A 72,089-nucleotide genomic window follows, 5' to 3' on the forward strand; every position below is an offset into this window, starting at 1 on the left:
GTAGATTCTCATGTGGCGCGCATGGTAGTTTCCTCTGCTCTGCCAGTAACTACCGTCACCTCTCTGAAGGAACCGATGGACAGACGTGTGGAGGGTTGTTTGAAAGTGATTTGCACCTTAACAGGGGCTGTGCATAGGCCAACCATTGCAGCAACATGGGCTGCTGAAGCTGTTGAGGCGTGGGCTCAGGAGCTAGAGGCGGAGCTGCCTTCTAATGCTTCTGAGCATGCTCGACAATGTCTCATATATTACCACGGCTTCTCTATTCCTTAAGGAGGCGGCCTCCGATGCCGGGGTGCTGGCGGCCAAGGCTGCTACTACGTCCGTCTTGGCCAGACGTATCCATTGGTTGAGATCGTGGATTCCAAGAAAACCCTGGCGGTGCTTCCTTTCAAGGGAGACATTCTCTTTGGAGAAGACCTCAATAAGATTGTGGCTGATCTGGCTACTGCTAAAACAGCTTGCCTACCTAGTACAGCTCCTTCCACACAGAAGGCTAAAAGTACTTTCCCTCTGCCCTTTCATCCTCCAGGGAAAGCAAAAGGTCAGGCGTACCCAAAGCAAGCTCATGCTTCCAGACCTGCCAAGCCCAGAACGAAGCATGCCTGGGCTGTCCATCCGCCTGCATCCAAAACTGACAAGCCTGCCGCATGATGGGGCGGGCCTCCTTCTGGGGGATCCCAGGGTGGGGGGCCGACTTCTAGGTTTTGCCCAGGAATGGTTGAAGACCATTTCAGATACCTGGGTAAGGGAAGTCGTCACTCGAGGTTACGCCGTACCCTTCAACAATCGTCCCCCTCATCGATTTTGCCTGACAGATGAACCCGGCAAAAGCAAACACTCTGCACTCGGTGGTACATTCCCTCCTGACCACAGGAGTGGTAGTACAGGTGCCTCTAGCTCAGAGAGGCAAGGGGTACTATTCACCGGTTTCTAGTCCCGAAACCGAACGGATCCTTGTGACCCATTCTCAATCTGAAGTCCTTGAACAAGTATGTGCGGGTCTCCAAGTTTCGTATGGAAACTCTGCGCTCTATTGTTCTGGCCTTGGAGCCTGGGGACTATATGGTCTCCCTGGACATACAGGATGCCTACCTGCATATTCCCATTGCAGTGTCTCATCAGCAGTACCTGAGGTTCACGGTGGGCAACCATCATTACCAATTTCGGGCGTTACCCTTTGGTGTGACAACAGCTCCCCGAGTTTTCACCAAAGTAATGGCGATCATGCTCCTGTGTCATCTAGATCTGACTGTCCAGGTTATGACAGCCCACGGGTGGCTTGTCAACTGGAAGAAATCATCCCTGGTTCCTGCTCGGAGCATGGTACACCTGGGAGCGTTATTGGACACTCACAACCAGCGGTTGTTCCTGTCTCAGGAGAAAGTCCTAAAACTTCAGGACAGGATTCGATGCTTCCTATCTCATCTGCAAGTGTCGATTCATTCAGCAATGCAAGTGCTAGGTCTCATGGTGTCGGCTTTCGACATGGTGGAGTATGCTCAATTCCATTCTCACCCTCTGCAGAAGTTGATTCTGTCCAAGTGGGACGGCCTGCTTCACCGGATCAGATCTCACATGATGATCTTGTCTCCGGAGGTCCGCCTGTCACTGAGCTGGTGGCTTCAGGACCAATGATTGAGCAGGGGCCGTCCCTTCTGGATATCCAACTGGGTCCTCTCCAGGGTCGGTGGACCGAGGAGGAGTCACTACTCTCGATAAACATTCTGGAATTGCTGGCAGTGTTCAATGCGTTGACAATGGCCCAACATCTGATACAGAACAGACCTGTTCAAGTACAATCGGACAACGCCACCATGGTGGCGTACATCAATCATCAAGGCGGCACTCGAAGCCGCATGGCAATGAGGGAAGTATCACAGATTCTTCAATGGGCAGAGCGCCATCTGCCGGCCATATCAGCTGTGTTCATTGCAGGCATTCTGAACTTAGAAGCAGACTATCTCAGTCGTCAGGACGTACACGCCGGAGAGTGGAGCCTCCATCCGGAGGTGTTTCAACTTCTTGTGGACACGTGGGGCCTTCTAGATGTGGATCTGATGGCGTCTCGACACAATCACAAGGTTCTGGTCTTCGGAGCAAGGACAAGGGATCCTCAAGCTGCGTTTGTGGACGCTCTGGCACTTCCATGGAACTTTCAGCTGCCGTATGTGTTCCCTCCGGTGTCACTCCTGCCCAGAGTAATAAGGAAGTTGAAGCAAAAAGGAGGAAACCTACTTCTGGTCGCTCCAGCGTGGCCCAGGCGGCACTGGTTCTCCGATCTACAGGGCCTCTCGTTCGATTGTCCCCTTCTACTTCCACAACGACCAGACCTCCTCGTTCAGAGCACTTGTGTTTACCAAGATTTGGCCCGTCTGTCTTTGACGGCATGGCTCTTGAAGCTTGAAGCTTCCGTCCTGAGGGCCAAGGGTTTTTCTGAGGCGGTCGTTCAAACTATGTTGAAGGCCCGTAAGCCGTTTTCTGCTCGGATCTACCATAGGGTCTGGAGTGCTTACTTTACTTGGTGTGCATCTCACAATCATGACGTTTTCAAGTTTAGTACAGCCAAACTATTGGCTTTTCTACAACAGGGCCTGGATTTAGGCCTTGTCGGTTTAATTTCAGAGAGATTGCTGCCCTACCTGATGTCCATACATTCACTCAGGGCGTGTTGCGGATTCAGCCTCCTTATGTGCCACCTGTGGCCCCTTGGGATCTGTCAGTGGTTTTGTAGGCCTTACAAGAGTCTCAGTTTGAGCCTCTTGCCTCTGCTGACCTTAAGTGGCTTTCCCTTAAGGTGCTTTTTTTGCTGGCTATTGCCTCAGCTAGAAGGGTCTCGGACTTGGGTGCCTTGTCCTGTAAGTCTCCCCATTTGATTTTTCACCGTGACCAGGCGGTTCTTAGAACACAGCCAGGTTATTTACCCAAGGTGGTGTCTTCCTTCTACCTTAACCAGGAGATTGTGGTTCCAGCCTTTAATTCTCCTGAGTTGTCTACCAAATAGCGGTCTTTGGATGTAATACGGGCTCTCTGTATCTATGTGAAGAGAACATCGTCTGTTAGAAAATCTGATTCTCTTTTCATGCTGTTTGGTTTTCACAAACGTGGCTGGCCTGCTTCCAAGCAGACTCTGGCCACATGGATTAGAATGGTGATTGCACATGCTTATGTACAGGCTAGTCGTCCGGTTTCCGGCTACCATCAAAGCCCATTCTACTCGGTCGGTTGGACCTTCTTGGGCGGCCCACCGTGGTGTGACCCTTGAACAATTGTGCAAGGTGGCTACGTGGTCCTCTGGGAACAAGTTCATTAGGTTCTATGCCTTCGATACATCCGCCTCCCAGGATACTTCCTTTGGACGCCGGGTTCTTGTGCACGCTACAGTGCGTCCCCTCCCATAAGGAACTGCTTTAGGACATCCCCGATGTTATTCCTTGTGGAGCCCAGTGTACCCAGCACCAGAAAATGAGATTTATGGTAAGAACTTACCATTGTTAAATCTCTTTCTGCGGGGTACACTGGGCTCCACAAGGCGCCCACCCTGATGTACTTAGCTTCTTTGGGTTGGTATGGCATAGCCGCAGACACCCTCTCCTGTGGTGAGTGTGTGGTGTAATTGGCTACGAGCGATTGTCGTCTCTGGTACCTGCTACTGCATTGGGCTGTTTAACGAAACTGAGCTCCTGTGTACGGAGGCGGGGTTATAGAGGAGGCGGCGCTGTGCATCTTGGGCACAGTCAAAGCTTTGAGCCTGTTGGTGCCTCGGATCAAGATCCTACTCTACAACCAGATGTTATTAGTTGTGGAGCCCAGTGTACCTCGCAGAAAGAGATTTAACAACAGTACGTTCTTACCATAAATCTCGTTTTTCAAACAATTGAATACCCCCCAATGTCTCTTAAAATGTTGTGGTGATTTGCACACAGACCACTTTAAAAATCATTGATGGAAATTTTTTGATTTTCTCATTTATCCATGCTGGGATGGTGATACACATACTGGGATGGTGATACACAGTAGTGGGGTATAGATGGGTCCCTGGAGCCGGTGCACTTTAAATATTTCAAACTGAGTGTGTGTCCTGGCTGCTCTCCTCTTTTGTCAAAGCCATCTTCATTCACCTGCAACATAAAAAGTGTTGTAACTTTTGAACCATAACTGCTATTTCAAATCTGTTTGCAGCAATAAACTGTTCAGCAAATTTTAATGTTGTTTGACATGTTACACGACCCCCTTTCAATTTGAAAAAAAAAAGACTTACATTCAAGATGGCCAATTTGAAGATGGCGCCCATGTTCGGTACATACCCTAAAAAATAGACCACCTCACCCATACCTTACTGGAGTATTCAGTTTTCTCATTTCCTGCACAGTTTTTGAAACAAAAGGGTGGGATGCAGAACAGGGTGATAGCAAACAATCAGGAGGCAGATCTGAACACTGCGCTCCAGATGGTCCAGAATCCCTATCAAGCAGCCCTGCTAGTCTGTACAAGCAGCAGCCGCAGAGTGATAGGAGGATGCAGCGCCAGTCTCCCTGTGAGGAATCCAAGATGGCGGATGGAAACGTCTGCAGCTTCGGGCCCCAGGCCCCGGCTACCGCGGGCTATGTTGTGGCCGCTCTGCACTCCGGGAGGAAGGTGGGGGCTCTGGGCAGCACCATAGAGAACAATCCGCAGGGTGGAGAGGTCTGGCCGCAGCGGGGTGAGTGGAAGACGTGGCCGGACCCGGACGAAATTCGAGGCCACGGCTTCACTAGTGAGATAGGCCCCGATCCGGAAGATGCTGTCCGGGCCTCTAATCAAAGCAGGTGGCGTTTCTGGGTCTCCGAGGGTGACAGAGGGAAGCGGGAGGGAGGTGATGGAAGGGTAATAATGCAATTTACTAAAGAAAACGGCACGTCCCCTAAACAAAAGGGTTTACTGAGACTTTTGAATCACCCTGTATATCTAGTTATGCCCCTGGTCTTGCTTGTATGACTGTAGGTCATTATAATGTTACATAATATGAACAGGAGGCACTGTAATGTGGCATAATATGAACTGGAGGCACTGCAATGTCATAATGTCACTTGGGGAGTACTGTATGGCATAATATGTACTGGCAGCCCTACAATGTGGCATAAGAAAAATAATAAAAAACGGCTGCGCAAAATAGCAGGGAAAAGTATACAAACCGAGAGCCGACATGTATGAATAAAAGGTTTATTTAAACAATGTAATTAAAACATGTATATGAAATAAATGCTAAAACTTAATTGATACCATGAAGTTGTATAGCTTGGTATAAAGTCTATTAAACCAATAGTGCAACTAAAATAGCAGCAATGATAACAATGTATTCAATATATATGCTTGAATATAGTTCTCCGCATGAATGGTATCCACAGTCACATTAGACAGACACAAATCAGCTTTCCACTGGTTAGGCAATGTGCAAGTGTTGCAGTCCTCAAATAATTGTGAAGCTTGCCGTGCTGCATTGTGAGCTCAATCAATTAAGCAAGAAGAAATACCTCTCCCGTGGGCTGGTGCAACCGAGCGTCCTCGGTTGATATGTCCTGCAGTGCCCACAACGTTCCTGTATGGAGAGGAAGTTATGCCGCCAGGCGGGTATAGGAGGCTGATAGCCGCGTGCTGGAAAGAACAGCCTTCGGGAATTGCAGTGCCGGTGTGGATCACGCTGATATGGAGCTGAATGCTGCTGTAACGGGTACCTGGTTCAAGGTATCAACAGAACGCGTTTCGTCATGCTCCACATGACTTTTTCAAAGGTGGAGCGTGACGAAACGCGTTTAGTGGCATGACGGGTTTCCAACCTATCTCTGATCTTCCGTTGTGGGAGCACGCCTTCAAACATGGTTTCAGACATCCACAGATGGGTGGATCCGCAATTTTAGTGTTCAAAGATTACAAAATAGAGTTTGTCTACCACCAAAGCGGTTTTTCAAGACAGGCCTGCCTGTGTCAGGAGACAAAAAGGCGGTTCTGCAGACTGTGATTCAATGTCTCGTAGATTCAGCAGTTTTGGTTCAGGTTCCAGTTCACCAACAGGGACAAGGTTTTTTATTCCAGTCTTTTTGTAGCACCAAAGCCAGATGGCTCGGTCAGACCGATATTAACCCTAAAGGGTCTCAATCAGTACGTTACTTACAACAGATTCACAATGAAATCCCTGCGGTCAGTGTTTGCAGGTTTAGAACCATAGGAATTCATGATTTTGCTGAATCTCAATGATGCGCTCATCAGCGGTACTTACGGTTGGCAGTACAACACGACCATTATCAATTTCAGGCACTAACGGTTAGCCTCTCATCAGCGCCTCGGGTATTCACAAAGGTGATGTCTGTGATAATAGCTCATCTCAGATTCCTGGGAGTTATAGTAGTTCCGTATTTAGACGACCTTCTCATCAAGGCTCCGTCTCCGTAAATACTCCTTCAACATACCTTACTCATATACAGTGTACTAGTTCAGCGCGGTTGGATTATCAACTTCAAGAAATCAAGCCTGATTCCATCTCAAAGAATTCAATTCCTAGGAATGATTCTCGATACGGAGGATCAACGGATTTACCTGCCAGAACAGAAAGCACAAAGTATTCGTCATCTGGTACAGTTAGTGCTCAAACCACGGACAATTTCGGTGCACTTGTGCATTCGACTGTTAGTGAAGAGGGTGGCGTCTTTCAAAGCACTCCAGTTCGAAAGATTTCACTCACGTCCTTTTCAACTGGATGGTCTCACACAGTGGTCAGGATCGCATCTACAAATTCATCAGATGGTGCGGTTGTCTCCGATGGCCAGAGTATCACTACTCTGGTGGCTCCAAGTCCACAATCTCACCGCAGGAAAAAGGGTCGGAGTCTGGAATTGGATAATTCTAACGACGCGAGTCTCAAAGGTTGGGGAGCAGTAGTCCAAGATTGTCAGCTTCAGGGTCTCTGGTCAGACCGAGGAAGATTACTGTCAATAAATGTCCTGGAACTCAGGGCAATTTACAACGCGCTCCAACAGGCAGTGCACATGCTCCAGTCTCAGACTGTCCAGGTTCAGTCAGACAACGCGACATACATCAACAAACAAGGAGGAACTCGAAGTTGCATGGCCATGCGGAAAGTTGCTTAAATCCTCAATTGGGCCGAGCATCACCAGGTGATATTGTCGCCGGCAGTGTTCATTCCAGGAGTGGACAACTGGGAGGCGGATTATCTCAGCTGTCAGGATTTTCATCCACGAGAATGGGCATTGAATCCAGAAGTGTTCCAGATGTTGTTCCAGCGGTGGGGTTACCCACAGGTGGATCTAATGGCATCTCGCCATAATCATCAAACAGCTCAGTATGTGTCCAGAACAAGAGATCCAAAGGCAGTGGATGCTCTCACAATCACGTGGCCGTACAGCCTCGTGTATCTGTTTCCACCATTTCCGCTGCTTCTTCGGTTGCTAAAGCGGATCAAAAGAGAGTCCGCCACAGTCATACTAGTGGCGCCTCATTGGTCTCGGAGAGTGTGGTTTTCGGATCACCGCGGTCTACTCGCAGACGATCCATGGCCGCTCCCGCTACGTCCGGACCTGCTGCATCAGGGTCCGTTCCTTTACCCCGATTTAGTGCAGCTGCGTTTTACGGGGTGGCTGTTGAAACAGCCCTCTTAAGACGAGAGGGCATTCCAGAATCGGTTATACCAGCCATGTTACGTGCTAGAAAGCCAGGTATGGCAGCTCATTATCGAAGGATTTGGCGTGCCTACATAGGGTGGTGTGAAGATCGGAAGTTTCCGACATCATCTTTCAAGTTATCCCGTCTTTTGCTATTTTTACAGACTGGGTTAGATGGAGGACTGCGTTTATCTACACTAAAGGTGCAGGTCTCTGCCTTGTCAATTTACTTTCAAAGGCGTTTGGCCCTTTTGCCAACAGTTCACACTTTCCTGCAATGTGTCATCAGAGTACAATCTCCATTTATACCACCTACAGCGCCATGGGACTTGAATCTGGTTTTAGATTTTTTTACAGTCTTCAAATTTTGAACCCTTACAACAAGTGGATGTTAAGTTTTTCACTTGGAAAACCATTTTTCTTCTAGCCTTAGCTTCAGCAAGGCGTGTTTCAGAATTGGGTGCCTTGTCATGCTAGCCACTGTATTTGGTGTTTCATGATGATAGAGCGGAACTTCGGACGAATCCCGCTTTCCTACCAAATGTAGTATCATCTTTTCACATCAATCAACCAATCAATCAATCAATCAATCAATCAATCGTAGTTCCGGTATTATCAGGAAGTTCAGGAACTCCAGCTACTTTGGATGTGGTACGCGCACTACGCGTTTATGTAGCCCGAACATTAACAGTACGTAAAACGGATACATTGTTTGTTCTCTATGATGCAGTCAAGATGGGTTGGCCAGCTTCCAAGCAGACCTTATCCAGATGGATTAAGCTGACCATTCGTCAGGTTATCTTCATGCTAGGCTACAACTGCCTACGTCAGTTTCAGTTGATTCCACATGTTCTGTGGGAACTTCATGGGCAGCAGGTCATGGAGCTTCTACGACGCAACTTTACCGTGCGGCTACATGGTCATCAGTGCGCATGTTTGTGCGCTTTTACAAGTTTGATACGTTTGCGGCATCAGCATCTAGCTTTGGCCGACTAGTGTTACAGGTGCCAAACAGCTCTCCCGCCCAAGGGAGATCTTTGGTACGTCCCAAGAGTACTCCAGTGACCCCTAGTGGATGAAAAAGAAAATAGGATTTTGGTACTTACCAGATAAATCCTTTTTTTTGAATCCACAGGGGGCACTGGACGCCCAGCCAGAGCAGTTTCACCTGTATTGTGGTAAGTTCAATATTTCTTATGGTAACACATTCTCACCGACTTGTTCAAATGTTAAGGTGATTGTTATCTATTGTTGTGTCAACTTTCTAGTTGTCCGTTATGTTATGTGTCAACTTTATAGTTGTCTGTTATGCAGGAGCGGTTCTTGGTGCGGACAAGCAGTGCCTGTGCCCGGGGCACTGCGGGCTGGGGGCGCGGCCGCAGTCACCCCGCATGCACCGCCACCTACCCGCACCCCGCTCCCCGGCTGCAGTGGACGCCGTGGGGCGTGTGTGGGCGTCCACTGCAGCCGGCTCCAGTGACAGACACTAGAGGTCAGTATTGACCTCTAGTGTCTGTGCGGCGCTGCTATGGGAGAGACGTCAGAGGAGGAGACGGAGCATCAGCAGCAGCGGCTGTCGGGAAGCAGGAGCGGGGCAGTGGTAAGTATTTTTTTTTTGTGTGTGTGTTTGACAGCGACAGGGGGCACAGCAGCAGAGGGCACAACTACAGGGGGCACAGCAGCAGAGAGCACAACTACAGGGGGCACAGCAGCAAAGGGCACAACTACAAGGGGCACAACTACAGGGGACACAGCAGCAGAGGGCACAACTCCAGGGGGCACAGCAGCAGAGGGCACAACTACATGGGGCACAACTACAGAGGGCACAACTCCAGGGGGCACAGCAGCAGAGGGCACAACTACAGGGGACACAACTACTGGGAGCAAAGCAACAGGGGGCACAACTACTGGGGCAAATCTACTGGGGGCAAAGCAACAGGGTTCAGAGCAACAGAGGGCACAACTACTGGGGGCAAAGCAATAGGTGGCACAACTACTGGGGCAAATCTACTGGGGGCAAAGCAACAGGGGGCACACAGCTACAGAGGGGAAATCTACTGGGGGGCCCAACTACTTGGAGAAAATCTGGGAGCATAACTTTGGCCACGCCCCTCCCCTATGAAGCCATGCCCCTCCGGCGCGTACAAACTGTTTTACCGCGGGTGGGGGTGGGGGGGGGGTGCCAGTGGAAAGTTTTGCACTGGGCGCCACAAGGTGTAGAACTGGCCCTGCCATTATGTTATAATGTTATGTGTAATTCTCCACTGTTCACCTCTCTTTCGCTCCTATTTGGCTTAGCAAAAAAACACTGAGGCATCGTGGGGGGAGGGTTACACATTTAAATATTTAAAAGTGCCTATCCCTGCTAACGCCCAGTCCATATCCCAAGAGTACTCCAGTGCCCCCTGTGGATTCAAAGAAAAGGATTTATCTGGTAAGTACCAAAATCCTAATTTCCCTCGAGCAGGTACTACACTTGATTTTAGCCAAAAGGCCAAAAAGCGATATATAAATTATTAATGCAGATTGTTTTTCTATTATTCAACTTTAGAATAGAGATGTGCACCGGAAATTTTTCGGGTTTTGTGTTTTGGATTCAGTTCCGCCGCCGTGTTTTGGATTCGGACGCGTTTTGCCAAAACCTCCCTGAAATTTTTTTGTCGGATTCGGGTGTGTTTTGGATTCGGGTGTTTTTTTACAAATAACCCTAAAAAACAGCTTAAATCATAGAATTTGGGGGTCATTTTGATCCCATAGTATTATTAACCTCAATAACCATAATTTACACTCATTTTCAGTCTATTCTGAACACCTCACACCTCACAATATTATTTTTAGTCCTAAAATTTGCACCGAGGTCGCTGGATGGCTAAGCTAAGCGACACAAGTGGCCGACACAAACACCTGGCCCATCTAGGAGTGGCACTGCAGTGTCAGGCAGGATGGCACTTCAAAAAAATAGTCCCCAAACCGCACATGATGCAAAGAAAAAAAGAGGCGCACCAAGGTCGCTGTGTGACTAAGCTAAGCGACACAAGTGGCCGACACAAACACCTGGCCCATCTAGGAGTGGCACTGCAGTGTCAGACAGGATGGCACTTCAAAAAAATAGTCCTCAAACAGCACATGATGCAAAGAAAAAAAGAGGCGCACCAAGGTCGCTGTGTGACTAAGCTAAGCGACACAAGTGGCTGACACAAACACCTGGCCCATCTAGGAGTGGCACTGCAGTGTCAGACAGGATGGCACTTAAAAAAATAGTCCCCAAACAGCACATGATGCAAAGAAAAATGAAAGAAAAAAGAGGTGCAAGATGGAATTGTCCTTGGGCCCTCCCACCCACCCTTATGTTGAATAAACAGGACATGCACACTTTAACAAACCCATCATTTCAGCGACAGGGTCTGCCACACGACTGTGACTGAAATGACTGGTTGGTTTGGGCCCCCACCAAAAAAGAAGCAATCAATCTCTCCTTGCACAAACTGGCTCTACAGAGGCAAGATGTCCACCTCATCATCATCCTCCGATTCCTCACCCCTTTCACTGTGTACACCCCCCTCCTCACAGATTATTAATTCGTCCCCACTGGAATCCACCATCTCAGATCCCTGTGTACTTTCTGGAGGCAATTGCTGGAGAATGTCTCCACAGAGGAATTGATTATAATTCATTTTGATGAACATCATCTTCTCCACATTTTCTGGAAGTAACCTCGTACGCCGATTGCTGACAAGGTGAGCGGCTGCACTAAACACTCTTTCGGAGTACACACTGGAGGGAGGGCAACTTAGGTAGAATAAAGCCAGTTTGTGCAAGGGCCTCCAAATTGCCTCTTTTTTCTGCCAGTATACGTACGGACTGTCTGACGTGCCTACTTGGATGCGGTCACTCATATAATCCTCCACCATTCTTTCAATGGTGACAGAATCATATGCAGTGACAGTAGACGACATGTCAGTAATCGTTGGCAGGTCCTTCAGTCTGGACCAGATGTCAGCACTCGCTCCAGACTGCTCTGCATCACCGCCAGCGGGTGGGCTCGGAATTCTTAGCCTTTTCCTCGCACCCCCAGTTGCGGGAGAATGTGAAGGAGGAGCTGTTGACGGGTCACGTTCCGCTTGACTTGACAATTTTCTCACCAGCAGGTCTTTGAACCTCTGTAGACTTGTGTCTGCTGGAAAGAGAGATACAACGTAGGTTTTAAATCTAGGATCGAGCACGGTGGCCAAAATGTAGTGCTCTGATTTCAACAGATTGACCACCTGTGAATCCTGGTTAAGCGAATTAAGGGCTCCATCCACAAGTCCCACATGCCTAGCGGAATCGCTCTGTTTTAGCTCCTCCTGCAATGTCTCCAGCTTCTTCTGCAAAAGCCTGATGAGGGGAATGACCTGACTCAGGCTGGCAGTGTCTGAACTGACTTCACGTGTGGCAAGTTCAAAGGGTTGCAGAACCTTGCACAACGTTGAAATCATTCTCCACTGCGCTTGAGTCAGGTGCATTCCCCCTCCTTTGCCTATATCATGGGCAGATGTATAGGCTTGAATGGCCTTTTGCTGCTCCTCCATCCTCTGAAGTATATAGAGGGTTGAATTCCACCTCGTTACCACCTCTTGCTTCAGATGATGGCAGGGCAGGTTCAGGACTGTTTGCTGGTGCTCCAGTCTTCGGCACGCGGTGGCTGAATGCCGAAAGTGGCCCGCAATTCTTCGGGCCACCGACAGCATCTCTTGCACGCCCCTGTCGTTTTTTAAATAATTCTGCACCACCAAATTCAATGTATGTGCAAAACATGGGACGTGCTGGAATTTGCCCAGATGTAATACACGCACAATATTGGTGGCGTTGTCCGATGTCACAAATCCCCAGGAGAGTCCAATTGGGGTAAGCCATTCTGCGATGATGTTCCTCAGTTTCCGTAAGAGGTTGTCAGCTGTGTGCCTCTTATGGAAAGCGGTGATACAAAGCGTAGCCTGCCTAGGAACGAGTTGGCGTTTGCGAGATGCTGATACTGGTGCCGCCGCTGCTGTTCTTGCTGCGGGAGGCAATACATCTACCCAGTGGGCTGTCACAGTCATATAGTCCTGAGTCTGCCCTGCTCCACATGTCCGTGGTTAAGTGGACATTGGGTACAACTGCATTTTTTAGGACACTGGTGACTCTTTTTCTGACGTCTGTGTACATTTTCGGTATCGCCTGCCTAGAGAAATGGAACCTAGGTGGTATTTGGTACCGGGGACACAGTACCTCAATCAAGTCTCTAGTTGCTTGTGAATTAACGGTGGATACCGGACACACGTTTCTCACCACCCAGGCTGACAAGACCTGAGTTATCCGCTTTGCAGCAGGATGACTGCTGTGATATTTCATCTTCCTCGCAAAGGACTGTTGGACAGTCAATTGCTTACTGGAAGTAGTACAAGTGGTCTTCCGACTTTCCCTCTGGGATGACGATCGACTCCCAGCAGCAACAACAGCACCGCCAGCAGCAGTAGGCGTTACACTCAAGGATGCATCAGAGGAATCCCAGGCAGGAGAGGACTCGTCAGACTTGCCAGTGACATGGCTTGCAGGACTATTGGCTTTCCTGTGTAAGGTGGAAATTGACACTGAGGGAGTTGGTGGTGTGGTTTGCAGGAGCTTGGTTACAAGAGGAAGGGATTTAGTGGTCAGTGGACTGCTTCCGCTGTCATCCAAAGTTTTTGAACTTGTCACTGACTTCTGATGAATGCGGTCCAGGTGACGTATAAGGGAGGATGTTCCTAGGTGGTTAACGTCCTTACCCCTACTTATTACAGCTTGACAAAGGCAACACACGGCTTTACACCTGTTGTCCGCACTTGTGTTGAAATAATTCCACACCGAAGAGGTGATTTTTTTTGTATTTTGACCAGGCATGTCAATGGCCATATTCGTCCCACGGACAACAGGTGTCTCCCCGGGTGCCTGACTTAAACAAACCACCTCACCATCAGAATCCTCCTTGTCACTTTCCTCCCCAGCGCCAGCAACACCCATATTCTCATCCTGGTGTACTTCAACAGTGACATCTTCAATTTGACTATCAGGAACTGGACTGCGGGTGCTCCTTCCAGCACTTGCAGGGGGCGTGCAAATGGTGGAAGGCGCAAGCTCTTCCCGTCCAGTGTTGGGAAGGTCAGGCATCGCAACCGACACAATTGGACTCTCCTTGGGGATTTGTGATTTAGAAGAACGCACAGTTCTTTGCTGTGCTTTTGCCAGCTTAAGTCTTTTCATTTTTCTAGTGAGAGGATGAGTGCTTCCATCCTCACGTGAATCTGAACCACTAGCCATGAACATAGGCCAGGGCCTCAGCCGTTCCTTGCCACTCCGTGTCGTAAATGGCATATTGGCAAGTTTACGCTTCTCATCAGACGCTTTCAATTTTGATTTTTGGGTCATTTTACTGAACTTTTGTTTTTTTAATTTTACATGCTCTCTACTATGACATTGGGCATCGGCCTTGGCAGACGACGTTGATGGCATTTCATCGTCTCGGCCATGACTAGTGGCAGCAGCTTCAGCACGAGGTGGAAGTGGATCTTGATCTTTCCCTATTTTAACCTCCACATTTTTGTTCTCCATTTTTTAATGTGTGGAATTATATGCCAGTATCAATAGCAATGGCCTACTACTATATATACTGCGCACAACTGAAATGCACCACAGGTATGGATGGATAGTATACTTGACGACACAGAGGTAAGTAGAGCAGTGGCCTTCCGTACCGTACTGCTATATATACTGGTGGTCACTGTCAGCAAACTGCAAAACTAAAATGCACCACAGGTATAGAATCTAGATGGATAGTATACTTGACGACACAGAGGTAGGTAGAGCAGTGGCCTTCCGTACCGTACTGCTATATATACTGGTGGTCACTGTCAGCAAACTGCAAAACTAAAATGCACCACAGGTATAGAATCTAGATGGATAGTATACTTGACGACACAGAGCTAGGTAGAGCAGTGGCCTTCCATACCGTACTGCTATATATACTGGTGGTCACTGTCAGCAAACTGCAAAACTAAAATGCACCACAGGTAGAGAATCTAGATGGATAGTATACTTGACAACACAGAGGTAGGTAGAGCAGTGGCCTTCCGTACCGTACTGCTATATATACTGGTGGTCACTGTCAGCAAACTGCAAAACTAAAATGCACCACAGGTATAGAATCTAGATGGATAGTATACTTGACGACACAGAGGTAGGTAGAGCAGTGGCCTTCCGTACCGTACTGCTATATATACTGGTGGTCACTGTCAGCAAACTGCAAAACTAAAATGCACCACAGGTATAGAATCTAGATGGATAGTATACTTGATGACACAGAGGTAGGTAGAGCAGTGGCCTTCCGTACCGTACTGCTATATATACTGGTGGTCACTGTCAGCAAAACTCTGCACTGTACTCCTCCTACATAATACTGCTGCTCCCCAGTCCCCACAATAAAGCAGTGTGAGCACAGATATATGCAGCACACTGAGCACAGATATGGAGCGTTTTTCAGGCAGAGAACGGATAAAACTGGTGGTCACTGATCAGTAAAACTCTGCACTGTACTCCTCCTATATAATACAGCTGCTCCCCAGTCCCCACAATTAAGCAATAAGCACAAATATTTGCAGCAACATTAATAAACAGAGAGGACGCCAGCCACGTCCTCTCCCTAACATTTCCAATGCACGAGTGAAAATGGCGGCAACGCGCGGCTCCTTATATAGAATACGAATCTCGCGAGAATCCGACCGCGGGATGATAACGTTCGGGCGCGCTCGGGTTAACCGACCTATACGGGAGAATCCGAGTATTCCTCGGACCCGTGTAAAATGGGTGAAGTTCGGGGGGGTTCGGTTTCCGAGGAACCGAACCCGCTCATCACTACTTTAGAAGGGATCGGGAAGATCACAGCACCTGAAGGTCCTGCAAAGTAGGCAGATCCTCCACGGGGCGACCTATACCCGCGCAAAAATTCTTCTCACATGAGTAGTGAGGAACCAGGCGTTACCCCGCCTCGTTAGTTTTCTTACTCATTAGTTTTAGGCATACCAGCTCACTGCCATACGAGTGGTACCACCCTTTCGTACAATATTAAACATATAAGGGAGAGTTAAACTGAATGATCTCAAGTGCTTTATATATGTAGATTACTGTCAGATACTCTGTAATCCTGTTCAGTTTCATATCATGTATTCATATTTAAAGAGCAGTTTGTGAAGTAAACACAGTACACACATATATGTAAATGATATGTTTTGAAGAAGTGCATGATGGTAGCAAAAAGATGCGACGCCAACCGGACGTGATGACGTTTGCTGCTGGCGTGTTCCCACCCACTTTCTCCTAGTTGCAGTGGCGTTGGTGGTGTGGAACTGTGTGGTGGGAGAAATATGCCGACGTGTTGCTGGATGTACTGATCTGAAAATGGGTAATGACGGCGGGCGCCGGGATGTACAGCAGGTAAGGGGGTGGCTGTTATTGTACTCTGATATCTCGTCATAGGTGCGAATTACAGCGTTTCCTATATCCGCCCCAGTACCTTGCGATTGGCAGCGCGGCCCAGAGCGCTGTATGCTCAGTGGTCGGTGTGCAAACCTCTGGGATCTCGGTGGCCATCTTGGGATAGGACATGAAGTCTCACTGAAGAACAGAAAGACTGGAGTCTGTGCAGTAACACACTCCTAGTTCAATAAAGAGGGAAGTCAATCTGGCAACTATTGGTAATTAAGTAGTGAGTGGCAGTGTCAGTCACTCACTGCATGCGTGGCATGTGACAGACTTTGCCGATGTCAGCAGAGATGTCATCAGTGTGAGGAGCAGAGGGAGGAGACAGAGAGCTTGATTCTGCAGTGGACACAGACATCTGCTTCTTTTGATGCAGTCTCGTCTACATCTACTGATAATGCCGCGTTTTCAATTGCAGTGTCCTGAAAAAGTGTACTTCCACCACTGTGCATCTTTGGACACACCACTGGTGCACCATCGAAGCTTGCACCAGCTCTACGGCAGGGGGCCCACACCAAAAACCATGTACCATTTCTTCAATACTTACCGCTCCGGAGTCCTGTGGCGGCATCTCCAGCACTGCACAAATTACTGTGAAAATGGTTCAGTGCCCATTATCCCAGCATCTTGCTCATCTGCAATAGAAAATTCAATGGGAAAATGGCTGCGAAGCCATTTCTCCGAAGACCTGCACAAGCGCAGTAGACTCTCACACAACGCCAGAGTCTACTAGTGCTCACTAATGCACTGCTGGCTAGAAAGGAGTGGGCCCGGACGGAGAATACGCACTGACCCCCTTCTCTCTTAATACACGCTACACTAAACAATGTTTTGTGAATAATGTTGAAACATTGGTACTACTAATGTTTTCTTTTAATGTCCCATATCTAATTTAATGGGGGTATTCAATAACACGCAAAGGTTTACTCCGCGACTAACTGCCAGCAAAAAATCCTGTGTCGCGAAAAAGTCTATTTAATTAAGTGTACTTACACCCAGAGGCGTCGGAATGGGGGGGGGGGGGGCAAGGGGGCAGCTCACTCCCCCCAAACATGAGAGACGCGCCTGCCGCCACAGTACGCGGCTGAGATAGGCGCCGCACATAACGGCCGCTTCATCCGTGGACCGCGATTCACTGACTGTCACTGTCTGGCAGTGACAGTCAGTGTTGCTGCTGCTCCTCCCGTATTGCTCTGATCACGCATATGTAATGAGCAGCGGAGCGTCATGACGTCAAGCCGCTCATTACATATGCGCAAGCTTTGCTGGGGCCGGCCACGGATGTCGCAGGGGAGAGACTGTCACTGAAAATGCGGGGGCCGCCCGCTCCTGATTGCCCGCCCGCCTACCTGGCCAGCCAGCCAGTCAACGTTCTGTGGGGGTATGTGTTCCTGGCACTGTGGGGACATATGTATATCTGGCACTGGGGACATATGTATGTATAATTGTCTCTGGGGGCATTTATGTATATCTTGCACTGGGGACCTATGTATAACTGGCTCATGGGGCATATATGTATCTGGCACTGGGAACATGTGTATAACTGGCTCTAGGAGTGTATGTGTGTGTATATATATATATATATATATATATATATATTCCTAGAGCCAGTTATACACATGTTCCCAGTGCCAATATACATATATACCCCTGAGCTGGATATCCATACAGTATATGCCCCCAGAGCCAGTTATACATACATGCCCCAGAGCCAGATATACATATATGCCCACCGCACATCACTGATATATGCCCACAGAGAGGTAGATATATATATATATATATATAATATCTATCTATCTACCTCTCTGGGGGCATATATCAGTGATGTGCGGTGGGCATGTATGTATATCTGGCTCTGGGGCATGTATGTATAACTGGCTCTGGGGACATATGTATATCTAGCTCTGGGGGCATTTATGTATGTATATCTGGCACTGGGGGCATTTATGTATGTATATCTGGCACTGGGGGCATATATGTATATCTGGCACTGGGGGCATATATGTATAACTGGCACTGGGGACGCTCTACAGTGTATATAATGGGCTCTGTCAGGCATAATGTGTGTAAGAGGCTCTACCAGACATAATGTATATAAGGGGCTTAGGGGGTAATTCAGAATGGTTTGCTGCAGCGACAGTGATCACAGTCTGAATCCCTTTGTGGCGTGTGCACGCACCCCGGTAGCCCAGTGAAATGCTGACAGCATCTCTGGGCTGCGATCACCTCTGCCTGATTGAGAGAAAGTGGTGGTTGCGGGGCGGGTGAGGGCGTGCCAACGGCGTAAGAACACCGTTGGCTGGGTGCGGTCCAGACAACGCAGGTGTGTCCGGTCCGTTGCGGCGGCGGCTGCGTTGGAAGGGAGATACTAGCCAGGTGCAAAATCATCACCGCTATGCGATGCTTTCACACCCGTGCGGGGGGGGGGGGGGGGGGGGGGAAGGGGGGAGGGGAGAGCCAGACATGCTGGGTGGAATAGCCCTGTGCTGGACGTTCCCCGCATGTCTGAGATACTGATCGTAGATGTGCTAAATTCAGCACATCTACGATCAGTTCTGAATTAGGCCCTCTACCGGGCATATTGTGTGTAAGGGAGCTCTACCAGACATAATGTATATACGGAGTCACTCACTCACTGCTACTCCATAGAGTTTCGTACAGGTACAAGTGACCTGTCTAAGGTGGCCATAAATTAGGGGCGCCAAATTGAGATTTTATCTTGCCCCCCCCAACTGAAAAACGTTCTGACGCCCCTGCTTCCACCACTGTGCATCTTTGGACACACCACTGGTGCACCATCGAAGCTTGCACCAGCTCTACGGCAGGGGACCCACACCAAAAACCATGTACCATTTCTTCAATACTTACCGCTCCGGAGTCCTGTGTCGGCATCTCTAGCACTGCACAAATCACTGTGAAAATGGTTCAGTGCCCATTTTCCCAGCATCTTGCTCATCTGTGTCATCCTGTGTCGCGAAAAAGTCTATTTAATTAAATAGCCATATTCCTGTTTCGAAAAATCAGGATTCATGTGCGGAAACCCAGCGATTCCAGGTAAACTGCGGAATCAATGTTTTATTTCCCACCCATGTCCCGTTTCTCTGGGGGGTTTTTACGTGGACTTTACCTCGCAGCTCCAAGAGCTGCGTGGTTCAGTCCGTCTGTGGGGACTTTCACATGGGGAAATTTGCCGCTGATTGAATACCTCCCGCGCTGCAATTTACCACGCTAATTGAATCCCCCCACCCCCTCGCCAGGGTAGCTAGCTTACTTACAAAAAAAGATGATACATTGGTTAGAATCTGAAATCTATTAGGGATGGCCATTGGAAACCAATGGTTTGCAACCATGGATTCGATTGAAGTCATTTTTACATAAAAAATAAGATTTTAAACCTACCGGTAAATCTATTTGTCCTAGTCCGTAGAGGATGCTGGGGACTCCGTAAGGACCATGGGGGTATAGACAGGCTCCGCAGGAGATAGGGCACCTCTAAGAACTTTGACTATAGGTGTGCACTGGCTCCTCCCTCTATGCCCCTCCTCCAGACCTCAGTTAGAGAACTGTGCCCAGAGGAGATGGACACTACAAGGCAGGATTTGGAAATCCAAGGGCAAGATTCATAACAGCCCACACCAATCATACTATGTAACCTGGATCATACATAACCAGTTAACCGTATGAACAAAAAACAGCAACGGTCCAAGACCGATTCCAACTGTAACATAACCCTTATGTAATCAACAACTATATACAAGTCTTGCAGAGTTTCCGCACTGGGACGGGCGCCCAGCATCATCTACAGACTAGGAGAAATAGATTTACCGGTAGGTTTAAAATCTTATTTTCTCTTACGTCCTAGAGGATGCTGGGGACTCCGTAAGGACCATGGGGTTTATACCAAAGCATCCAATCGGGCGGGAGAGTGCGTATGACTCTGCAGCCCCGACTGAGCAAACGCTAGGTCCTCATCAGCCAGGGTATCAAACATGTAGAATTTAGCAAAAGTGTTTGACCCCGACCAAGTTGCCGCTCGGCAAAGTTGTAATGCCGAGACGCCTCGGGCAGCCGCCCAAGAAGAGCCCACCTTCCTAGTGGAATGGGCCTTAACCGAATTTGGTACCGGCAATCTAGCCGTAGAGTGAGCCTGCTGAATCGTATTACAGATCCAGCGAGCAATAGTCTGCTTCGAAGCAGGTGCGCCAATCTTATTGGCCGCATACAGGACAAACAGGGCCTCTGTTTTCCTAATTCTAGCCGTCCTGGCTACATAAATCTTTAAGGCCCTGACTACGTCCAGGGATCAGGAATCCTCCAGGTCACTTGTAGCCACAGGCACCACAATAGGTTGATTCACATGGAATGAAGAAACCACCTTAGGCAAAAATTGCGGACGTGTCCTCAATTCAGCTCGATCCACATGAAAAATCAAGTAGGGGCTTTTGTGTGACAAGGCCGCCAATTCTGATACTCGCCTTGCCGATGCGAAAGCCAACAACATGACCACCTTCCAAGTGAGAAATTTCAACTCTTGTTAAGCGGTTCAAACCAGTGTGATTTTAGGAACTGCAACACCACGTTGAGGTCCCATGGTGCCACTGGAGGCACAAAAGGGGGCTAGATGTGCAGCACTCCCTTTACAAACGTCTGGACTTCTGGAAGAGAAGCCAATTCCTTCTGAAAGAAAATCGAGAGGGCCGAAATCTGCACCTTAACAGAGCCTAATTTCAGGCCCATATCCACTCTTGTTTGTAGGAAGTGGAGAAAACGACCCAGATGAAAATCTTCCGTAGGTGCATTCTTGGTCTCACACCAAGACACATACTTTCGCCAGATACGGTGATAATGCTTAACCGTCACCTCCTTCCTAGCCTTTATTAAAGTAGGGATGACCTCTTCCGGAATTCCTTTTTTTGCTAGGATTCGGCGTTCAACCGCCATGCCGTCAAACGTAATCGCGGTAAGTCTTGAAATACACAGGGCGCCTGTTGCAACAGGTCTTCCCTCAGCGGAAGAGGCCAGGGATCTCCTGTGAGCATCTCTTGTAGATCTGAGTACCAGGCCCTTCGAGGCCAGTCTGGGACAACGAGTATCATCTGTACTCTTCTTCGTCTTATGATCCTCAACACTTTTGTGATGAGAGGAAGAGGAGGAAACACGTAGACCCACGGTGTTATCAGAGCGTCTACTGCTACTGCCTGAGGGTCCCGAGACCTGGCACAATACCTCCGAAGTTTTTTGTTGAGGCATGACGCCATCATGTCTATTTGAGGAGTTCCCCAAAGACGTATTATGTCTGCAAAGACTTCTTGATGAAGTCCCCACTCTCCTGGATGGAGATCGTGTCTGCTGAGGAAGTCTGCTTCCCAGTTGTCCACTCCCGGAATGAAGACAGCCGACAGAGCGCTCACGTGATTTTCCACCCAGCGAAGAATCCTGGTGGCTTCCGCCATCGTGACTCTGCTTCTTGTCCCGCCTTGGCGGTTCACATGAGCCACTGCTGTGACATTGTCTGACTGAATCAGAACCGGTAGGTTTCGAAGAAGACTCTCCGCTTGTCGAAGGCCGTTGTATATGGCCCTGAGTTCCAACACATTGATGTGTAGACATGACTCCTGGTCTGACCAAAGTCCCTGAAAATTTCTTCCTTGTGTGACTGCTCCCCATCCTCGGAGGCTTGCGTCCGTGGTAACCAGGATCCAATCCTGAATTCCGAATCTGCGACCCTCCAGTAGGTGAGCACTTTGCAACCACCACAGGAGAGACACCCTGGCCCCTGGGGACAGAGTAATTTTTCGATGTAAGTGTAGATGGGATCTGGACCACTTGTCCAGAAGGTCCCATTGAAAAGTCCTTGCATGGAACCTTCCGAATGGAATGGCCTCGTAGGCCGCCACCATCTTTCCCAGAATTCGAGTGCACTGGTGAACAGACACCCTTTTCGGTTTCAGCAGGTCTCTGACCATGTTCTGGATGTCCTGGGCTTTCTCCATTGGAAGGAAGACCTTCATTTGTTCCGTATCCAGTATCATACCTAGGAACGGTAGTCGAGTTGTCGGAATCAACTGTGACTTCGGTAGATTTAGAATCCAACCGTGTTGCTGGAGCACTTTCAGAGAGAGCGCCACACTGCTCAGCAATTTCTCCCTTGATCTCGCTTTTATCAGGAGATCGTCCAAGTATGGGATAATTGTGACTCCATGCTTGCGCAGGACCACCATCATTTCCACCATTATCTTGGTGAAAATCCTCGGGGCCGTGGAAAGTCCAAACGGCAACGTCTGAAATTGGTAATGACAATCCTGTACAGCGAATATCAGGAATTCTTGATGGGGGGGATATATGGGGACATGAAGGTACGCATCCTTTATGTCCAGAGACACCATAAACTCCCCCTCCTCCATATTGGCTATTATCGCTCTAAGCGATTCCATTTTGAATTTGAATCTTTTTATGTACAGGTTTAGGGATTTCAGATTCAAGATAGGTCTGACCGAACCGTCTGGTTTCGGGACCACAAAGAGGGTTGAGTAGTAACCTCTTCCCTGCTGGTTCATGGGAACCCTGATTATCACTTGCTGTATACACAGCGTTTGAATTGCAGCTAACACTACATCCCGTTCCGACGTGGAAACTGGTAGGGCCGACTTGAAAAATCGGCGCGGGGGCACCTCTTCGAATTCCAGTTTGTAACCCTGGGGAACTATTTCTAACACCCAGGGATTCAGGTCTGAGCTGACCCGGACCTGGCTGAAAAGTCGAAGACGTGCGTCCACCTGTGCGGACTCCCTCAGGGGAGTCCCGGCGTCATGCTGTGGGTTTTGGAGTAGTCGGGGAGGACTTTTGTTCCTGGGCGCCTGCCGAAGCAGGTGCTCTTTTGCCTCTGCCCTTACCTCTGGCAAGGAAGGAGGATCCCCGACCTCTTCTGGACTTGTGCGACCGAAAGGACTGCATCTGATAGGGTGGCATTTTCTTTTGCTGTTGGGGAATATATGGTAAAAAATTTGATTTACCTGCTGTAGCTGTGGAAACCAGGTCCGTCAGCCCATCCCCAAACAATACATCGCCCTTATAGGGTAGTACTTCCATATGCTTTTTGGAATCCGCATCACCGGTCCATTGGCGAGTCCATAAGGATCGTCTCGCTGAGATCGACATGGCATTGGCCCTAGAAGCCAGCAATCCAATGTCTCTTTGAGCATCCCTCATAAATAAGACTGCGTCTTTTATATGGCCTAGAGTTAAGAATATAGTATCCTTATCCATATTTTCAAAATTATCTGTCAGCTCATCTGCCCAAGCTGCAACTGCGCTACACACCCACGCCGACGCAATCGTCGGTCGTAGTACAGCACCCGTATGAGAATTAATACACTTTAAGGTAGTTTCTTGCCTGCGATCTGCAGGGTCCTTAAGGGCAGCTGTGTCAGGAGACGGTAGCGCCACCTTCTTGGACAAGCGCGTCAGTGCCTTGTCCACAGTGGGAGGGGATTCCCAAATCTCCCTGTCCTGTTTAGGGAAGGGGTATGCCATATAAATTATTTTGGGGATCTGCGGCCTCTTCTCCGGAGTTTCCCAAGCTTTTATAAAGAATTCATTTAATTCATGAGATGTGGGAAAATTAATAATCTGTTTCTTTCCCTTAAACATGTGTACCCTTTTGTCGGGGACCGAGGGTTCATCCTCAATATGTAACACATCCCTTATTGCCACAATCATACACTGAATGGTTTTAGTCACCCTAGGGTGCAATTTTACTTCGTCATAGTCGACATTGGAATCAGAGTCCATGTCGGTAGTAGTGTCTTGTGTTAAGGGACGTTTTTGAGACCCCGACGGGCCCTGTGAATCGGTCCAATCCGAGGATTGACCCCCTGATGTTCCCCTTAATTCAGCCTTATCAAGCCTTTCATGTAAAGATGTCACACTTGCATTTAACCTATGCCACATGCTCATCCAATCCTGAGTCGGCACCAGCAACGGGGACACACCACTCATTTGCTCCACCTCCTCCTTGGAGAAGCCTTCTGCTTCAGACATGTCGACACACACTTACCGACACCCCACACACACAGGGGGTTACCTACCTATAAGGGGACAAAACCCCAACCAGGCCCTTAGGGGAGACAGAGAGAGAGAATGCCAGCACACACCCAGCGCCCAAACACTGGAATATATGACCAGATAGCGCTTTTATATATTTTTAATGTTAATCTCCACTCACTGCGTCGCCAATGTGCCCCCCTCCTCTTTATTTCCAGCCTGTGAAGCTCAGCAGAGGAGAGAACAGGGAGCCAGCGTTTTCTCATGCAGCCTCTGTGGAGAAAATGGCGCTGGTTAGTGCCGAGGATCAAGCCCCGCCCACCCGACGGCGGGCTTCGGTCCCCTCATGATATTGTAAGAAAATGGCGGGGGTCCGTGGATTTACTGTCCCACAGCCTAATCCAACATATTTATGCCCAAATAGAGGTTTATTGCTGCCCAGGGCGCCCCACCCCCTGCGCCCTGCATCCTACAGTGCCTCTTGTGTGTGTGTGTGTCTGGGAGCAATGGCGCGCAGCTTACCGCTGCGCGCTTACCTCATGAAGATCTGATGTCTTCTGCCGCCTGAAGTCTTTTCCTCAATACTCACCCGGCTTCTATCTTCGGCATCTGTGAGGAGGACGGCGGCGCGGCTCCAGGACGAACCCCAGGTGAGACATGTATTCCGACTCCCTCTGGAGCTAATGGTGTCCAGTAGCCTAGAAGCAGTGCCCAACCTTACAAGCCAGCTCTGCTTCTCTCTCCTCAGTCCCACGATGCAGGGAGCCTGTTGCCAACAGGACTCCCTGAAAATAAAAGACCTAACAAAATTCTTTAAAACCGCAAACTCTTAAGAGCTCACTGCTTTGTACCCTTTCTCCTCTGGGCACAGAATCTAACTGAGGTCTGGAGGAGGGGCACACCCATAGTCAAAGTTCTTTTAGGTGCCCTATCTCCTGCGGAGCCCGTCTATACCCCCATGGTCCTTACGAAGTCCCCAGCATCCTCTAGGACGTAAGAGAAAAATGTTTCCTACAGTTGCCAGCCATTGGATGCTACATGTGATGCCCATCAGACTGTCGGAATTCAGCTGCGGACACCTGGAGGTGGGATACGCAACTTTGCTTAAGTGCTCGTGTATGAAGCTCTGGCTGCTTCTGCCCATACGGCTCAGTATAAAATAAGGAAGGACACCAAATTTTGATGGTTTAACACCAACGATATTTTTCTTGTGATGGTAGTGTTTTTACCATGTTATGGTGGCTTCCTGGTGGCAGCTGACATTGAATGATGCAGAAGAAATAGCCATCCAATGTTAAAAACGAGACAGCCACAGGGTGATATTGCGCAAACATGTTTTCATTCCGAATGCAGCTTAATCAAAGCAATGCAATGTTTTTTTCCCCATCAAATTCTTTTGAGTGTGTAAATCCCGCCATCATTTGATGGCATGCAATGTGAAGTGATTCTTATGAATACAACAATCATCTTTCCGTTATTAATCTTCCAGAATAGAAACGATTAATGCAGATTGTTTTTCTATCGTTCAACTTTAGAAGGGATCGGGAAGATCACAGCACCTGAAGGTCCCGCAAAGTAGGCAGATCCTCCACGGGGCGACCTATACCCGCGCTAAAATTCTTCTCACATGAGTAGTGAGGAACCAGGCGTTACCCCGGCTCGTTATTTTCCTTACTCATTAGTTTAAGGCATACCAGCTCACTGCCATACGAGTGGTACCAGCCTGTCGTACAATATTAAACATATAAGGGAGAGTTAAACTGAATGATCTCAAGTGCTTTATATATGTAGATTACTGTCAGATACTCCGTAATCCTGTTCAGTTTCATATCATTTATTCATATTTAAAGAGCACTTTGCGAAGTAAACACAGTACACACATATATGTAAATGATATGTTTTGAAGAAGTGCATGATGGTAGCAAAAAGATGCGACGCCAACCGGACATGATGACGTTTGCTGCTGACGTGTTCCCGCCCACTTTCTCCTAGTTGCGGTGGCATTGGTGGTGTGGAACTGTGTGGTGGGAGAAATATGCCGACGTGTTGCTGGATGTACTGATCTGAAAATGGGTAATGACGGCGGACGCCGGGATGTACAGCAGGTAAGGGGGGTGGCGGTTATTGTACTCTGATATCTCGTCATAGGTGTGAATTACAGCGTTTCCTATATCCGCCCTGGCAGTGGCGTAAGTTCGCCCCAGTCGCCCGGAGGCATGATAAAATGTTAGTGCCCCCCCTATACATATAGGAATATATATATATATATATATATATATATATATGAAAGAATAAGTGGCACTCACGGGACTTGATTGATAAAAATAAGACTCAGGACACGGCGGTCTCAGATGAAAGATCTTTCAGCTGAGACCGCCGTGTCCTGAGTCTTATTTTTATCAATCAAGTTCCGTGAGTGCCACTTCATTGATTTAGCTACAAGGTCCCACAAACCTGTTAGGAGGCACCTGGGCATTAACTGGAGGAGGAGAGAGTGCCGGCACTTATATATATATATATATATATATATATATATATATATAGTCGGGGAAAAAACTGCGGCACTCAGGGTCTTGTATTAGTGTGAAGATGTATTAGAAATACATGACAGAGAACATCAACGTTTCGGGGGATCTAACCCCGTTGTCAAGATGTGAGAGAGTGAAGAAAGTGCTGAAGGTGACTTACCTATAAAGCGAAGAAACCCGCCAAACCGCCAGTGAGCGTCCATCCGTGTTCCCGGTGCGCAGAGCGGCGCTGTGTGGTGACGTGCGTGCGCGGCTCGTGATGACGTGGCTGCTCGGTTGCTAGGCAGCAGTCGGGACGCCGAGGACGGGATGCGTGCACGTGACCTGGGCATAATAACAAAGATCAGTGCAGTGCGACCTCCCCAGAACCCTTGTAGAGACATAGTAAAGGCATCTAGAGTAACATGAAAAACCAATCCTGGCAATGAAGGAAAAAAGGGGAGGGGGAGGGGGGGTTTATACGAGCCCGTTGTGAGCCACCCTATGTTGGTATATGGGCAAGCAGCATGCAAGACCGTGAACCGTACGTCCCTGATAATGTATGAAAATATATAGAAAGGAGAGGGAAAAACAGAGCGCAGTAAATGGAATAAAGAGACTAAGTTACCCAACAGAACAGACAAAGCTAAACAAAGCTGAGATCATGCCGGGTATTGACCATGGTCCAGCATTTCTTGTAATCGTAAAGGCTGTGTTGTTGGAAAATCATCCAAATGTACTCCACACTATTCTTTCGTTTAGTCCATCTGGCTGGGTAGTGTTGAGTCTGTAAATCCAAGAAGACTCCCTGCGAAGGAGTTGTCCATCCCTGTCACCCCCTCTGAGGGATTTTGGAACGTGATCTATGATGATATGCTTAAGATCAGATAAGCAGTGCCTTGCTTCGTAGAAGTGTCTGGCCACCGGTTGTTCCGAAGAACTCCCGGCGAGGGCCGCCTTGATTGCGGAGCGGTGTAAAGCCATGCGTTCCCGTAAGGATCTGATAGTCTTGCCCACGTAGCATAAGCCACATGGGCAAGTGATCAGGTAAATGATGTAGGTGGAGGTGCAGGTTACCACGTGACGCATGACAATCTTTCTACCTGTCCGTGGTACGATGAAAGTGGAACCCGTCAACATGTGGCTGCAGGTTGTGCAGCCCAAGCAGCGGTAGCACCCTGGCTTCTTGATCAGAAATGAGTCCTTTTGAGACCGGATGGGAGAGCTCGAAATGTTGGAAATGTCGGTGTGCACTACCAAGTCCTTGATGTTACGGCCTCTTCTATAGCACATCATTGGAGTCTTGTGCTTGAAGGGTAGACGTGGGTCAGAAGATACAATTGGCCAGAGCGCTCTGTTAGCTCTGTTCAGTACCGCACTGCAGGTGTCGAATGTAGTGGTCCAGATGATTCTGTTGTCAGTGGACCTCTTCCTGGTTTGTAATAAAGTGGAACGGGGTAACTGTAGTACCTCCTTTTTGATGGCCTCCAGTGTAGTGCATTCGTAGCCTCTAGCGGTGAATCTTGACACCATCTTGTCCAATTCCTCCTCCAGGAGGTCAGGTTGACTGTTGATTCGAGCTACCCTCATCATTTGAGATCTGGGAAGACCCAGTTTCAGTGATTGCGGATGGTGGCTGTTGGCCCGCAGAAGAGTGTTTTTATCGGTGGGTTTATTGTATACACTGGTCTGTAGGCTCCCCGCCTTGATGGCAACCTGGACATCCAGGTAATTAATAGATGACATGGACCAATGAAAGGTGATTTTGAGTGTCGAAGGTCTGTCATTGATGGATTCCAACAGTGATTTCAAAGCTGGTTCACCTCCTGTCCAAATGATGAACAGGTCGTCTATGTACCTGGTAAATAGTGCTATATATTGAACGATGGACTGATCTTGGAAGAACATGAGGACCTCTTCCTGGAACATGTACACGTTAGCGTATGACGGTGCCACGTTACTTCCCATCGCGCACCCGATTCTCTGTTGATAGAATCGGCCGTCAAAGATGAAATAATTTCGTGTAAGAGTTAATTCCAATAATGTCATGAAGAGGTCCAGGTCGACATCCTCCATCTTCTCTTTCACCAGGAAAGTTCTCATGGCTTCTAGACCCCCGGCATGCGGGATGCTGGTATACAGACTGCAAATGTCCACCGTGCAGAGGATTGCTCCCTCGGGGACTGTGCCATAGTTGTCCAATAAACGCAGAAAGGATGTGGTGTCTTTCAAATACGTCGCCTGCTTGAGGACCAACGGCTGCAACATGTAGTCAAGGAACTGGGAAATGGGCTGATAAAGGGATTGTCTGGCAGAAATTATCGGGCGACCAGGGGGAGTCTCGAGATTTTTGTGTATTTTAGGAACAGTAAACAAAACAGGAACTACCGGAAACTTCTGTGTAAGTGCCTTGTGTAGCTTTTCAGAAATGAGGTTCTGTGAACAGGCTGTTGCCAAGATGGTATCCAATTCTTGTTTGTACTGTGCCGTGGGATCACCATCCAATAGGCTGTACGTATTGGGGTCTGCTAGCTGAGTCAGAATTTCCAAACGATAGTATGTCATGTCAAGGATCACCACCCCGCCCCCTTTGTCTGCGGGGCGGATGACTATGTCGGTGTAAGATCCCAGGTTCCTGAGTGCTGCCCATTCCTGCTTGGACAAATTATGATGATGCTGCTGGTTTGCCCTAGTGTATTTGCTGGTTGCTTCATCTACCAAGCGTATGTACGTCTTGATGGAAGAGTTGGCGGACTGTGGGTCAAAAGTAGAATGACTCCTTTTGTTCAAAAACGGTTGAAAAATGGTTGTTTCGGCAGACTCTTGTTTGGGATGCTGTGCAAAATATTCCTGTCTGCGGAGCTTCCTGGCAAATTGATACAGGTCAATCTTCCACTCTAGATCCTTGTGTTGATTGGTGGGGACAAATGACAGGCCATTGTTGAGAACTTCTGTTTCGGCAGGCGTAAGGGTGCGTTGAGAGAGATTGTAGATCATGTTTTGTTTTTTGCAGCCCGATCTTTTAAGTCTCGTGTTCTGGCCGCCCCTGCGGGTGGGCGGCCTCTTGCCTTGGACTGTGATGCGGCTGCCATGCCTAAAGGGACAGCCTGCGAGTCTTGTGAGCCGTCAGAGTCAGCGACAGCAAATTCGCTGTCGCTGTTGGACGAGGCTGCAGATCTAGAAGTATTCTCTCTGCGCCGACGCCATCCTTGTCTCGGTTTTGGTCGAAATGTCTGGGAGCTATTGGAACCGCTTCCCATGATCCACCTGTAGACCCTGTTGTTATCATAGTCGTCCTGTACAATATCATGTTTATTCTTCTTAAACTTGATCAGGTCCCTGCGATAGGTGTCGCATTGGGAACGTAATTTCGATAGCCAGTCATGTGATGTGTCCCCTTGTAGTACAGGTAGGTGGTCAATTTCAAACGATGTGATTTTTTCTTTTACCAATTTCAGTTCCCTCCCGGCTTCTTCAATCACCAGCAACATGAGGTCCATGCTGCATTTATTGGTGATCCCTATCCACTTTTTGCAAAAGTCCGGGTTATATCTTCCTATGGTCGGGGAGTTCTTAACCCTGAATCCTCTGGGAATCATACTTTCCCTGTGGTAATCGGACAAGGATATGCCGTGCAGCAAAAAATCAATCTCTCTGCGTTTCAGCTTGAACAGCTTCTGAAACAGATCATCTGGGCCCAATTGCTGGTCACTGAAGGAAAGTTGCTCTTTGAAACGCAGTCTGTCCGCATCTGCGTCTGTGAAGCTATATAGGTCCCCTTTGTTAATGTTGAGTTGCTTGCATCCTCTGACTTCCTCCGTTGGCGTTGTGGAGGTGGAGGGATTCATGTTGCCAGGCGCCGAAAGGGTCTGGATTGGTCGAAGTGCAGAAAGTGCTGTAAGTGACTGCTGCAGCTATAAAGTGCTGAGTGCTGTACGTGAAGAAAGTGCAATTGTGCTTGATTAAGAAAAGGGCTGCAGCTGGTGTGGCGGACTCCTTTCACATGTAAATTAAAGATGACAATGTAGTGGGGTGCCCTGGCCCAGACAGGGGACGTCTGTAAAGGCGGCTCCTGAGGATATGTAGATCATGTATGGCCCGGCACTCCTCCTCTGAATATAGCGCCCCGGTGCCCTCAGCAACACTTGTAGGTAGTCGGGAAAAAAACTGCGGCACTCAGGGTCTTGTATTAGTGTGAAGATGTATTAGAAATACATGACAGAGAACATCAACGTTTCGGGGGATCTAACCCCGTTGTCAAGATGTGAGAGAGTGAAGAAAGTGCTGAAGGTGACTTACCTATAAAGCGAAGAAACCCGCCAAACCGCCAGTGAGCGTCCGTCCGTGTTCCCGGTGCGCAGAGCGGCGCTGTGTGGTGACGTGCGTGCGCGGCTCGTGATGACGTGGCTGCTCGGTTGCTAGGCAGCAGTCGGGACGCCGAGGACGGGATGCGTGCACGTGACCTGGGCATAATAACAAAGATCAGTGCAGTGCGACCTCCCCAGAACCCTTGTAGAGACATAGTAAAGGCATCTAGAGTAACTGGGGAGGTCGCACTGCACTGATCTTTGTTATTATGCCCAGGTCACGTGCACGCATCCCGTCCTCGGCGCCAGGGCACCCCACTACATTGTCATCTTTAATTTACATGTGAAAGGAGTCCGCCACACCAGCTGCAGCCCTTTTCTTAATCAAGCACAATTGCACTTTCTTCACGTACAGCACTCAGCACTTTATAGCTGCAGCAGTCACTTACAGCACTTTCTGCACTTCGACCAATCCAGACCCTTTCGGCGCCTGGCAACATGAATCCCTCCACCTCCACAACGCCAACGGAGGAAGTCAGAGGATGCAAGCAACTCAACATTAACAAAGGGGACCTATATAGCTTCACAGACGCAGATGCGGACAGACTGCGTTTCAAAGAGCAACTTTCCTTCAGTGACCAGCAATTGGGCCCAGATGATCTGTTTCAGAAGCTGTTCAAGCTGAAACGCAGAGAGATTGATTTTTTGCTGCACGGCATATCCTTGTCCGATTACCACAGGGAAAGTATGATTCCCAGAGGATTCAGGGTTAAGAACTCCCCGACCATAGGAAGATATAACCCGGACTTTTGCAAAAAGTGGATAGGGATCACCAATAAATGCAGCATGGACCTCATGTTGCTGGTGATTGAAGAAGCCGGGAGGGAACTGAAATTGGTAAAAGAAAAAATCACATCGTTTGAAATTGACCACCTACCTGTACTACAAGGGGACACATCACATGACTGGCTATCGAAATTACGTTCCCAATGCGACACCTATCGCAGGGACCTGATCAAGTTTAAGAAGAATAAACATGATATTGTACAGGACGACTATGATAACAACAGGGTCTACAGGTGGATCATGGGAAGCGGTTCCAATAGCTCCCAGACATTTCGACCAAAACCGAGACAAGGATGGCGTCGGCGCAGAGAGAATACTTCTAGATCTGCAGCCTCGTCCAACAGCGACAGCGAATTTGCTGTCGCTGACTCTGACGGCTCACAAGACTCGCAGGCCGTCCCTTTAGGCATGGCAGCCGCATCACAGTCCAAGGCAAGAGGCCGCCCACCCGCAGGGGCGGCCAGAACACGAGACTTAAAAGATCGGGCTGCAAAAAACAAAACATGATCTACAATCTCTCTCAACGCACCCTTACGCCTGCCGAAACAGAAGTTCTCAACAATGGCCTGTCATTTGTCCCCACCAATCAACACAAGGATCTAGAGTGGAAGATTGACCTGTATCAATTTGCCAGGAAGCTCCGCAGACAGGAATATTTTGCACAGCATCCCAAACAAGAGTCTGCCGAAACAACCATTTTTCAACCGTTTTTGAACAAAAGGAGTCATTCTACTTTTGACCCACAGTCCGCCAACTCTTCCATCAAGACGTACATACGCTTGGTAGATGAAGCAACCAGCAAATACACTAGGGCAAACCAGCAGCATCATCATAATTTGTCCAAGCAGGAATGGGCAGCACTCAGGAACCTGGGATCTTACACCGACATAGTCATCCGCCCCGCAGACAAAGGGGGCGGGGTGGTGATCCTTGACATGACATACTATCGTTCGGAAATTCTGACTCAACTAGCAGACCCCAATACGTACAGCCTATTGGATGGTGATCCCACGGCACAGTACAAACAAGAATTGGATACCATCTTGGCAACAGCCTGTTCACAGAACCTCATTTCTGAAAAGCTACACAAGGCACTTACACAGAAGTTTCCGGTAGTTCCTGTTTTGTTTACTGTTCCTAAAATACACAAAAATCTCGAGACTCCCCCTGGTCGCCCGATAATTTCTGCCAGACAATCCCTTTATCAGCCCATTTCCCAGTTCCTTGACTACATGTTGCAGCCGTTGGTCCTCAAGCAGGCGACGTATTTGAAAGACACCACATCCTTTCTGCGTTTATTGGACAACTATGGCACAGTCCCCGAGGGAGCAATCCTCTGCACGGTGGACATTTGCAGTCTGTATACCAGCATCCCGCATGCCGGGGGTCTAGAAGCCATGAGAACTTTCCTGGTGAAAGAGAAGATGGAGGATGTCGACCTGGACCTCTTCATGACATTATTGGAATTAACTCTTACACGAAATTATTTCATCTTTGACGGCCGATTCTATCAACAGAGAATCGGGTGCGCGATGGGAAGTAACGTGGCACCGTCATACGCTAACGTGTACATGTTCCAGGAAGAGGTCCTCATGTTCTTCCAAGATCAGTCCATCGTTCAATATATAGCACTATTTACCAGGTACATAGACGACCTGTTCATCATTTGGACAGGAGGTGAACCAGCTTTGAAATCACTGTTGGAATCCATCAATGACAGACCTTCGACACTCAAAATCACCTTTCATTGGTCCATGTCATCTATTAATTACCTGGATGTCCAGGTTGCCATCAAGGCGGGGAGCCTACAGACCAGTGTATACAATAAACCCACCGATAAAAACACTCTTCTGCAAGCCAACAGCCACCATCCGCAATCACTGAAACTGGGTCTTCCCAGATCTCAAATGATGAGGGTAGCTCGAATCAACAGTCAACCTGACCTCCTGGAGGAGGAATTGGACAAGATGGTGTCAAGATTCACCGCTAGAGGCTACGAATGCACTACACTGGAGGCCATCAAAAAGGAGGTACTACAGTTAGCCCGTTCCACTTTATTACAAACCAGGAAGAGGTCCACTGACAACAGAATCATCTGGACCACTACATTCGACACCTGCAGTGCGGTACTGAACAGAGCTAACAGAGCGCTCTGGCCAATTGTATCTTCTGACCCACGTCTACCCTTCAAGCACAAGACTCCAATGATGTGCTATAGAAGAGGCCGTAACATCAAGGACTTGGTAGTGCACACCGACATTTCCAACATTTCGAGCTCTCCCATCCGGTCTCAAAAGGACTCATTTCTGATCAAGAAGCCAGGGTGCTACCGCTGCTTGGGCTGCACAACCTGCAGCCACATGTTGACGGGTTCCACTTTCATCGTACCACGGACAGGTAGAAAGATTGTCATGCGTCACGTGGTAACCTGCACCTCCACCTACATCATTTACCTGATCACTTGCCCATGTGGCTTATGCTACGTGGGCAAGACTATCAGATCCTTACGGGAACGCATGGCTTTACACCGCTCCGCAATCAAGGCGGCCCTCGCCGGGAGTTCTTCGGAACAACCGGTGGCCAGACACTTCTACGAAGCAAGGCACTGCCTATCTGATCTTAAGCATATCATCATAGATCACGTTCCAAAATCCCTCAGAGGGGGTGACAGGGATGGACAACTCCTTCGCAGGGAGTCTTCTTGGATTTACAGACTCAACACTACCCAGTCAGATGGACTAAACGAAAGAATAGTGTGGAGTACATTTGGATGATTTTCCAACAACACAGCCTTTACGATTACAAGAAATGCTGGACCATGGTCAATACCCGGCATGATCTCAGCTTTGTTTAGCTTTGTCTGTTCTGTTGGGTAACTTAGTGTCTTTATTCCATTTACTGCACTCTGTTTTTCCCTCTCCTTTCTATATATTTTCATACATTATCAGGGACGTACGGTTCACGGTCTTGCATGCTGCTTGCCCATATACCAACATAGGGTGGCTCACAACGGGCTCGTATAAACCCCCCCTCCCCCTCCCCTTTTTTCCTTCATTGCCAGGATTGGTTTTTCATGTTACTCTAGATGCCTTTACTATGTCTCTACAAGGGTTCTGGGGAGGTCGCACTGCACTGATCTTTGTTATTATGCCCAGGTCACGTGCACGCATCCCGTCCTCGGCGTCCCGACTGCTGCCTAGCAACCGAGCAGCCACGTCATCACGAGCCGCGCACGCACGTCACCACACAGCGCCGCTCTGCGTACCGGGAACACGGACGGACGCTCACTGGCGGTTTGGCGGGTTTCTTCGCTTTATAGGTAAGTCACCTTCAGCACTTTCTTCACTCTCTCACATCTTGACAACGGGGTTAGATCCCCCGAAACGTTGATGTTCTCTGTCATGTATTTCTAATACATCTTCACACTAATACAAGACCCTGAGTGCCGCAGTTTTTTTCCCGACTACCTACAAGTGTTGCTGAGGGCACCGGGGCGCTATATTCAGAGGAGGAGTGCCGGGCCATACATGATCTATATATATATATATATATATATATATACACGCCATATGTAGATATCTGGTACTTGGGGTGAACAGTAGCAGCGTACTCACAATAGTACTTTCACAATAGTAGTATAGCTACACATACCTCTTTCACTCACACAAACCTCTTTCAATTAAACAGACACACACATGCCTCTTTCAATTACACACACACATCTTTCACTTACACACACATGCATGTCTTTTACTTACACACACTCACATGCCTCTCACGTAAACCCACACTCACATGCCTCTTTCACTTACACACATATGCATCTTTCAATTACACACACACAATTACACACACACACACACACACACACACCCATGCCTCTTTCAATTACACACACACAATTACACACACACACCACGCCTCATTCAATTACACACACACACACTCACATGCCTTTCACTTACACACTCACATGCCTTTCACTTACATACACACACGCCTATTTCAATTACACACAAACACACAGTTACACACCCACAATTACACACACATGCCTCTTTCAATTAAACAGACACACACATGCCTCTTTCAACTACACATACAATTACACACACACACCACACCTTATTTAATTACACACACACTTACACACACAATTGCACACACACACACACGCCTCATTTAATTACACACACAATCACACACACACGTCACACACACACACACACACACACACACACACACACACACACACACGTATTTTTCACTTAAACACACAACTTTCGTTAAAACACACAGACACACACACCTCCCTTCAAAACATCAACACACATAAACACAGTCAGTGTTGCCAATATTTATTAAAGATACCCCAGTAATCAACCCCATACACACACATACACCACACACACCACACATACACCACACATACACAGTGCAGCAGCATGAGGCAGGTGTTGCCAGTGCCTACCTTCGGCTAGCAGCAGGATGGAGGAAGAGAGAGCTTCAGACGGCCAGCTCTTCTGGTAGTGCCTGTGATCAGCTGTGCGCTGGAGCTCTCCCTAGCTGCAGCCAGCTGCAAGCTCGTCTCTGTGGATACGAGGAGGCAGCTGCTGCAGCTGTGTCACGACACTGACATCCACATTCGGCACTGGATTGTCGGGCAGTGGGAGGCAATGGAGGACAGGTGCCCCCTTGAGGTCAGGAGCCCGGCGGCAGCTGACTCCACTGCCTCCAACAGTTCCGCCACTGCGCCCCGGTACCTTGCGATTAGCAGCGCGGGCCAGATCGCTGTATGCTCAGTGGTCGGTGTGCAAACCTCTGGGATCTCGGTGGCCATCTTGGGATAGGACATGAAGTCTCCCTGAAGAACAGAAAGACTGGAGTCTGTGCAGCAACACACTCCTAGTTCAATAAAGAGGGAAGTTAATCTGGCAACTATTGGTAATTAAGTAGTGAGTGGCAGTGTCAGTCACTCACTGCATGCGTGGCATGTGACAGACTTTGGCGATGTCAGCAGAGATGTCATCAGTGTGAGGAGCAGAGGGAGGAGACAGAGAGCTTGATTCTGCAGTGGACACAGACATCTGCTTCTTTTGATGCAGTCTTGTCTACATCTACTGATAATACCGCGTTTTCAATTGCAGTGTCCTGAAAAAGTGTACTTCCACCACTGTGCATCTTTGGACACACCACTGGTGCACCATCGAAGCTTGCACCAGCTCTACGGCAGGGGGCCCACACCAAAAACCATGTACCATTTCTTCAATACTTACCGCTCCGGAGTCCTGTGTCGGCATCTCCAGCACTGCACAAATTACTGTGAAAATGGTTCAGTGCCCATTATCCCAGCATCTTGCTCATCTGCAATAGAAAATTTAATGGGAAAATGGCTGCCAAGCCATTTCTCCGGAGACCTGCACAAGCGCAGTAGACTCTCACACAACGCCAGAGTCTACTAGTGCTCACTAATGCACTGCTGGCTAGAAAGGAGTGGGCCCGGACGGAGAATACGCACTGACCCCCTTCTCTCTTAATACACGCTACGCTAAACAATGTTTTGTGATTAATGTTAAAAACATTGGTACTACTAATGTTTTCTTTCAAAGTCCCATACCTAATTTAAGGGGGGTATTCAATTACACGCAAAGGTTTACTCCGCGACTAACTGCCAGCAAAAAATCCTGTGTCGCGAAAAAGTCTATTTAATTAAATAGCCATATTCCTGCGCCGAAAAATCAGGATTCATGTGCGGAAACCCAGCGATTCCAGGTAATCTGCGGAATCAATGTTTTATTTCCCACCCATGTCCCGTTTCTCTGGGGGGGGTTTACGTGGACTTTACCTCGCAGCTCCAAGAGCTGCGTGGTTCAGTCCGTCTGCGGGGACTTTCGCATGGGGAATTTTGCTGCTGATTGAATACCTCCAGCACTGCAATTTACCACGCTAATTGAATCCCCCCCCCCTCGCCAGGGTAGCTAGCTTACTTACAAAAAAAGATGAAACATTGGTTAGAATCTGAAATCTATTAGGGATGGCCATTGGAAACCAATGGTTTGCAACCATGGATTCGATTGAAGTCATTTTTACATAAAAAAATGTTTCCTACAGTTGCCAGCCATTGGATGCTACATGTGATGCCCATCAGACTGTCGGAATTCAGCTGCGGACACCTGGAGGTGGGATACGCAACTTTGCTTAAGTGCTCGTGTATGAAGCTCTGGCTGCTTCTGCCCATATGGCTCAGTATAAAATAAGGAAGGACACCAGTCGCCCGGAGGCATGATAAAATGTTGGTGCCCCCCCTATACATATAGGAATATATATATATATATATATATATATATATATATATATATATATATGAAAAGGAAATAGGCGGCACTCACGGACTTCTCATAAAACAAAACTCGAGCTGACTCAAGGATTGTGTCTTAACGTTTCGGTTTAAATATAACCGTCTTCAGAAGTAAAAATATAACATTACATAACTCTTACCTTTATACACTCTAAGAACCACCACTAGTGCCATGTCCACGGCGTCCACGCCGGGACCAACTTCCGGTTGCGTCATCATCCACGGACATAGTTGTCCTGACAACGGCACACTTCCGGCTATCGTGACTAACCCATCACCATGACAACTTAAAAACAAACATTCAAGAGAAAACTCCGGGACCGGAATGCCAGCGCCACTGTAAAAATACGAGTACAAAAAGACTCATTATGCTAAATCCTCTCAAAGATGTCCTAAATTATCTATTATGAAAGTTAACCATCTTAACCATATCTATGTTATAGAAAGCATGTTAGTGAAAGAGTCTCATTTAAGCCGTTAGGGGATACCGTGTTTAACCGGTGTATCCACCTGGCTTCTTTCTGCAAAAGTATCCTATGTCTATCTCCTCCTCGTTTAGACAAAGGTACATGTTCTAGCATTTTGTAGCGTAAAGTAGCTAATCCATGTTGATGTAATTTAAAATGCTTCGCCACTGGCTGATCAATAATTTTACCTTCCAAGATTTGTTTAATTGCACTTCTGTGCTGGGACATACGCTCTTTAAATTGACAGCTAGTTTTACCTATATAAAATAGGCCGCATGGACACCTAATGCAGTACACTACGAACTTACTAGTGCACGTTAAAACCTGTTTGATTTTAATTCTTTTCCCCGTATGCGGATGAACCACATAGTCACCTGTCTCAAGATATAGACAGGTAGTGCACCCGGTGCACTTATAGTTGCCTGGTTTCCTGGATAAAAACAGATTTCTATTTACACGGGGTCTGTTTGTCGGACTATTACCGGGAGCGGATGTTGCCTAGGGGTTTTCGCATTCGGAATACTCCTACCATAGGCCGCCATAACCGCGAATTTTGCTGCAAATGGGCCGCGGTGCTCAATAAAGCCTCCTTCGATTTGGTACTTCTAGTGATTGAGGAAGCAACGAGGGAGTTAGGAGAAATACGGATAAAGATACAAGATCTGGAATTTACCACGCTACCTATTTTGAGTGAGGATAACAGCGGAGATTGGATTGCCAAGCTGGCTACACAAGTGGAGAAATATAAAGCTGATTTGGTAAAGTTTAAAGCTAAGAAATTTGCCACTGTCAGAAAAGATTATGCGGAAAACAAGGTGTACTTTTGGGCAAATAACACTGCCAAACCCAATTTATATCGGCCAAGGACCAATAGAAGAACACGCCGCTTCCAATTAGAGACAGAGACCTCTAGCGGCACCTCGAATAGTGAGACGGATCGTGCCAGTTCCAGACGACGTCCTGCCGCACCATCAGCCCCTTTGGGGGTCCAAACCAGGGCCCAGAGGGATTTACCCGCAGAGCCAGAACCCGACGCGGCGGGCAGTGTGAAAGGCAAGGTTGCCAAAGGCGCAAAACCGAAGAAGTAATTTATAACCTATCTTCAAGATCCTTTACAGAGGATGAGATTAGCGTACTGTCTAAAGGTTTGAATTTCGTTCCTACCAACGAACATAATGATTTGGACAGTAGGATTGACCTCAGTAGGTTCAGTAGACAGTTACGCTTGAAGGAGTTCTTCAACACCAGACCCGATATGACCCTTAATTCTGCTGATTGCCCGATTAGATCTAGATCTTCTTTTGATCCATATTCCACTAATCCTGCAATCAAAGTCTTTACCAGGACTTTATCACAATGTATTGATGAATGTGGTAATCTTTCTAATTCAAGTGTCAATAATCTTACCAAAGCGCAGCGCCTGGCTTTACGTGATCTGTCATCCTATCCTGACATCACGGTGCGCCCTGCCGATAAGGGGGGCGGCATTGTGATTCAAGATTTGACAGACTACAAGTCAGAAGCTTATCGCCAGCTTGATGATGAATCTGTGTATAGCAGATTGATGGTTGATCCTACATCTGAATATACTGGGGAATTGAATTCCATTTTATCACAGGCGGAGATAAATGGTATTATCTCCAGTGCCACTAGGAAGGCTCTGGTAGTTACCTCTCCGTATGTGCCTGTCTTTTACACGATCCCTAAGCTACATAAAAATCCTGTCCAGCCGCCAGGGCGCCCTATAATTGCGGCGAGGGAATCGTTATTTTCGAATATAGCAAAGTATGTGGATTATTATTTACAACCAGTTATTCAGAATCAGGCTACTTACCTGAAGGACACAACCACCTTTCTGCAAAAATGACGGGATATTGATTTAAGAAACAAAGCAAATCAACTTTTTATAGCTGCACTCATTCCCTGAATAAGAACTAATTACGAATGTATTATTTTTCAAATAATTTGTAGGTAATAATGTTGACTACTGGAAAGATTCTCAATACCCATATGTGATGTAAATACCTTTATTGTTATCACATATGATGTATTATATGTCCCCTTTATTCTAAGGGGGACAACTGAGTGAAATATTTAAAAGAAATTGTATAGAGACAGAATAACGTGTATGAAAAAATAAATTAAATTATGTGTAAAGAATATGTAAAAAAAAAGGTGCTAGTGCGCTGTTATGGTTTACCAGTTAACAGAACCTGTAATTCAGAAGCGTTTTTTATGTAATTCATTTATTTTCATAATACCACCGCTGAATTTTTTGCCAGTAATGTATATGACGAGTTACAAAATATATCAATGTTGTACTATTTTTAATAGATTCTCAAATTTATAGATCCCAATGCAACGTTTGTTGCTATATAGTAAGATCGTGAGAGTATTAGATACAACAATGCAAAAAACCGGATGATGGTTATGTCTGTTATAGACGTAAGGTTGTTATTACCTTTAATAATACCGGTGTACAGTAACACGCTGATAATTTATTCTTTAATATTTGATATTGAAAAATACCCCTATTGTAGTGTGTATTCCCTAGCCATAACTCCTTGCTGGGTATCCTGCTGTTGTGGCTGTGTTCTCAAGAAGACTAGCAGTTTTGCATGATACTGTCACACTGATAGGCCAGCTTAGGCATCTATCTACTGCAAAAATTGCTGTCTAAATATACAGCCAACCCAGACAAGTGTAGATTAATACTACTCCCCTTAATCACCACTGTTTAATTTTTTCCCAGTGGTCTATATACTCTATAAGGGGAGCATGGCAGTTATATTCAGGTGTATAGAATATCTCAATTTAAATCAAATTCACACAGTGCTAGCTACAGAAATGTTTTATTGAGCCTGTCTAAACATCTATTTGCTCATAAGAAACTGTATAATAGACATCAAAGGGCTGATCATTAATGTGTGCCCATGTTGTATGACAATTAGTGATGAGCACCGGAAATTTTTCGGGTTTTGGTTTTGGGTTCGGTTCCGCGGCCGTGTTTTGGGTTCGAACGCATTTTGGCAAAACCTCACCGAATTTTTTTTGTCGGATTCGGGTGTGTTTTGGATTCGGGTGTTTTTTTAAAAAAACCCTAAAAAACAGCTTAAATCATAGAATTTGGGGGTCATTTTGATCCCAAAGTATTATTAACCTCAATAACCATAATTTCCACTCATTTTCAGTCTATTCTGAACACCTCACACCTCACAATATTATTTTTAGTCCTAAAATTTGCACCGAGGTCGCTGGATGACTAAGCTCAGCGACCCAAGTGGCCGACACAAACACCTGGCCCATCTAGGAGTGTCACTGCAGTGTCACGCAGGATGGCCCTTCCAAAAAACACCCCCCAAACAGAACATGACGCAAAGAAGAAAAAAAAGAGGCGCAATGAGGTAGCTGTGTGAGTAAGCTAAGCGACCCTAGTGGCCGACACAAACACCTGGCCCATCTAGGAGTGGCACTGCAGTGTCACGCAGGATGGCCCTTCCAAAAAACACTCCCCAAACAGCACATGACGCAAAGAAACAAAGAGGCGCAATGAGGTAGCTGTGTGAGTAAGCTAAGCGACCCTAGTGGCCGACACAAACACCTGGCCCATCTAGGAGTGGCACTGCAGTGTCACGCAGGATGGCCCTTCCAAAAAACACTCCCCAAACAGCACATAACGCAAAGAAACAAAGAGGCGCAATGAGGTAGCTGTGTGACTAAGATAAGCGACCCAAGTGGCCGACACAAACACCTGGCCCATCTAGGAGTGGCACTGCAGTGTCACGCAGGATGGCCCTTCCAAAAACTACTCCCCAAACAGCACATGACGCAAAGAAAAATGAAAGAAAAAAGAGGTGCAAGATGGAATTGTCCTTGGGCCCTCCCACCCACCCTTATGTTGTATAAACAGGACATGCACACTTTAACCAACCCATCATTTCAGTGACAGGGTCTGCCACACGACTGTGACTGAAATGACGGGTTGGTTTGGACCCCCACCAAAAAAGAAGCAATTAATCTCTCCTTGCACAAACTGGCTCTACAGAGGCAAGATGTCCACCTCATCATCATCCTCCGATATATCACCGTGTACATCCCCCTCCTCACAGATTATCAATTCGTCCCCACTGGAATCCACCATCTCAGCTCCCTGTGTACTTTGTGGAGGCAATTGCTGCTGGTGAATGTCTCCACGGAGGAATTGATTATAATTCATTTTAATGAACATGATCTTCTCCACATTTTCTGGATGTAACCTCGTACGCCGATTGCTGACAAGGTGAGCGGCGGCACTAAACACTCTTTCGGAGTACACACTTGTGGGAGGGCAACTTAGGTAGAATAAAGCCAGTTTGTGCAAGGGCCTCCAAATTGCCTCTTTTTCCTGCCAGTATAAGTACGGACTGTCTGACGTGCCTACTTGGATGCGGTCACTCATATAATCCTCCACCATTCTTTCAATGGGGAGAGAATCATATGCAGTGACAGTAGACGACATGTCCGTAATCGTTGTCAGGTCCTTCAGTCCGGACCAGATGTCAGCATCAGCAGTCGCTCCAGACTGCCCTGCATCACCGCCAGCGGGTGGGCTCGGAATTCTGAGCCTTTTCCTCGCACCCCCAGTTGCGGGAGAATGTGAAGGAGGAGATGTTGACAGGTCGCGTTCCGCTTGACTTGACAATTTTCTCACCAGCAGTACTTTGAACCCCAGCAGACTTGTGTCTGCCGGAAAGAGAGATCCAAGGTAGGATTTAAATCTAGGATCGAGCACGGTGGCCAAAATGTAGTGCTCTGATTTCAACAGATTGACCACCCGTGAATCCTTGTTAAGCGAATTAAGGACTCCATCCACAAGTCCCACATGCCTAGCGGAATCGCTCTGTGTTAGCTCCTCCTTCAATGTCTCCAGCTTCTTCTGCAAAAGCCTGATGAGGGGAATGACCTGACTCAGGCTGGCAGTGTCTGAACTGACTTCACGTGTGGCAAGTTCAAAAGGTTGCAGAACCTTGCACAACGTTGAAATCATTCTCCACTGCGCTTGAGACAGGTGCATTCCACCTCCTATATCGTGCTCAGTTGTATAGGCTTGAATGGCCTTTTGCTGCTCCTCCAACCTCTGAAGCATATAGAGGGTTGAATTCCACCTCGTTACCACTTCTTGCTTCAGATGATGGCAGGGCAGGTTCAGGCGTTTTTGGTGTTGCTCCAGTCTTCTGTACGTGGTGCCTGTACGCCGAAAGTGTCCCGCAATTCTTCTGGCCACCGACAGCATCTCTTGCACGCCCCTCTCGTTTTTTAAATAATTCTGCACCACCAAATTCAAGGTATGTGCAAAACATGGGACGTGCTGGAATTTGCCCAGATTTAATGCACACACAATATTGCTGGCGTTGTCCGATGCCACAAATCCACAGGAGAGTCCAATTGGGGTAAGCCATTCTGCGATGATCTTCCTCAGTTGCCGTAAGAGGTTTTTAGCTGTGTGCGTATTCTGGAATGCGGTGATACAAAGCGTAGCCTGCCTAGGAAAGAGTTGGCGTTTGCGAGATGCTGCTACTGGTGCCGCCGCTGCTGTTCTTGCGGCGGGAGTCCATACATCTACCCAGTGGGCTGTCACAGTCATATAGTCCTGAGCCTGCCCTGCTCCACTTGTCCACATGTCCGTGGTTAAGTGGACATTGGGTACAACTGCATTTTTTAGGACACTGGTGAGTCTTTTTCTGAGGTCTGTGTACATTTTCGGTATCGCCTGCCTAGAGAAATGGAACCTAGATGGTATTTGGTACCGGGGACACAGTACCTCCAACAAGTCTCTAGTTGCCTCTGCAGTAATGATGGATACCGGAACCACGTTTCTCACCGCCCAGGATGCCAAGGCCTCAGTTATCCGCTTTGCAGCAGGATGACTGCTGTGATATTTCATCTTCCTCGCAAAGGACTGTTGGACAGTCAATTGCTTGGTGGAAGTAGTAAAAGTGGTCTTACGAGTACGACTTCCCCTCTGGGATGACCATCGACTCCCAGCAGCAACAACAGCAGCGCCAGCAGCAGTAGGCGTTACACGCAAGGATGCATCGGAGGAATCCCAGGCAGGAGAGGACTCGTCAGAATTGCCAGTGACATGGCCTGCAGGACTATTGGCATTCCTGGGGAAGGAGGAAATTGACACTGAGGGAGTTGGTGGGGTGGTTTGCGTGAGCTTGGTTACAAGAGGAAGGGATTTACTGGTCAGTGGACTGCTTCCGCTGTCGCCCAAAGTTTTTGAACTTGTCACTGACTTATGATGAATGCGCTGCAGGCGACGTATAAGGGAGGATGTTCCGAGGTGGTTAACGTCCTTACCCCTACTTATTACAGCTTGACAAAGGCAACACACGGCTTGACAAATGTTGTCCGCATTTCTGTTGAAATACTTTCACACTGAAGAGCTGATTTTTTTGGTATTTTCACCAGGCATGTCAATGGCCATATTCCTCCCACGGACAACAGGTGTCTCCCCGGGTGCCTGACTTAAACAAACCACCTCACCATCAGAATCCTACTGGTCAATTTCCTCCCCAGCGCCAGCAACACCCATATCCTCCTCATCCTGGTGTACTTCAACACTGACATCTTCAATCTGACTATCAGGAACTGGACTGCGGGTGCTCCTTCCAGCACTTGCAGGGGGCGTGCAAATGGTGGAAGGCGCATGCTCTTCACGTCCAGTGTTGGGAAGGTCAGGCATCGCAAACGACACAATTGGACTCTCCTTGTGGATTTGTGATTTTGAAGAACGCACAGTTCTTTGCTGTGCTTTTGCCAGCTTGAGTCTTTTCATTTTTCTAGCGAGAGGCTGAGTGCTTCCATCCTCATGTGAAGCTGAACCACTAGCCATCAACATAGGCCAGGGCCTCAGCCGTTCCTTGCCACTCCGTGTGGTAAATGGCATATTGGCAAGTTTACGCTTCTCCTCTGACAATTTTATTTTAGATTTTTGAGTCATTTTTTTACTGATATTTGATGTTTTGGATTTTACATGCTCTGTACTATGACATTGGGCATCGGCCTTGGCAGACGACGTTGCTGGCATTTCATCGTCTCGGCCATGACTAGTGGCAGCAGCTTCAGCACGAGGTGGAAGTCGATCTTGATCTTTCCCTATTTTTGGAACCTCAACATTTTTGTTCTCCATATTTTAATAGGCACAACTAAAAGGCACCTCAGGTAAACAATGGAGATGGATGGATACTAGTATACTTATGGATGGACGAGCGACTGCCGACACAGAGGTAGCTACAGCCATGGACTACCGTACTGCGTCTGCTGCTAATATAGACTGGATGATAATGATATAAAAAATATATATATATCACTACTGCAGCCGGACAGGTATATATTATATAATGACGGACCTGCTGGACACTGTCAGCAGCACTGCAGACTCCTAAAGTAAGCTACTAGTAGTATCAAGAAGATAGAAAAAAAAAAACACCACAGGTAGGTGGTATACAATTATGGATGGACGAGCGACTGCCGACACAGAGGTAGCTACAGCCGTGGACTACCGTACTGCGTCTGCTGCTAATATAGACTGGATGATAATGATATAAAAAATATATATATATATATATCACTACTGCAGCCGGACAGGTATATATTATATAATTAATGACGGACCTGCTGGACACTGTCAGCAGAATGCGTTTATAGAATAAAAACACCACACGACGAGTGTTTAACTTTTTCAGGCAGACAATCACAATATACTGGTGGTCAGACAGTGGTCACTGGTCAGTCACACTGGCAGTGGCACTCTGGCAGCAAAAGTGTGCACTGTTAAATAATATGTACTCCTGCTACTGCTCCCCAGTCTCCCCCACAATTAAGCTGTGTGAGCACTGAGCACTCAGCACAGTCAGATATACACAGTGGTGCAAGTAGAAAAAATGTGTTACGGGTACTGTGTGCGCGCGCCGAAGGCGCGCACGCAAAAAAAATGGGTGTGGCCAAATGCCACATGGGGCGTGGCCAATGAAAATGGGGGGCGTGATACACATATGGGGGAGGGGCAGATACACGTATGACCCCAATAGTGCCAGATACACGTTGCCCCACAGTGCCAGATATACATTGCCCCACAGTGCCAGATACACATTGACAAACAGTGCCAGATACAGAAATGCCCCCAGAGTGCCAGATATACATTGCCTCGCAGTGTCAGATACACGTTGTCCCACAGTGCCAGATATACATTGCCCCACAGTGCCAGATACACATTGACTAACAGTGCCAGATACACATTGCCCCACAGTGCCAGATACAGAAATGCCCCCAGAGTGCCAGATATACATTGCCTCATAGTGTCAGATACACGTTGCCCCACAGTGCCAGATATACATTGCCCCACAGTGCCAGATACACATTGCCCCACAGTGCCAGATACACAAATGCTCCCACTGTGTCAGATATACATTGCCCCCCGTGCCAGATACAGAAATGCCCCTACAGTGCCAGATATGCCCCCAGTGCCAGATATCCCCCAGTGCCAGGTATACATGCCCCCCCAGTGCCAGATATCCCCCAGTGCCAGGTATACATGCCCCCCTGTGCCAGATATCCCCCAGTGCCAGGTATACATGCCCCCCTGTGCCAGATATCCCCCAGTGCCAGGTATATATGCCCCCCAGTGCCAGATATCCCCCAGTGCCAGGTATATACGCCCCCCAGTGCCAGATATCCCCCAGTGCCAGGTATATATGCCCCCCAGTGCCAGATATCCCCCAGTGCCAGATAGAAATGCCCCCCCAGTGCCAGATATCCCCCAGTGCCAGATAGAAATGCCCCCCCAGTACCAGATATCCCCCAGTGCCAGATAGAAATGCCCCCCCAGTGCCAGATATCCCCCAGTGCCAGGTATAACATGCCCCCCCCCCCTTCCCTGCTCACCGCTGCCGCTGGCCGCTGCCGTCCTGTGTGAGGGAAGGAGAGCGCAGCCTGTGCCTCTCCTTCCCCTCAGTCTCCGGCGGGTGTCTCACAGTTTAATTCAGCGCCGATCCGTGAGCCAATCAGAGCTCGCACCACGAGCTCTGATTGGCTCACGGATCGGCGCTGAATTAAACTATGACACCCGCCGGAGACTGAGGGGAAGGAGAGGCACAGGCTGCGCTCTCCTTCCCTCACATCAGCGGCGGTGCGAGGAGCGGCGGCCCGTCGGTGTGGGTACGGCGTACCCACGGCGAAATTCTTACGGGTACGCCGTACCCACCCGTACTCGCCCACTTGCACCACTGGATATACATAGATGATGCAGCACACTGAGGCTGAGCACAGATATGGTATACTGTTACTGTGTCACTGTGTATCATTTTTTTTCAGGCAGAGAACGGATTATATTAAATAATAATATAATAAAACTGCACTGGTGGTCACTGGTCAGTCACTAGTAAACTCTGCACTCTCTGAGTACTCTTAAGCTCCAGTAAATCAAGTGTCTCACTCTCACTCTCTCTCTTCTAATCTAAATGGAGAGGACGCCAGCCACGTCCTCTCCCTATGAATCTCAATGCACGTGTGAAAATGGCGGCGACGCGCGGCTCCTTATATAGAATCCGAGTCTCGCGATAGAATCCGAGCCTCGCGAGAATCCGACAGCGGGATGATGACGTTCGGGCGCGCTCGGGTTAGCCGAGCAAGGCGGGAAGATCCGAGTCTGCCTCGGATCCGTGTAAAAAGGCTGAAGTTCGGGGGGGTTCGGATTCCGAGGAACCGAACCCGCTCATCACTAGTTGCTCCAAGGTAGGTAGCTCTTAGCTTAGACATATTTTAGTAAGGAGCCATTATCATGTGGCTCCTTGCTGGTTAATATTAGACCCAGATTGGGGTAATGGAGGTGTGAGGTGTGGTGCCTCTGGACTGGCTGAGCTGGATGGCTTTAGTGTGGCATACCTTTACATTCTTTTAACACTTTTCACTTATTAATTTTCTAACACTATTTCTCTATTTTAATTACATTTTCATGTTTGTATCACCCTCTCTATAGCTTCGGCTTCCTAAATACTAATTTATTAACACTATAGTTTTTTACACTGGTGTGCCACGCTGGGCTTTCTGGCTCATTTTGGTGTTTCGGGGTGCCACACCCTGCACCTAGATATAGCGCTAGGGACCCCAAATATACAGAGAGGCCTTGATGCGGCTTTGGGGCTTAACCACACATTTGCGCAAATATGTGTAACGAAGATCTCTGAATTCTATTATCATGTGGGATTTATATCTGGTTACTGTTATCGTTCAGGGTGCTGGGGAAACCAATTGCTTTTTTTCTTGCTCAGAAATACCCCTTCCTTTCGAGCACCTGAATGATATCACTAAGCTGATTGAGCATTTACCAATCTATATGTCTTACAAAAAAAGATGAAACATTGGTTAGAATCTGAAATCTATTAGGGATGGCCATTGGAAACCAATGGTTTGCAACCATGGATTCGATTGAAGTCATTTTTACATAAAAAAATGTTTCCTACAGTTGCCAGCCATTGGATGCTACATGTGATGCCCATCAGACTGTCGGAATTCAGCTGCGGACACCTGGAGGTGGGATACGCAACTTTGCTTAAGTGCTCGTGTATGAAGCTCTGGCTGCTTCTGCCCATACGGCTCAGTATAAAATAAGGAAGGACACCAAATTTTGATGGTTTAACACCAACAATATTTTTCTTGTGATGGTAGTGTTTTTACCATGTTATGGTGGCTTCCTGGTGGCAGCTGACATTGAATGTTGCAGAAGAAATAGCCATCCAATGTTAAAAACGAGACAGCCACAGGGTGATATTGCGCAAACATGTTTTCATTCCGAATGCAGCTTAATCAAAGCAATGCAATGTTTTTTTCCCCATCAAATTCTTTCGAGTGTGTAAATCCCGCCATCATTTGATGGCATGCAGTGTGAAGTGATTCTTATGAATACAACAATCATCTTTCCGTTATTAATCTTCCAGAATAGAAACGATTAATGCAGATTGTTTTTCTATCGTTCAAATTTAGAAGGGATCGGGAAGATCACAGCACCTGAAGGTCCCGCAAAGTAGGCAGATCCTCCACGGGGCGACCTATACCCGCGCAAAAATTCTTCTCACATGAGTAGTGAGGAACCAGGCGTTACCCCGGCTCATTATTTTCCTTACTCATTAGTTTAAGGCATACCAGCTCACTGCCATACGAGTGGTACCAGCCTGTCGTACAATATTAAACATATAAGGGAGAGTTAAACTGAATGATCTCAAGTGCTTTATATATGTAGATTACTGTCAGATACTCCGTAATCCTGTTCAGTTTCATATCATTTATTCATATTTAAAGAGCACTTTGCGAAGTAAACACAGTACACACATATATGTAAATGATATGTTTTGAAGAAGTGCATGATGGTAGCAAAAAGATGCAATGCCAACTGGACATGATGACGTTTGCTGCTGACGTGTTCCCGCCAACTTTCTCCTAGTTGCGGTGGCATTGGTGGTGTGGAACTGTGTGGTGGGAGAAATATGCCGACGTGTTGCTGGATGTACTGATCTGAAAATGGGTAATGACGGCAGGCGCCGGGATGTACAGCAGGTAAGGGGGGTGGCTGTTATTGTACTCTGATATCTCGTCATAGGTGCTAATTACAGCGTTTCCTATATCCGCCCCGGCAGTGGCGTAAGTTCGCCCCAGTCGCCCGGAGGCATGATAAAATGTTGGTGCCCCCCCAATACATATAGGAATATATATAAATATATATATATATATATATATATATGAATGAAGAAGTGGCACTCACGGGACTTGATTGATAAAAATAAGACTCAGGACACGGCGGTCTCAGATAAAAGATCTTTCAGCTGAGACCGCCGTGTCCTGAGTCTTATTTTTATCAATCAAGTCCCATGAGTGCCACTTCATTGATTTAGCTACAAGGTCCCACAGACCTGTTAGGAGGCACCTGGGCATTAACTGGAGGAGGAGAGAGTGCCGGCACTTATATATATATATATGTATATATAAATATATACACGCCATATATAGATATCTGGTACTTGGGGTGAACAGTAGCAGCGTACTCACAATAGTACTTTCACAATAGTAGTATAGCTACACATACCTCTTTCACTTACACAAACCTCTTTCAATTAAACAGACACACACATGCCTCTTTCAATTACACACACACATCTTTCACTTACACACACACGCCTTTCACTTACACACACACACCCGCATCTTTCACTTACACACACATGCATGTCTTTTACTTACACACACTCACATGCCTCTTACGTAAACCCACACTCACATGCCTCTTTCACTTACACACATATGCATCTTTCAATTACACACACACAATTACACACACACACACACACACACACACACACACACACACACACACACACACACACCACGCCTCATTCAATTACACACACACACTCACATGCCTTTCACTTACATACACACACGCCTATTTCAATTACACACAAACACAGTTACACACCCACAATTACACACACATGCCTCTTTCAATTAAACAGACACACACACATGCCTCTTTCAACTACACACACAATTACACACACACACACACACACACACACCACACCTTATTTAATTACACACACACACACACACACACACACACACACACTTATACACACAATTGCACACACACACACACACACACACACACATGCCTCATTTAATTACACACACACACACACACACACACACACACACAATTACACACACACCACACCTCATTTAATTACACACACACACACACACACACACACACACACACACACACACACACAATTACACACACACCACACCTCATTTAATTACACACACACACACACACACACACACACACACACACACACGTCTTTTTCACTTAAACACACAACTTTCGTTAAAACACACAGACACACACACCTCCCTTCAAAACATCAACACACATAAACACAGTCAGTGTTGCCAATATTTATTAAAGAATCCCCAGTAATCAACCCCATACACACACATACACCACACACACCACACATACACAGTGCAGCAGCATGAGGCAGGTGTTGCCAGTGCCTACCTTCGGCTAGCAGCAGGATGGAGGAAGAGAGAGCTTCAGACGGCCAGCTCTTCTGGAAGTACCTGTGATCAGCTGTGCGCTGGAGCTCCCCCTAGCTGCAGCCAGCTGCAAGCTCGTCTCTGTGGATACGAGGAGGCAGCTGCTGCAGCCGTGTCACGACACTGACATCCACATTCGGCGCAGCTGCGATGGATTGTCGGGCAGTGGGAGGGAATGGAGGACAGGTGCCCCCTTGAGGTCAGGAGCCCGGCGGCAGCCGACTCCACTGCCTCCCACAGTTCCGCCACTGCGCCCCGGTACCTTGCGATTAGCAGCGCGGCCCAGATCGCTGTATGCTCAGTGGTCGGTGTGCAAATCTCTGGGATCTCGGTGGCCATCTTGGGATAGGACATGAAGTCTCCCTGAAGAACAGAAAGACTGGAGTCTGTGCAGTAACACACTCCTAGTTCAATAAAGAGGGAAGTCAATCTGGCAACTATTGGTAATTAAGTAGTGAGTGGCAGTGTCAGTCACTCACTGCATGCGTGGCATGTGACAGACTTTGGCGATGTCAGCAGAGATGTCATCAGTGTGAGGAGCAGAGGGAGGAGACAGAGAGCTTGATTCTGCAGTGGACACAGACATCTGCTTCTTTTGATGCAGTCTTGTCTACATCTACTGATAATGCCGCGTTTTCAATTGCAGTGTCCTGAAAAAGTGTACTTCCACCACTGTGCATCTTTGGACACACCACTGGTGCACCATCGAAGCTTGCACCAGCTCTACGGCAGGGGGCCCACACCAAAAACCATGTATCATTTCTTCAATACTTACCGCACCGGAGTCCTGTGTCGGCATCTCCAGCACTGCACAAATCACTGTGAAAATGGTTCAGTGCCCATTTTCCCAGCATCTTGCTCATCTGCAATAGAAAATTCAATGGGAAAATGGCTGCCAAGCCATTTCTCCGGAGACCTGCACAAGCGCAGTAGACTCTCACACAACGCCAGAGTCTACTAGTGCTCACTAATGCACTGCTGGCTAGAAAGGAGTGAGCCCGGACGGAGAATACGCACTGACCCCCTTCTCTCTTAATACACGCTACACTAAACAATGTTTTGCGATTAATGTTAAAAACATTGGTACTACTAATGTTTTCTTTCAAAGTCCCATACCTAATTTAAGGGGGGTATTCAATTACACGCCAAGGTTTACTCCGCGACTAACTGCCAGCAAAAAATCCTGTGTCGCGAAAAAGTCTATTTAATTAAATAGCCATATTCCTGCGCTGAAAAATCAGGATTCATGTGCGGAAACCCAGCGATTCCAGGTAAACTGCGGAATCAATGTTTTATTTCCCACCCATGTCCCGTTTCTCTGGGGGGGTTTACGTGGACTTTACCTCGCAGCTCCAAGAGCTGCGTGGTTCAGTCCGTCTGTGGGGACTTTCGCATGGGGAAATTTGCTGCTGATTGAATACCTCCAGCACTGCAATTTACCACGCTAATTGAATGCCCCCCTCCCCTCCCCTCCTAGGGATGGCCATTGGAAACCAATGGTTTGCAACCATGGATTCGATTGAAGTCATTTTTACATAATAAAATGTTTCCTACAGTTGCCAGCCATTGGATGCTACATGTGATGCCCATCAGACTGTCGGAATTCAGCTGCGGACACCTGGAGGTGGGATACGCAACTTTGCTTAAGTGCTCGTGTATGAAGCTCTGGCTGCTTCTGCCCATACGGCTCAGTATAAAATAAGGAAGGACACCAAATTTTGATGGTTTAACACCAACAATATTTTTCTTGTGATGGTAGTGTCTTTACCATGTTATGGTGGCTTCCTGGTGGCAGCTGACATTGAATGATGCAAAAGAAATAGCCATCCAATGTTAAAAACGATACAGCCACAGGGTGATATTGCGCAAACATGTTTTCATTCCGAATGCAGCTTAATCAAAGCAATGCAATGTTTTTTCCCCCATCAAATTCTTTTGAGTGTGTAAACCCCGCCATCATTTGATGGCATGCAGTGTGAAGTGTGAAGTGATTCTTATGAATACAACAATCATCTTTCCGTTATTAATCTTCCAGAATAGAAACGATTAATGCAGAATTGCAGATTGTTTTTCTATCGTTCAACTTTAGAAGGGATCGGGAAGATCACAGCACCTGAAGGTCCCGCAAAGTAGGCAGATCCTCCACGGGGCGACCTATACCCGCGCAAAAATTCTTCTCACATGAGTAGTGAGGAACCAGGCGTTACCCCGGCTCATTATTTTCCTTACTCATTAGTTTAAGGCATACCAGCTCACTGTTATACGAGTGGTACCAGCCTGTCGTACAATATTAAACATATAAGGGAGAGTTAAACTGAATGATCTCAAGTGCTTTATATATGTAGATTACTGTCAGATACTCCGTAATCCTGTTCAGTTTCATATCATTTATTCATATTTAAAGAGCACTTTGCGAAGTAAACACAGTACACACATATATGTAAATGATATGTTTTGAAGAAGTGCATGATGGTAGCAAAAAGATGCAACGCCAACCGGACATGATGACGTTTGCTGCTGACGTGTTCCCGCCCACTTTCTCCTAGTTGCGGTGGCATTGGTGGTGTGGAACTGTGTGGTGGGAGAAATATGCCGACGTGTTGCTGGATGTACTGATCTGAAAATGGGTAATGACGGCGGGCGCCGGGATGTACAGCAGGTAAGGGGGGTGGCTGTTATTGTACTCTGATTTCTCGTCATAGGTGCGAATTACAGCGTTTCCTATATCCGCCCCGGCAGTGGCGTAAGTTCGCCCCAGTCGCCCGGAGGCATGATAAAATGTTGGTGCCCCCCCTATACATATAGGAATATATATATATATATATATATATGAATGAAGAAGTGGCACTCACGGGACTTGATTGATAAAAATAAGACTCAGGACACGGCGGTCTCAGATGAAAGATCTTTCAGCTGAGACCGCCGTGTCCTGAGTCTTATTTTTATCAATCAAGTCCCATGAGCGCCACTTCATTGATTTAGCTACAAGGTCCCACAGACCTGTTAGGAGGCACCTGGGCATTAACTGGAGGAGGAGAGAGTGCCGGCACTTATATATATATATATATAGATATCTGGTACTTGGGGTGAACAGTAGCAGCGTACTCACAATAGTACTTTCACAATAGTAGTATAGCTACACATACCTCTTTCACTTACACAAACCTCTTTCAATTAAACAGACACACACATGCCTCTTTCAATTACACACACACATCTTTCACTTACACACACACACACACACACACACACACACACACACACACACACACACGCCTTTCACTTACACACACACACACCCGCATCTTTCACTTACACACACATGCATGTCTTTTACTTACACACACTCACATGCCTCTTACGTAAACCCACACTCACATGCCTCTTTCACTTACACACATATGCATCTTTCAATTACATACACACAATTACACACACAATTACACACACACACACACCACGCCTCATTCAATTACACACACACACTCACATGCCTTTCACTTATACACTCACATGCCTTTCACTTACATACACACACGCCTATTTCAATTACACACAAACACACAGTTACACACCCACAATTACACACACATGCCTCTTTCAATTAAATAGACACACACATGCCTCTTTCAACTACACACACAATTACACACACACACACACACACACACACACACACACACACACACACACACCACCTTATTTAATCACACACTTACACACACAATTGCACACACACACACACACACACACACACACGCCTCATTTAATTACACACACACACACACACACACACACACACAATTACACACACACCACACCTCATTTAATCACACACACACACACACACACACACGTCTTTTTCACTTAAACACACAACTTTCGTTAAAACACACAGACACACACACCTCCCTTCAAAACATCAACACACATAAACACAGTCAGTGTTGCCAATATTTATTAAAGATACCCCGGTAATCAACCCCATACACACACATACACCACACACACCACACATACACCACACATACACAGTGCAGCAGCATGAGGCAGGTGTTGCCAGTGCCTACCTTCGGCTAGCAGCAGGATGGAGGGAGAGCTTCAGACGGCCAGCTCTTCTGGAAGTACCTGTGATCAGCTGTGCGCTGGAGCTCCCCCTAGCTGCAGCCAGCTGCAAGCTCGTCTCTGTGGATACGAGGAGGCAGCTGCTGCAGCCGTGTCACGACACTGACATCCACATTCGGCGCAGCGGCGATGGATTGTCGGGCAGTGGGAGGCAATGGAGGACAGGTGCCCCCTTGAGGTCAGGAGCCCGGCGGCAGCCGACTCCACTGCCTCCCACAGTTCCGCCACTGCGCCCCGGTACCTTGCGATTAGCAGCGCGGCCCAGATCGCTGTATGCTCAGTGGTCGGTGTGCAAATCTCTGGGATCTCGGTGGCCATCTTAGGATAGGACATGAAGTCTCCCTGAAGAACAGAAAGACTGGAGTCTGTGCAGTAACACACTCCTAGTTCAATAAAGAGGGAAGTCAATCTGGCAACTATTGGTAATTAAGTAGTGAGTGGCAGTGTCAGTCACTCACTGCATGCGTGGCATGTGACAGACTTTGGCGATGTCAGCAGAGATGTCATCAGTGTGAGGAGCAGAGGGAGGAGACAGAGAGCTTGATTCTGCAGTGGACACAGACATCTGCTTCTTTTGATGCAGTCTCGTCTACATCTACTGATAATGCCGCGTTTTCAATTGCAGTGTCCTGAAAAAGTGTACTTCCACCACTGTGCATCTTTGGACACACCACTGGTGCACCATCGAAGCTTGCACCAGCTCTACGGCAGGGGGCCCACACCAAAAACCATGTACCATTTCTTCAATACTTACCGCTCCGGAGTCCTGTGTCGGCATCTCCAGCACTGCACAAATCACTGTGAAAATGGTTCAGTGCCCATTTTCCCAGCATCTTGCTCATCTGCAATAGAAAATTCAATGGGAAAATGGCTGCCAAGCCATTTCTCCGGAGACCTGCACAAGCGCAGTAGACTCTCACACAACGCCAGAGTCTACTAGTGCTCACTAATGCACTGCTGGCTAGAAAGGAGTGAGCCCGGACGGAGAATACGCACTGACCCCCTTCTCTCTTAATACACGCTACACTAAACAATGTTTTGTGATTAATGTTAAAAACATTGGTACTACTAATGTTTTCTTTCAAAGTCCAATACCTAATTTAAGGGGGGTATTCAATTACACACAAAGGTTTACTCCGCGACTAACTGCCAGCAAAAAATCCTGTGTCGCGAAAAAGTCTATTTAATTAAATAGCCATATTCCTGCGCTGAAAAATCAGGATTCATGTGCGGAAACCCAGCGATTCCAGGTAAACTGCGGAATCAATGTTTTATTTCCCACCCATGTCCCGTTTCTCTGGGGGGGTTTTACGTGGACTTTACCTCGCAGCTCCAAGAGCTGCGTGGTTCAGTCCGTCTGCGGGGACTTTCGCATGGGGAAATTTGCTGCTGATTGAATACCTCCAGCACTGCAATTTACCACGCTAATTGAATGCCCCCCTCCCCTCCCCTCCTAGGGATGGCCATTGGAAACCAATGGTTTGCAACCATGGATTCGATTGAAGTCATTTTTACATAAAAAATGTTTCCTACAGTTGCCAGCCATTGGATGCTACATGTGATGCCCATCAGACTGTCGGAATTCAGCTGCGGACACCTGGAGGTGGGATACGGAACTTTGCTTAAGTGCTCGTGTATGAAGCTCTGGCTGCTTCTGCCCATACGGCTCAGTATAAAATAAGGAAGGACACCAAATTTTGATGGTTTAACACCAACAATATTTTTCTTGTGATGGTAGTGTCTTTACCATGTTATGGTGGCTTCCTGGTGGCAGCTGACATTGAATGATGCAAAAGAAATAGCCATCCAATGTTAAAAACGATACAGCCACAGGCACAGGGTGATATTGCGCAAACATGTTTTCATTCCGAATGCAGCTTAATCAAAGCAATGCAATGTTTTTTTCCCCATCAAATTCTTTTGAGTGTGTAAACCCCGCCATCATTTGATGGCATGCAGTGTGAAGTGATTCTTCTGAATATATACAACAATCATCTTTCCGTTATTAATCTTCCAGAATAGAAACGATTAATGCAGAATTGCAGATTGTTTTTCTATCGTTCAACTTTAGAAGGGATCGGGAAGATCACAGCACCTGAAGGTCCCGCAAAGTAGGCAGATCCTCCATGGGGCGACCTATACCCGCACAAAAATTCTTCTCACATGAGTAGTGAGGAACCAGGCGTTACCCCGGCTCATTATTTTCCTTACTCATTAGTTTAAGGCATACCAGCTCACTGCCATACGAGTGGTACCAGCCTGTCGTACAATATTAAACATATAAGGGAGAGTTAAACTGAATGATCTCAAGTGCTTTATATATGTAGATTACTGTCAGATACTCCGTAATCCTGTTCAGTTTCATATAATTTATTCATATTTAAAGAGCACTTTGCGAAGTAAACACAGTACACACATATATGTAAATGATATGTTTTGAAGAAGTGCATGATGGTAGCAAAAAGATGCAACGCCAACCGGACATGATGACGTTTGCTGCTGACGTGTTCCCGCCCACTTTCTCCTAGTTGCGGTGGCATTGGTGGTGTGGAACTGTGTGGTGGGAGAAATATGCCGACGTGTTGCTGGATGTACTGATCTGAAAATGGGTAATGACGGCGGGCGCCGGCATGTACAGCAGGTAAGGGGGGTGGCTGTTATTGTACTCTGATATCTCGTCATAGGTGCGAATTACAGCGTTTCCTATATCCGCCCCGGCAGTTGCGTAAGTTCGCCCCAGTCGCCCGGAGGCATGATAAAATGTTGGTGCCCCCCCTATACATATAGGAATATATATATATATATATATATATATATATATATATGAATGAAGAAGTGGCACTCACGGGACTTGATTGATAAAAATAAGACTCAGGACACGGCGGTCTCAGATGAAAGATCTTTCAGCTGAGACCGCCGTGTCCTGAGTCTTATTTTTATCAGTCAAGTCCCATGAGTGCCACTTCATTGATTTAGCTACAAGGTCCCACAGACCTGTTAGGAGGCACCTGGGCATTAACTGGAGGAGGAGAGAGTGCCGGCCCTTATATATATATATATATATATATGAATATAGGTGGATAGGGGTATTGGCGACCAGCTGGTGTTTATAAATACCAAAAATATTTAGCGGACTAGGGTGATGTATCTGGTGGACTGGATTAAGAAAAAATCTTTTTTTGGTAAAAGAGAAATAACATTTTATTTTGTCAATATTAAAAATAATGATTTTTCACACTTGCTTTCTAAAAAATATACATATAAAACCGATTCCTCTACAAATAAAAAATGTATTAAAACGGATTATATAGTAAAAAGCAGTTATAAAAATCAGTTATAAAAATATTAAGACATAAAGTAGAAAAAGCTTGAATGAGAAGTTATTAAAAAACAGCTTAACTTAAGATGGAGGGTCATACAGGAGATCCCAACGCGTTTCGTCTGTCTGACTTCATCAAGGGGTAGTAGCAGCTGAAAAAGTGTACTTCCACCACTGTGCATCTTTGGACACACCACTGGTGCACCATCGAAGCTTGCACCAGCTCTACGGCAGGGGGCCCACACCAAAAACCATGTACCATTTCTTCAATACTTACCGCTCCGGAGTCCTGTGTCGGCATCTCCAGCACTGCACAAATCACTGTGAAAATGGTTCAGTGCCCATTTTCCCAGCATCTTGCTCATCTGCAATAGAAAATTCAATGGGAAAATGGCTGCCAAGCCATTTCTCCGGAGACCTGCACAAGCGCAGTAGACTCTCACACAACGCCAGAGTCTACTAGTGCTCACTAATGCACTGCTGGCTAGAAAGGAGTGAGCCCGGACGGAGAATACGCACTGACCCCCTTCTCTCTTAATACACGCTACACTAAACAATGTTTTGTGATTAATGTTAAAAACATTGGTACTACTAATGTTGTCTTTCAAAGTCCCATACCTAATTTAAGGGGGGTATTCAATTACACGCAAAGGTTTACTCCGCGACTAACTGCCAGCAAAAAATCCTGTGTCGCGAAAAAGTCTATTTAATTAAATAGCCATATTCCTGCGCTGAAAAATCAGGATTCATGTGCGGAAACCCAGCGATTCCAGGTAAACTGCGGAATCAATGTTTTATTTCCCACCCATGTCCCGTTTCTCTGGGGGGGGTTTACGTGGACTTTACCTCACAGCTCCAAGAGCTGCGTGGTTCAGTCCGTCTGCGGGGACTTTCGCATGGGGAAATTTGCTGCTGATTGAATACCTCCAGCACTGCAATTTACCACGCTAATTGAATGCCCCCCTCCCCTCCCCTCCCCTCCTAGGGATGGCCATTGGAAACCAATGGTTTGCAACCATGGATTCGATTGAAGTCATTTTTACATAAAAAATGTTTCCTACAGTTGCCAGCCATTGGATGCTACATGTGATGCCCATCAGACTGTCGGAATTCAGCTGCGGACACCTGGAGGTGGGATACGCAACTTTGCTTAAGTGCTCGTGTATGAAGCTCTGGCTGCTTCTGCCCATACGGCTCAGTATAAAATAAGGAAGGACACCAAATTTTGATGGTTTAACACCAACAATATTTTTCTTGTGATGGTAGTGTCTTTACCATGTTATGGTGGCTTCCTGGTGGCAGCTGACATTGAATGATGCAGAAGAAATAGCCATCCAATGTTAAAAACGATACAGCCACAGGGTGATATTGCGCAAACATGTTTTCATTCCGAATGCAGCTTAATCAAAGCAATGCAATGTTTTTTTCCCCATCAAATTCTTTTGAGTGTGTAAAGTTAAACCCCGCCATCATTTGATGGCATGCAGTGTGAAGTGATTCTTATGAATATATACAACAATCATCTTTCCGTTATTAATCTTCCAGAATAGAAACGATTAATGCAGATTGTTTTTCTATCGTTCAACTTTAGAAGGGATCGGGAAGATCACAGCACCTGAAGGTCCCGCAAAGTAGGCAGATCCTCCACGGGGCGACCTATACCCGCGCAAAAATTCTTCTCACATGAGTAGTGAGGAACCAGGCGTTACCCCGGCTCATTATTTTCCTTACTCATTAGTTTAAGGCATACCAGCTCACTGCCATACGAGTGGTACCAGCCTGTCGTACAATATTAAACATATAAGGGAGAGTTAAACTGAATGATCTCAAGTGCTTTATATATGTAGATTACTGTCAGATACTCCGTAATCCTGTTCAGTTTCATATAATTTATTCATATTTAAAGAGCACTTTGCGAAGTAAACACAGTACACACATATATGTAAATGATATGTTTTGAAGAAGTGCATGATGGTAGCAAAAAGATGCAACGCCAACCGGACATGATGACGTTTGCTGCTGACGTGTTCCCGCCCACTTTCTCCTAGTTGCGGTGGCATTGGTGGTGTGGAACTGTGTGGTGGGAGAAATATGCCGACGTGTTGCTGGATGTACTGATCTGAAAATGGGTAATGACGGCGGGCGCCGGCATGTACAGCAGGTAAGGGGGGTGGCTGTTATTGTACTCTGATATCTCGTCATAGGTGCGAATTACAGCGTTTCCTATATCCGCCCCGGCAGTTGCGTAAGTTCGCCCCAGTCGCCCGGAGGCATGATAAAATGTTGGTGCCCCCCCTATACATATAGGAATATATATATATATATATATATATATATATATATATGAATGAAGAAGTGGCACTCACGGGACTTGATTGATAAAAATAAGACTCAGGAGACGGCGGTCTCAGATGAAAGATCTTTCAGCTGAGACCGCCGTGTCCTGAGTCTTATTTTTATCAATCAAGTCCCATGAGTGCCACTTCATTGATTTAGCTACAAGGTCCCACAGACCTGTTAGGAGGCACCTGGGCATTAACTGGAGGAGGAGAGAGTGCCGGCACTTATATATATATATATATATATATATATATATATATATATACACACGCCATATATAGATATCTGGTACTTGGGGTGAACAGTAGTAGCGTACTCACAATAGTACTTTCACAATAGTAGTATAGCTACACATACCTCTTTCACTTACACAAACCTCTTTCAATTAAACAGACACACACATGCCTCTTTCAATTACACACACACATCTTTCACTTACACACACGCCTTTCACTTACACACACACACCCGCATCTTTCACTTACACACACATGCATGTCTTTTACTTACACACACTCACATGCCTCTTACGTAAACCCACACTCACATGCCTCTTTCACTTACACACATATGCATCTTTCAATTACACACACACACACACACACACACACACACACACACACACACACACACACACACACACACACCATGCCTCATTCAATTACACACACACACTCACATGCCTTTCACTTACACACTCACATGCCTTTCACTTACATACACACACGCCTATTTCAATTACACACAAACACACAGTTACACACCCACAATTACACACACATGCCTCTTTCAATTAAACAGACACACACATGCCTCTTTCAACTACACACACAATTACACACACACACACACACACACACACACCACACCTTATTTAATTACACACACACACACACACACGCACACACACACACACACACACACACACACGCCTCATTTAATTACACACACACACACACACACACAATTACACACACACCACACCTCATTTAATCACACACACACACACACACACACACACACACACACACACACACACACACACACACACACACACGTCTTTTTCACTTAAACACACAACTTTCGTTAAAACACACAGACACACACACCTCCCTTCAAAACATCAACACACATAAACACAGTCAGTGTTGCCAATATTTATTAAAGATACCCCAGTAATCAACCCCATACACACACATACACCACACACACATACACCACATACACCACACATACACAGTGCAGCAGCATGAGGCAGGTGTTGCCAGTGCCTACCTTCGGCTAGCAGCAGGATGGAGGAAGAGAGAGCTTCAGACGGCCAGCTCTTCTGGAAGTACCTGTGATCAGCTGTGCGCTGGAGCTCCCCCTAGCTGCAGCCAGCTGCAAGCTCGTCTCTGTGGATACGAGGAGGCAGCTGCTGCAGCCGTGTCACGACACTGACATCCACATTCGGCGCAGCGGCGATGGATTGTCGGGCAGTGGGAGGCAATGGAGGACAGGTGCCCCCTTGAGGTCAGGAGCCCGGCGGCAGCCGACTCCACTGCCTCCCACAGTTCCGCCACTGCGCCCCGGTACCTTGCGATTAGCAGCGCGGCCCAGATCGCTGTATGCTCAGTGGTCGGTGTGCAAATCTCTGGGATCTCGGTGGCCATCTTAGGATAGGACATGAAGTCTCCCTGAAGAACAGAAAGACTGGAGTCTGTGCAGTAACACACTCCTAGTTCAATAAAGAGGGAAGTCAATCTGGCAACTATTGGTAATTAAGTAGTGAGTGGCAGTGTCAGTCACTCACTGCATGCGTGGCATGTGACAGACTTTGGCGATGTCAGCAGAGATGTCATCAGTGTGAGGAGCAGAGGGAGGAGACAGAGAGCTTGATTCTGCAGTGGACACAGACATCTGCTTCTTTTGATGCAGTCTCGTCTACATCTACTGATAATGCCGCGTTTTCAATTGCAGTGTCCTGAAAAAGTGTACTTCCACCACTGTGCATCTTTGGACACACCACTGGTGCACCATCGAAGCTTGCACCAGCTCTACGGCAGGGGGCCCACACCAAAAACCATGTACCATTTCTTCAATACTTACCGCTCCGGAGTCCTGTGTCGGCATCTCCAGCACTGCACAAATCACTGTGAAAATGGTTCAGTGCCCATTTTCCCAGCATCTTGCTCATCTGCAATAGAAAATTCAATGGGAAAATGGCTGCCAAGCCATTTCTCCGGAGACCTGCACAAGCGCAGTAGACTCTCACACAACGCCAGAGTCTACTAGTGCTCACTAATGCACTGCTGGCTAGAAAGGAGTGAGCCCGGACGGAGAATACGCACTGACCCCCTTCTCTCTTAATACACGCTACACTAAACAATGTTTTGTGATTAATGTTAAAAACATTGGTACTACTAATGTTTTCTTTCAAAGTCCAATACCTAATTTAAGGGGGGTATTCAATTACACACAAAGGTTTACTCCGCGACTAACTGCCAGCAAAAAATCCTGTGTCGCGAAAAAGTCTATTTAATTAAATAGCCATATTCCTGCGCTGAAAAATCAGGATTCATGTGCGGAAACCCAGCGATTCCAGGTAAACTGCGGAATCAATGTTTTATTTCCCACCCATGTCCCGTTTCTCTGGGGGGGTTTTACGTGGACTTTACCTCGCAGCTCCAAGAGCTGCGTGGTTCAGTCCGTCTGCGGGGACTTTCGCATGGGGAAATTTGCTGCTGATTGAATACCTCCAGCACTGCAATTTACCACGCTAATTGAATGCCCCCCTCCCCTCCCCTCCTAGGGATGGCCATTGGAAACCAATGGTTTGCAACCATGGATTCGATTGAAGTCATTTTTACATAAAAAATGTTTCCTACAGTTGCCAGCCATTGGATGCTACATGTGATGCCCATCAGACTGTCGGAATTCAGCTGCGGACACCTGGAGGTGGGATACGGAACTTTGCTTAAGTGCTCGTGTATGAAGCTCTGGCTGCTTCTGCCCATACGGCTCAGTATAAAATAAGGAAGGACACCAAATTTTGATGGTTTAACACCAACAATATTTTTCTTGTGATGGTAGTGTCTTTACCATGTTATGGTGGCTTCCTGGTGGCAGCTGACATTGAATGATGCAAAAGAAATAGCCATCCAATGTTAAAAACGATACAGCCACAGGCACAGGGTGATATTGCGCAAACATGTTTTCATTCCGAATGCAGCTTAATCAAAGCAATGCAATGTTTTTTTCCCCATCAAATTCTTTTGAGTGTGTAAACCCCGCCATCATTTGATGGCATGCAGTGTGAAGTGATTCTTCTGAATATATACAACAATCATCTTTCCGTTATTAATCTTCCAGAATAGAAACGATTAATGCAGAATTGCAGATTGTTTTTCTATCGTTCAACTTTAGAAGGGATCGGGAAGATCACAGCACCTGAAGGTCCCGCAAAGTAGGCAGATCCTCCATGGGGCGACCTATACCCGCGCAAAAATTCTTCTCACATGAGTAGTGAGGAACCAGGCGTTACCCCGGCTCATTATTTTCCTTACTCATTAGTTTAAGGCATACCAGCTCACTGCCATACGAGTGGTACCAGCCTGTCGTACAATGTTAAACATATAAGGGAGAGTTAAACTGAATGATCTCAAGTGCTTTATATATGTAGATTACTGTCAGATACTCCGTAATCCTGTTCAGTTTCATATAATTTATTCATATTTAAAGAGCACTTTGCGAAGTAAACACAGTACACACATATATGTAAATGATATGTTTTGAAGAAGTGCATGATGGTAGCAAAAAGATGCAACGCCAACCGGACATGATGACGTTTGCTGCTGACGTGTTCCCGCCCACTTTCTCCTAGTTGCGGTGGCATTGGTGGTGTGGAACTGTGTGGTGGGAGAAATATGCCGACGTGTTGCTGGATGTACTGATCTGAAAATGGGTAATGACGGCGGGCGCCGGCATGTACAGCAGGTAAGGGGGGTGGCTGTTATTGTACTCTGATATCTCGTCATAGGTGCGAATTACAGCGTTTCCTATATCCGCCCCGGCAGTTGCGTAAGTTCGCCCCAGTCGCCCGGAGGCATGATAAAATGTTGGTGCCCCCCCTATACATATAGGAATATATATATATATATATATATATATATATATATATGAATGAAGAAGTGGCACTCACGGGACTTGATTGATAAAAATAAGACTCAGGACACGGCGGTCTCAGATGAAAGATCTTTCAGCTGAGACCGCCGTGTCCTGAGTCTTATTTTTATCAGTCAAGTCCCATGAGTGCCACTTCATTGATTTAGCTACAAGGTCCCACAGACCTGTTAGGAGGCACCTGGGCATTAACTGGAGGAGGAGAGAGTGCCGGCCCTTATATATATATATATATATGAATATAGGTGGATAGGGGTATTGGCGACCAGCTGGTGTTTATAAATACCAAAAATATTTAGCGGACTAGGGTGATGTATATGGTGGACTGGATTAAGAAAAAATCTTTTTTTGGTAAAAGAGAAATAACATTTTATTTTGTCAATATTAAAAATAATGATTTTTCACACTTGCTTTCTAAAAAATATACATATAAAACCGATTCCTCTACAAATAAAAAATGTATTGAAACGGATTATATAGTAAAAATCAGTTATAAAAATCAGTTATAAAAATATTAAGACATAAAGTAGAAAAAGCTTGAATGAGAAGTTATTAAAAAACAGCTTAACTTAAGATGGAGGGTCATACAGGAGATCCCAACGCGTTTCGTCTGTCTGACTTCATCAAGGGGTAGTAGCAGCTGAAAAAGTGTACTTCCACCACTGTGCATCTTTGGACACACCACTGGTGCACCATCGAAGCTTGCACCAGCTCTACGGCAGGGGGCCCACACCAAAAACCATGTACCATTTCTTCAATACTTACCGCTCCGGAGTCCTGTGTCGGCATCTCCAGCACTGCACAAATCACTGTGAAAATGGTTCAGTGCCCATTTTCCCAGCATCTTGCTCATCTGCAATAGAAAATTCAATGGGAAAATGGCTGCCAAGCCATTTCTCCGGAGACCTGCACAAGCGCAGTAGACTCTCACACAACGCCAGAGTCTACTAGTGCTCACTAATGCACTGCTGGCTAGAAAGGAGTGAGCCCGGACGGAGAATACGCACTGACCCCCTTCTCTCTTAATACACGCTACACTAAACAATGTTTTGTGATTAATGTTAAAAACATTGGTACTACTAATGTTGTCTTTCAAAGTCCCATACCTAATTTAAGGGGGGTATTCAATTACACGCAAAGGTTTACTCCGCGACTAACTGCCAGCAAAAAATCCTGTGTCGCGAAAAAGTCTATTTAATTAAATAGCCATATTCCTGCGCTGAAAAATCAGGATTCATGTGCGGAAACCCAGCGATTCCAGGTAAACTGCGGAATCAATGTTTTATTTCCCACCCATGTCCCGTTTCTCTGGGGGGGGTTTACGTGGACTTTACCTCACAGCTCCAAGAGCTGCGTGGTTCAGTCCGTCTGCGGGGACTTTCGCATGGGGAAATTTGCTGCTGATTGAATACCTCCAGCACTGCAATTTACCACGCTAATTGAATGCCCCCCTCCCCTCCCCTCCTAGGGATGGCCATTGGAAACCAATGGTTTGCAACCATGGATTCGATTGAAGTCATTTTTACATAAAAAATGTTTCCTACAGTTGCCAGCCATTGGATGCTACATGTGATGCCCATCAGACTGTCGGAATTCAGCTGCGGACACCTGGAGGTGGGATACGCAACTTTGCTTAAGTGCTCGTGTATGAAGCTCTGGCTGCTTCTGCCCATACGGCTCAGTATAAAATAAGGAAGGACACCAAATTTTGATGGTTTAACACCAACAATATTTTTCTTGTGATGGTAGTGTCTTTACCATGTTATGGTGGCTTCCTGGTGGCAGCTGACATTGAATGATGCAGAAGAAATAGCCATCCAATGTTAAAAACGATACAGCCACAGGGTGATATTGCGCAAACATGTTTTCATTCCGAATGCAGCTTAATCAAAGCAATGCAATGTTTTTTTCCCCATCAAATTCTTTTGAGTGTGTAAAGTTAAACCCCGCCATCATTTGATGGCATGCAGTGTGAAGTGATTCTTATGAATATATACAACAATCATCTTTCCGTTATTAATCTTCCAGAATAGAAACGATTAATGCAGATTGTTTTTCTATCGTTCAACTTTAGAAGGGATCGGGAAGATCACAGCACCTGAAGGTCCCGCAAAGTAGGCAGATCCTCCACGGGGCGACCTATACCCGCGCAAAAATTCTTCTCACATGAGTAGTGAGGAACCAGGCGTTACCCCGGCTCATTATTTTCCTTACTCATTAGTTTAAGGCATACCAGCTCACTGCCATACGAGTGGTACCAGCCTGTCGTACAATATTAAACATATAAGGGAGAGTTAAACTGAATGATCTCAAGTGCTTTATATATGTAGATTACTGTCAGATACTCCGTAATCCTGTTCAGTTTCATATAATTTATTCATATTTAAAGAGCACTTTGCGAAGTAAACACAGTACACACATATATGTAAATGATATGTTTTGAAGAAGTGCATGATGGTAGCAAAAAGATGCAACGCCAACCGGACATGATGACGTTTGCTGCTGACGTGTTCCCGCCCACTTTCTCCTAGTTGCGGTGGCATTGGTGGTGTGGAACTGTGTGGTGGGAGAAATATGCCGACGTGTTGCTGGATGTACTGATCTGAAAATGGGTAATGACGGCGGGCGCCGGCATGTACAGCAGGTAAGGGGGGTGGCTGTTATTGTACTCTGATATCTCGTCATAGGTGCGAATTACAGCGTTTCCTATATCCGCCCCGGCAGTTGCGTAAGTTCGCCCCAGTCGCCCGGAGGCATGATAAAATGTTGGTGCCCCCCCTATACATATAGGAATATATATATATATATATATATATATATATATATGAATGAAGAAGTGGCACTCACGGGACTTGATTGTGATAAAAATAAGACTCAGGACACGGCGGTCTCAGATGAAAGATCTTTCAGCTGAGACCGCCGTGTCCTGAGTCTTATTTTTATCAATCAAGTCCCATGAGTGCCACTTCATTGATTTAGCTACAAGGTCCCACAGACCTGTTAGGAGGCACCTGGGCATTAACTGGGGGAGGAGAGAGTGCCGGCACTTATATATATATATATATATATACACGCCATATATAGATATCTGGTACTTGGGGTGAACAGTAGTAGCGTACTCACAATAGTACTTTCACAATAGTAGTATAGCTACACATACCTCTTTCACTTACACAAACCTCTTTCAATTAAACAGACACACACATGCCTCTTTCAATTACACACACACATCTTTCACTTACACACACACGCCTTTCACTTACACACACACACCCGCATCTTTCACTTACACACACATGCATGTCTTTTACTTACACACACTCACATGCCTCTTCCGTAAACCCACACTCACATGCCTCTTTCACTTACACACATATGCATCTTTCAATTACACACACACACACACACACACACACACACACACACACACACACACACACACACACACACACACACACACACCATGCCTCATTCAATTACACACACACACTCACATGCCTTTCACTTACACACTCACATGCCTTTCACTTACATACACACACGCCTATTTCAATTACACACAAACACACAGTTACACACCCACAATTACACACACATGCCTCTTTCAATTAAACAGACACACACATGCCTCTTTCAACTACACACACAATTACACACACACACACACACACACACACACACACACCACACCTTATTTAATTACACACACACACACACACACACACACACACACACACACGCCTCATTTAATTACACACACACACACACACACACACACACACACACACACACACACACAATTACACACACACCACACCTCATTTAATCACACACACACACACACACACACACACACACACACACACACACACACACACACACACACACGTCTTTTTCACTTAAACACACAACTTTCGTTAAAACACACAGACACACACACCTCCCTTCAAAACATCAACACACATAAACACAGTCAGTGTTGCCAATATTTATTAAAGATACCCCAGTAATCAACCCCATACACACACATACACCACACACACATACACCACATACACAGTGCAGCAGCATGAGGCAGGTGTTGCCAGTGCCTACCTTCGGCTAGCAGCAGGATGGAGGAAGAGAGAGCTTCAGACGGCCAGCTCTTCTGGAAGTACCTGTGATCAGCTGTGCGCTGGAGCTCCCCCTAGCTGCAGCCAGCTGCAAGCTCGTCTCTGTGGATACGAGGAGGCAGCTGCTGCAGCCGTGTCACGACACTGACATCCACATTCGGCGCAGCGGCGATGGATTGTCGGGCAGTGGGAGGGAATGGAGGACAGGTGCCCCCTTGAGGTCAGGAGCCCGGCGGCAGCCGACTCCACTGCCTCCCACAGTTCCGCCACTGCGCCCCGGTACCTTGCGATTAGCAGCGCGGCCCAGATCGCTGTATGCTCAGTGGTCGGTGTGCAAATCTCTGGGATCTCGGTGGCCATCTTGGGATAGGACATGAAGTCTCCCTGAAGAACAGAAAGACTGGAGTCTGTGCAGTAACACACTCCTAGTTCAATAAAGAGGGAAGTCAATCTGGCAACTATTGGTAATTAAGTAGTGAGTGGCAGTGTCAGTCACTCACTGCATGCGTGGCATGTGACAGACTTTGGCGATGTCAGCAGAGATGTCATCAGTGTGAGGAGCAGAGGGAGGAGACAGAGAGCTTGATTCTGCAGTGGACACAGACATCTGCTTCTTTTGATGCAGTCTCGTCTACATCTACTGATAATGCCGCGTTTTCAATTGCAGTGTCCTGAAAAAGTGTACTTCCACCACTGTGCATCTTTGGACACACCACTGGTGCACCATCGAAGCTTGCACCAGCTCTACGGCAGGGGGCCCACACCAAAAACCATGTACCATTTCTTCAATACTTACCGCTCCGGAGTCCTGTGTCGGCATCTCCAGCACTGCACAAATCACTGTGAAAATGGTTCAGTGCCCATTTCCCCAGCATCTTGCTCATCTGCAATAGAAAATTCAATGGGAAAATGGCTGCCAAGCCATTTCTCCGGAGACCTGCACAAGCGCAGTAGACTCTCACACAACGCCAGAGTCTACTAGTGCTCACTAATGCACTGCTGGCTAGAAAGGAGTGAGCCCGGACGGAGAATACGCACTGACCCCCTTCTCTCTTAATACACGCTACACTAAACAATGTTTTGTGATTAATGTTAAAAACATTGGTACTACTAATGTTGTCTTTCAAAGTCCCATACCTAATTTAAGGGGGGTATTCAATTACACGCAAAGGTTTACTCCGCGACTAACTGCCAGCAAAAAATCCTGTGTCGCGAAAAAGTCTATTTAATTAAATAGCCATATTCCTGCGCTGAAAAATCAGGATTCATGTGCGGAAACCCAGCGATTCCAGGTAAACTGCGGAATCAATGTTTTATTTCCCACCCATGTCCCGTTTCTCTGGGGGGGGTTTACGTGGACTTTACCTCACAGCTCCAAGAGCTGCGTGGTTCAGTCCGTCTGCGGGGACTTTCGCATGGGGAAATTTGCTGCTGATTGAATACCTCCAGCACTGCAATTTACCACGCTAATTGAATGCCCCCCTCCCCTCCCCTCCTAGGGATGGCCATTGGAAACCAATGGTTTGCAACCATGGATTCGATTGAAGTCATTTTTACATAAAAAATGTTTCCTACAGTTGCCAGCCATTGGATGCTACATGTGATGCCCATCAGACTGTCGGAATTCAGCTGCGGACACCTGGAGGTGGGATACGCAACTTTGCTTAAGTGCTCGTGTATGAAGCTCTGGCTGCTTCTGCCCATACGGCTCAGTATACAATAAGGAAGGACACCAAATTTTGATGGTTTAACACCAACAATATTTTTCTTGTGATGGTAGTGTCTTTACCATGTTATGGTGGCTTCCTGGTGGCAGCTGACATTGAATGATGCAGAAGAAATAGCCATCCAATGTTAAAAACGATACAGCCACAGGGTGATATTGCGCAAACATGTTTTCATTCCGAATGCAGCTTAATCAAAGCAATGCAATGTTTTTTTCCCCATCAAATTCTTTTGAGTGTGTAAAGTTAAACCCCGCCATCATTTGATGGCATGCAGTGTGAAGTGATTCTTATGAATATATACAACAATCATCTTTCCGTTATTAATCTTCCAGAATAGAAACGATTAATGCAGATTGTTTTTCTATCGTTCAACTTTAGAAGGGATCGGGAAGATCACAGCACCTGAAGGTCCCGCAAAGTAGGCAGATCCTCCACGGGGCGACCTATACC

General features: G+C 46.9%; 1 long non-coding RNA gene, 9 other non-coding genes and 1 pseudogene across 10 annotated transcripts in view; all 11 read right to left on the reverse strand.

Moving 5' to 3' along the window:
* Positions 1-3,858: 3,858 nt before the first annotated feature.
* Positions 3,859-31,201, reverse strand: LOC134956976 (uncharacterized). Its single transcript, XR_010186349.1, has 3 exons — positions 31,040-31,201; positions 26,922-27,085; positions 3,859-4,121 (listed from the first exon to the last, which is right to left on the reverse strand). It is a non-coding gene; the product is annotated as an uncharacterized LOC134956976 (long non-coding RNA).
* On the reverse strand, positions 10,076-10,161 carry LOC134959278 (U2 spliceosomal RNA; annotated as a pseudogene).
* Positions 15,580-15,729, reverse strand: LOC134959298 (U12 minor spliceosomal RNA). The gene has a single exon (XR_010187347.1). It is a non-coding gene; the product is annotated as a U12 minor spliceosomal RNA (small nuclear RNA).
* Positions 25,776-25,925, reverse strand: LOC134959296 (U12 minor spliceosomal RNA). The gene has a single exon (XR_010187345.1). It is a non-coding gene; the product is annotated as a U12 minor spliceosomal RNA (small nuclear RNA).
* Positions 31,202-49,750: 18,549 nt separating the features above from the next.
* Positions 49,751-49,900, reverse strand: LOC134959287 (U12 minor spliceosomal RNA). Its single transcript, XR_010187338.1, has one exon. It is a non-coding gene; the product is annotated as a U12 minor spliceosomal RNA (small nuclear RNA).
* A 4,051-nt stretch (positions 49,901-53,951) lies between these two features.
* On the reverse strand, positions 53,952-54,101 carry LOC134959289 (U12 minor spliceosomal RNA). The gene has a single exon (XR_010187339.1). It is a non-coding gene; the product is annotated as a U12 minor spliceosomal RNA (small nuclear RNA).
* Positions 54,102-58,058: 3,957 nt separating this feature from the next.
* Positions 58,059-58,208, reverse strand: LOC134959283 (U12 minor spliceosomal RNA). Its single transcript, XR_010187334.1, has one exon. It is a non-coding gene; the product is annotated as a U12 minor spliceosomal RNA (small nuclear RNA).
* Positions 58,209-60,897: 2,689 nt separating this feature from the next.
* LOC134959290 (U12 minor spliceosomal RNA) lies at positions 60,898-61,047 on the reverse strand. The gene has a single exon (XR_010187340.1). It is a non-coding gene; the product is annotated as a U12 minor spliceosomal RNA (small nuclear RNA).
* A 4,004-nt stretch (positions 61,048-65,051) lies between these two features.
* On the reverse strand, positions 65,052-65,201 carry LOC134959285 (U12 minor spliceosomal RNA). Its single transcript, XR_010187336.1, has one exon. It is a non-coding gene; the product is annotated as a U12 minor spliceosomal RNA (small nuclear RNA).
* A 2,680-nt stretch (positions 65,202-67,881) lies between these two features.
* Positions 67,882-68,031, reverse strand: LOC134959291 (U12 minor spliceosomal RNA). Its single transcript, XR_010187341.1, has one exon. It is a non-coding gene; the product is annotated as a U12 minor spliceosomal RNA (small nuclear RNA).
* Positions 68,032-72,024: 3,993 nt separating this feature from the next.
* LOC134959292 (U12 minor spliceosomal RNA) overlaps positions 72,025-72,089 on the reverse strand; it is a 150-nt gene continuing 85 nt past the window's right edge. The window contains exon 1 of the small nuclear RNA XR_010187342.1: positions 72,025-72,089. This exon is cut by the window's right edge and continues 85 nt beyond it. This is a non-coding gene — a small nuclear RNA (U12 minor spliceosomal RNA).

The sequence above is a fragment of the Pseudophryne corroboree genome, chromosome 9 (assembly GCF_028390025.1).
Source record: "Pseudophryne corroboree isolate aPseCor3 chromosome 9, aPseCor3.hap2, whole genome shotgun sequence".
In the NCBI taxonomy this organism is placed as follows: Eukaryota; Metazoa; Chordata; class Amphibia; order Anura; family Myobatrachidae; genus Pseudophryne; species Pseudophryne corroboree.